Genomic DNA, 72,089 nt, shown 5'->3' on the forward strand with positions numbered 1-72,089 from the left:
CTGAAGAAGAAGAACAAAGTGGGAGGCCTCACACTACCTGATTTTAAAAGCTATTATACCACCACAGTAGTCAAAAGAGCCTGGTACTGGTACAACAACAGATACATAGACCAGTGGAACAGAATTGAGAATCCAGATGTAAATTTATCCACCTATGAGCAGTTGGTATTTGACAAAGACCTAAAGTCTGTTAAATGGAGAAAAGACAGTCTCTCTAACAAATGGTGAGAGCATAAGTGGATATCCAACTGCAAAAAAATGAAACAAGACCCACACCTCATACCATGCACAAAAATGAACTCAAAATGTATCAAAGACCTAAATATAAAATCTAAAATGATAAAGATCATAGAAGACAAAATAGGGACAATGCAAGGAGCCCTAATACATGGCATAAACAGAATATAAAACATTACTAACAATGCACAAACACCGGAAGAGAAACTAGGTAACTGGGAGCTCCTAAAAATCAAATACTTATCCTCATCAAAAGACTTCACTCAAAGAGTAAAAAGACAACCTACAGACTAGGTAAAAATTGTTGGCTACAACATATCTATCTGATCAGAGTCTAACCTCTAAAATCTACAAGGTACTGCAAAACCTCAACAACAAAAAGACAAATAAACCAATTCAAAATGGGTGAAGGATATGAACAGGCACTTCACCAAAGAAGGCATTCAGGTAGTAACAGATACATGAGGAAATGCTCACAATCATTAGCCATTGGAGCAATGCAAATCAAAACTACAGTGATAAGATACCATCTCACCCCAACAAGGCTGGTGTTAACCCAAAAAACAAAATAATAAATGTTGGAGAGGTTGTGGAGAGATTGGAACACTTATACACTGCTGGTGGGAATGTAAAATGGTACAACGACTTTGGAAATCAATTTGGCACTTCCTCAAAAAGCTAGAAACAGAACTACCATATGATCCAGCAATCCTACTCTTTGGAATATATCCTAGAGAAATAAGAGCCCTCACACAAATAAATATATGCACATTTATGTTCATTGCAGCACTGTTCACAATAGCAAAAAAATAGAAACAACCTAGGTGCCCCACAACAGATGCATGGATAAACAAATTATGGTATATTCACACAATGTAATAGTAAGCAATGATAAAGAACAACAACGAATCTGTGAAACATAACGTGGATGAATCTGGAAGGCTGAGTGAAATTAGTCAGCCGCAAAAGGACAAATATACGAGACCACTATTATAAGAACTCAAGGAAAGGTTTAAACTCAGAAGAAAATATTCTTTGATGGTTACGAGGGTGGGGAGGGAGGGAGAAGGGTATTCATGAGCTAGATGGTAGACAAGAATTACCTTAGGTGAAGGGAAGGACAACAGGCAATACAGGGGAAGTCAGCACAGCTGGACAAAACCAAAAGCTAAGAAGTTTCCTGAATACAACCAAACACTTTGAGGGAGAGAGTAGCAGGAGTGGAGGCCTGGGGATCATGGTTTCAGAGGGCATCTAGATCAATTGGCATAACAAAGTTTATTAAGAAAATATTCTGCATCCCACTTTGGTGAGTGACATCTGGGATCTTAAAAGCTAGCAAGCGGCCATCTAAGATGCATCAGTTGGTCCCAACCCACCTGGAGCAAAGGAGAATGAAGAACACCAAAGACACAGGGAAAATAAGAGCGGAAGAGACAGAAAGGACAACATAAACCAGAGAGTCCATCAGCCTGAGATCAGAAGAACTGCATGGTTCCCAGCCACCACCAACAACTGCCCTGGTAGGGAGCACAATAAAGATTCCCTGACAGAGCAAGAGAGAAGCAGGGTGTAGAACTCAAATTCTACTAAAAAGACCAGACTTAATGGTTTGACTGAAGACTGGAGGAACCCTGGAAAACATGGCCCCGGGATTCTCTGTTAACCTAGAACTAAAACCATTCCCGTAGTCAACACTCCAGACAAGATTAGACTGGACTATAAGATGTAAAACGATACTCCTGAAGAGTGCACTTCTTAGTTCAAGCAGATATATGAGATTAATGGGCAGCTCCTGTCCGGAGGTGAGATGAAATTCAGAAAGGCACAGGAGCTGGTTGGATGGACACAGGAAGTTTTGGGTGGGAAGGAGGGGTGTGTGTCATGTTATAGGGAGAGCAACTAGGCTCACATAACAATGTGTGTATAAATTTTTGTATGAGCAACTAACTTGAGCTGTGAACTTTAACTTTACACACAATAAAAAAAAAATATATATATATATAGGGACAAAAGTAGGGGTCAAACAATCACCAAAGATTCAGGAGGCTTTGGGTAAAGGAAAAAGGAAGGCAATCTGAAGATCGAGATGCTTGAAATAAAGATTCTCTGGAATAGCAGAAACACTGAGAGCCAAATATATAGAAACAGACTGAGAAAAGGGAATAAACAAAAGTTTGAGTTTGTAAGTAACTACTGTAAAAACTATCCAATATTTGTATACATGTCTCTGGTTTGAGCAATAATTATAAATAACATAAAAGGTGTAAATATATTTTGTAATTTTGGGGGGGTAGGGTGGAAGGCCATACTATTAGAATTTCTCATATTTAAGGCCACAAGGCATTTAACATTTCAGGGACAGGGTGTGACCTGTTACCCATTTGTCACCATGACTCTTGGCTCTCAGCTTCCTTTACCTCCTTCTACACCACCCCTTCAAACTGACTTTCACATATCGAAACAGGCTCTTTTTAGTCTCCATGAATGAGAATCAGAAAGGTTAGAAGCATCATTCCCCAATTTGATCTCACCAAAGACATGCTGCTGTTCTTAGGTGCTGTCGAGTCAGTTTTGATTCATGGCGATCCTACTTAAAACCAAACAAAACTGCCCAGTCCTTTGCCATTAGACCATCATTATGCTTGAGCCCATTGTTGCAGCCACTGTGTTAACCCATCTTATTGAGGGTCTTCCTCTTTTTTGCTGACTGTCTAATTTACCAAGCATGTCTTTCTCCAGGAACTGGTCCTTCCAGATAACAAGTCCAAAGTACATGAGACAAAGTCTCACTATTCTTGCTACTAAGGAGCACTCTGGCTGTACTTCTTCTAAGACAGATTTGTTTGTTCTGGCAATATTCTTTGCCAACACCACAATTCAAAGGCAACAATTCTTCCTGAGTCTTCTTTATTCATTGTCCAGTTTTAGCATGCATATGAGGTGATTGAAAACATCATGACTTGGGTCAGGAGCAACTTAGTCTTTAAAGTAACACTTTTGCTTTTTAACACTTTAAAGAAGTCTTTTACAGCAGATTTGCCCAGTGCAATGTGACCTTTGATTTCTTCACTGCTACTTCCATGGATGTTGATTGTAGAGCTAAGTAAAATGAAATCCTTGACAACTTCAGCCTTTTCCCCATTTTCATGATGTTGCTTATTGGTCCAGTTGTAAGGATTTTTGTTTTCTTTTATGTTGCGGTATAATCCATACTGAAGGCTGTAGTCTTTGATCTTCATCAGTAAGTACTTTGAGATCACTTCGCTTCCAGCAAGCAACATTGTATCATCTGTACATTGCAGGTTGTTAACGAGTCTTCCTCCAATCCTGACGTCACGTTCTTCTTCCTATAGCCCAGCTTCTTTGATTATTTGCTTAGCATACAGATTGAATAAGTATGGTGAAAGGATACAACCCTGATGCACATCTTTTCTGGTTTTAAACCATGCAGTATCCCTTTGTTCTGTTTGAACAACTGACTCTTGGTCTATGTACAGGTTCCTCAAGAGCACAATTAAGTGTTCTGGAATTTCCATTCATTGAAATGGTATCCATAATTTGTTATGATCCACCCAGCTGAATGCCTTCACATAGTCGATAAAACATAGGTAAACATCTTTCTGGTATTCTCTGCTTTCAGGTAAGATCCATTTGACATCAGCAATGACATCCCTCGTTCCACATACTCTTCTGAATCTGGCTTGAATTTCTGACAGTTCCCAGTTGATACTGCTGAAATCACTTTTGAATGATCTTCAGCAAAATTTTACTTGTGTGTGATATTAATGTTATTCTTTGATAATTTCCGCATTCTGTTAGATCACCTTCCTTTGGAATGGGCATAAATATGGGTCTCTTCCAGTCTGTTGGCCAGGTAGCTGTCTTCCAAATTTCTTGGCATACACGAGTGAGCACCTCCAGGACTGCATCCATTTGTTGAAACATCTTTACTGGTATTCTGTCTATTCCTAAAGCCTTGTTTTTTGCTAATGCCTTCAGTGAATCTTGACTTCTTCCTTCAGTACCATTGGTTCTTGATCATATGCTACCTCCTGAAATGATTGAACATTGACCAATTCTTTTTGGTGCAGTAACTCAGTATATTCCTTCCAAATCCCTTTGAAACTTTCTGCCTCATTTAATATTGCCCTGGTAGAATCCTTCAATACTGAAACTTGAAGCTTGAATTTTTCCCAAATCTGAAATATTTAGCACAGTCAACAGCCTATGCTCTTTTGATTCTGGAAACAACACCAAACACAGTTTTAAGAAATGAGATTTTTCCTTTCTCCTTAGGGTCACTGTCTGGTCTCTTCACATTTTCCCTGAAGCTGATTGATTTATCTCTGAACTCTGCAACTTTGACTGGGATAACTCCATATCCCAAGTAATTTTTCGTTTTAAATACTTTTCCTCACTTCTATTCTTCAAGAACATTTCCTGGATCATTTAATTTGTTAAATTTATTGGCATAAAGGGCAACAATAGCCCTAAATTATCCTTTTAAGGAACTACAACCACACCCCTCTGTCATTCTTGATAGTGGAAATCAACATACTCTCCTGTTTTCTTGATCAGTCCAGCTAAGGATTTATTCTACACATTTAAATCCATGTTCCCTTTCTGCACGTTTTCTTGTCCTGAAATGTGGTTTGATTCACAAGTTGGTGTAGTTTGATTCATGAGCTGGTGACCTTGCAGGCCTGGGTGAGTTGACATCAGAGGAGGAGGCGAGGGTGCAGGTGGGTTGGAGCAGGGTCTCTTAGAAGATAGCAGGCTGATAAGGAGGGAGTTCACTGACTCAGAAACTGCGTGGACTCAGAACAGAAGTGCAAAATAGCCATGGCCACACGCCCTTCCGCAGCTATTACAGTGATATTTCCTGGTAATGTATTGTTAAAGGACAATTACCCAGTACGTTTAGCTGAGGTGCAAAGAACTAATCATTTGTGCTATCCAGCTGTGTGTTAAGCTTCTCAGGAAGTTCAGGAAAGTTGAACTATTTATAGACTGTATGTTTCTCTCTAATATGGGAAGTAAGAGACATATGGCTTAAGACTCCAGAGAGGATGAGACAGCCTGTGTGGGCTGCAAGGTTACAAACTACACTGTAAAATGAGCAAGGTGGGCAAAGCCCCACCGTTATCGCTAACTGCGTGCAGAGGGTCAGCTTGAATCCAATTCCCAGTTGGAACTGGATCCAGGCCCCAGCTTCCCACATTTCCATACCTGGTGGCCAGCCACTTCCATGGATCCTGAGTGAATAAAAGAGCCTCCTATAACTGTTCTCTGCTTACTTGTGTGTGTGTGTTTGGGGGGTTTGAAGCTTTTTTACTTTGTTTCTCTCAGTTTCATTGTAAGTCTTCTTCTCAGAGCCTTTCATAAGTTAACATTCACTGGGAATCTCCTTGTGATTCCCTGAACATCTTGGATTAGAACTCCAGGTGAGAAGCGCCGTATATGGCCACATCTGCCAGCAGCCTGGCTCCTGCATCTGGAGAGAGTGCAGCGCGGTGGACCAGGCTGCTTCCCCAGAGATACAGGAGAGGGCAGGGAGGCAGAGAGCTGCGTGCTAATAATATCCAGCCGCCTCCTTTTCAAGGACATGGGAAGCCAGGGTGGAGACTTTGATGAGCTAAGGTAAATACACAAGAATCCCAGGGCAATCCCTCTTAGGACACATGTGGCCTGTCTCCCTGCACGGGCGGGCAAGCAGGCCGGGTGTTTGCTCCCCTTACTGCTCCTGGCCCTGTGGGGTGATCAGCGTGGGTGGAGACGGGGAAACAGGCAGGGCAGAGCTGGGGCGCAGTGACATTGTTCCATATAGCCTATTGCACACCTCCCAGCATGGGGAAGCAAAATGGTCTTCGCTTTAAGATAAAATTTTATTTTCAATCCCAAGAGTAAGGCCCCCAACACCCTTTTAGCTCAGTAATGAAGTCACTCCCGAGGTTCACACTTCAGCCAAAGATTAGACAGGTCCATAAAACAAAAGGAGACTAAAGGGGCAAAGCAGCCCAGGGCAAGGACTAGAGGGCAGGAGGGAACAGGTAAGCTGGAAATATAGAGCCCATGGTGGAGAAGGGAAAGTGTTGACATGATGTGGGGTTGGTAACCAATGTCACAAAACAATATATGTATTAACTGTTTAATGAGAAGCTAGTTTGTTCTGTAAAAGCTCATCTAAAGTACAGTAATAAATAAGTTAAAAATTTCAGTTTTTTATTTTTTCATTCTGGTCTTCCTCCAAGTGTAGATTTTTAAAAAACTTTTCATTATGGAATTTTCCCAACAAAATTTAAGAGAATAGTGTAATGACTTCCCCCCCAACATGGCCTGTCATCGTCTCCTGCAATTGTCAACAGAAATGCTGAGCCTGTACCTTGTGTATGCCCTCCCAAGCCCCACCCTTAACCCCCCAGAGTATTTTGAAGCAAATTCCATGTAGTATATCATTTCATTCTTCAGCATGTATTCTAAGATGAGGACGTAAACAAGCATAGGTAACTGAAATATCCCTTGTTGTTGTTAGTTACCATCAAATGGTTCCAACTCATAGAGATCCCATAAGTTCCAGAATATAACTGAGCTCAATAGGGTTTCCTCGGCTGCAATCTTAATGCAAACAGATTGCAGGCCTTTTCTTCCAGGACGCTGCCAACCTTTAGATTAGTGGTCAAGTGCAAACCATTTGTACTACCTATGGAGCATCCGTGAAACATAATAATTACCTGTTGTTGAGTGCCATAAAGTCAATTTAGAATCCCAGTGACCCCATGTGACAGAGTAGAACTGCCCTATAGGGTTTTCCTGGCTGTAATATTTTATGGAGGCAGATGGCCAGATCTTTCTGCCACAGAGCTGCTAGGTGGGTTCACAGCTGAATGCATAACCATTGCACCACCAGGGCTCCTTAATAACGACTTAGTATTATGTAATATCAAGTCAGTGTTCCATTTCCTGATTGTTTCATGAAAGCCTTTATGTGGGTATTTTATTCAAAACAGGATCCAAACAGGTTCTGTACAACATAGCTAGCTGATACGTGTCAAGTCTCTATTTTTTGTTAATTGAAGCATAAAATATATACTGTAAAGTCCACTGATTTTCAGTTCACACTTGATGAATGTTACAGATGCATGTCTGGAGCAGAAAACCAGCACACACCACCCCTCCATAAGGAACCTCTGGCCTCTCTCGACACAGATCTACTTACCTGTTCTAAACTTGTGAACAGAACTAGAACACAGCATATACTTTTTGGCATTTGGCATCATTGGTCTATTTCATGTCTAAGATTCACCCATGTTGCTGTGGTTGTTTTGTTTTTCTTTACTTTGCTCTGTAGTATTTATTTGATGAAGGCCACAATTTATTTTGCCTTCTGTGTTGATTTGCGGAAACCCTGGTGGCGTAGTGGTTAAGTGCTATGGCTGCTAACCAAAAGATCAGCAGTTTGAATCCGCCAGGCACTCCTTGGAAACTCTGCAGGGCAGTTCTACTCTGTCCTATACAGTTGCTATGAGTCGGAATGGACTTGACGGAACTGGGTTTGGTTTGGTTTTGGTATGTTGATTTGGGTTGTTTCTACTTGGGCTGTTATTAATAACACTCCTATGAACATTCTTTCCCAGATTTTCTGGAAATATAAGCACCCCTATATGGAATGTTCAGATAATAGTGTAGGTGTAGTTTAGCTTTTGGAAATAACCCCAAACAATTTGCCAAATTCATGTTTCCCCATTTTCTAATGAAACTTGCTGTGATGGTTGAGGTTGTGTGTCAAATTGGCTGGGCCATGATTCTCAGTGGTTGGCAGTTATGATGTAGTTTGACAGCTATGTAATGAAGCAATCACTTCCATAATGAAATCTGATATATGAAATCATGATGAGATCTGCTATGAGCAGCCAAACAGTTGAAAGGGAGCTTCCTTGGGGGTGTGAGTTACATCCAAAATATTTGGATTTTTCTGACAAAGCTCTTAGGGCTTCTACTTGCTCTGGATCCTGCAGCCGGCTCTTCATCTGACCCCTGATTCTTGGGACTTGAGCTAGCTGCTTACCTGCTGATCTTGGGAATTGTCAGCCTTCCCAGCCTGTGAGCCAGAGCCTTGCTGTTTGACCTGCAGATCTCAGGTTTGCCAACTGCTGCAGCTATGTGAGTCAGGAGCAGCTTGCAGCCTGACCCATGAACTTGGGATTTTCCAGCCTCTACAACCAAGTGAACGATTTTCTTGGTATGAATCTCCGTCTATATATATTTACACTCTGCACTGGTTTTGCTTCTCTAGAGAACCCACATAAGACATTTGGTACCAGGAGTGATTCTAGAGAAACAAAATTGTGAGGATGAGTTTTCTAAATTTGTTCTCGGGCCTGGTTAGTTTAAAAGATGTTGATGACTCTGCTTCCAGTAGTAAAGAGGATACTGCTAACCCATGGAATGAGATGGCAATAGAAATATACACAATATTGCCACCAACAGATCAGGTTATTTGTGAGAGGTGAGGCTCTGCATGATTGCATGTTTGTTACCTTTCTACAATTTTGTCATAATGAGAAGTATAAGGAAGCTGGTTGGTTGATCCTACTTTTGCTAGACAAAGTGGTGAAAGAAAGAGATGAGCTCAGGGCTTCAGAGTCAAAGCTCAAGTGCAGCAAAAATGACCTCAAATTTTCCACTTGTGCCTTGAAGGAAAGTCTTATTTCTTGTAGTAAAGGAGCTGATAATGCCAAAAACCAAACCCAGAGTCTTATTGTAAGAGTGGCTGAACTATAATGCCAACTGAGTTCCCAACCTCGAGTGGTGTCTGAAGTTAAAGTGAGGGTATTGATTGCAAAGAAATGGGATCCTGAAACTTGCAATGGGGACATATGGGCAGATAATCAGGAAGCTGGGGACAAAGCTCCTAAATTCCATTGAATTACTGCTACCAACAGAACCATCTCTCTAATTCCCTCTGAAGAGATTATTCCATCTTTGTCTGCTAAGCCACCCTCCTTGGTAAAAGCATTAGCCCTTCCACCACCATCTGATGTGATTAACCCAGCAGATTCTGAAGTCTTTGTCTGAGTCATTGTCTGGGGACATTGCCTGATGTATATGCCTTGCAAGATAATGCTGAATGTTGTCAAAACACATCCCCACCACCCATTTTGGCTTCTAGACCTATAACTAGACTTAAGTCCCAATGAGTCCTGAAAAGGGAAGTACAAAGTGTGACCTAGAAGGAGGTACACTACACTCCCCAAAAAATTGCTTGACTTTTTTAGTATGTACAAACAGAAACCTGGGTAATATGTGTGGGAATGATTATTAAAGGTGTGGGATAATGGTACAAAGAACATAAAGATGGATCAGTCTGAGTTTAAAGACATGGACCCACTAAGCACAGTTTCTTCTTTCAGTGTTTCAGTTTGGGAGGTTAGGAAAGGATCTAATAGTTTATTTGGTTGGGTTGCTGAAGCATGATACATAGAGGCCTACACTTAATTAAGTTGAAGTACCAGCCCTGCCCTGGCATACTGTAGAAGAAGATATCCAAAGGCTTAGGGAAATTGGCATGCCAGAGTGGATTTATCAGATTAGACCCACAGCCCCACACATGGAGTGAGCAGAGGTGAAAAAAAAATTTGTGAAGGAAGCCCCAGCATTCTTGAAGACTGCTGTAATTGTTATTTTATGTAAGTCAGATTTGACAGTGGAAAGCCTAACTGAATTAAGACACCTAACTACAATGGCTCTGATGGGAACCCATAGTGGTAGAGACCAAGTGGCAGCACTCAGTAGACAAAGACAAGGTAGGTGTGATTATCACAATGGAAAGTGAAGTCAAAGCAGTAATCAGAATACTCTGACTTGTATGGACTTAATGGCATTGGCTACTGTGTCTTGGTATCCCCGGGAGTGAAATAGATGAGAAATCTACTAAATATTTACTTGATCTGTACAAGCAGAAGAATTCTAGGTCAAGTAAACAGCAGTCTAACTTGAATCTCTAGAATAGAGGGTCACGGCCCCTCAACCAATTCCCAGACTTGAGTGAGTTTAAAGACCCACTACCCCTTGAATGATGGGGAGGGGAGGTCCCCTTGAGGAATAACTCCACTACACTGCCAAAAATTTATACTATTGATCTTTCTCCCGGCCTTCCCCCAAGGGATCTACAGCCTTTTACAAGAATGAATGTTCATCAGGGAAAAGGAAATAATCAGATTTTGGGGGAATTACTGGATACTGGCTCTGAAATGACACTAATTCCAGGAGACCCAAAATGTCACTGTGGCCCAACAATCAGGGTGGGGGCATATGGAGGTCAGGTTATTAATGGAGTCTTAGCTCATGTCCGTCTCATAGTAGGTCCAGTAGGTCCCTGAACTCATCCTGTAGTGATTTCCCCAGTTTCAGAATGCATAATTGGAATAGATATGCTCAGTAACTGGAAGAACACTCGTGCTGGATCCCTGACAAGTAGGGTAAGGGCTATTATGGTACAAAAAGCCAAGTGGAAGCCATCAGAAGTGCCCTTACGCAGGAAAATAGTAAAGCAAAAGTAATACGGCATTTCAGAGATTACTTTCACCATCAAGGACTTGAAGGATGCAGGGGTGGTGATTCCCACCACATCCCCATTCAGCTCGCATATTTGGCCTGTGCAAAACACAGATGGAGGTTGGAGAATGATGGTAGATTATTGAAAGCTTAACCAGGTGGCAGCCGCAATTGCATCTAATGTTCCAGATGTAGTTTCATTGCTTGAGCACATTAATACATCTCCTGGTACCTGGTGTGCAGCTATTGATCTGGCTAATGCCTTTTTCTCCATACCTGCTTCAAAGGACCACCAGAAGGTATTTGCCTTCATCTGGCTGTGCCAGAGATACACCTTCAGTGTCCTATCTTAGGGGTCCTTGATAGCCTTTCCTTTCTACGAGACGTCACACTGGTCCTTCACATTAAGCTAGTTGGACCTACTAAGGGAGAAGTGTCAATAACTCCGGACTTATTGGTAAAACTTTTGCTTGCTGTTGTTGTTAGGTGCCATCGAGTTGGTTCTGACTCATAGCGACCCTATGCACAACAGAACGAAACACTGCCCGGTCCTGCGCCATCCTTACAATCATTTTTCTGTTTGAGCTCATTGTTGCAGCCACTGTGTCAATCCACCTCATTGAGGGTCTTCCTCTTTTCCGCTGACCCTGTACTCTGCCAAACATGATGTCCTTCTCCAGGGACTGATCCCTCCTGACAACATGTCCAAAGTATGTAAGACACAGTCGCACCATCCTTGCCTCTAAGGAGCATTCTGGCCGCACTTCGTCCAAGACAGATTTGCTCGTTCTTTGGCAGTCCACTGTATATTCAATATTATTGGCCAACACCACAATTCAAAGACCTCAACTCTTCTTCAGTCTTCCTTATTCATTGTCCAGCTTTCACATGCATATGATGTGATTGAAAATACCATGGCTTGGGTCAGGCGCACCTTAGTCTTCACGGTGACATCTTTGCTCTTCAACACTTTGCAGAGGTCCTTTGCAGCAGATTTGCCCAATGCAATGCATCTTTTGATTTCTTGACTGCTGCTTCCATGGCTGTTGATTGTGGATCCAAGTAAAATGAAATCCTTGACAACTACAATCTTTTCTCTGTTTATCATGATGTTGCTCATTGGTCCAGTTGTGAGGATTTTTGTTTTCTTTATGTTGAGGTGTAATCCAAACTGAAGGCTGTGGTCTTTGATCTTCATATTTGCTTGCTAGCTGGTGGGAAATTAATCAGACAAAAATTCAGGCACCTTTCACGTCAGTGAAATATCTAGAGGTCCAGTGCTATGGAACTTGTAAAAACATTCCTTATAAACTGAAGCATAAGTTATTGAATCTGGTCCATCCCACAATTAAAAAGGAGGCACAAAGCCTACTGGGCCTCTTTGGATTTTGGAAGTGACATAACTCTCTTTTGGGCCTGCTACTTCAGCCTTTGAATTGTGGTGTTGGCAAAGAATATTGAATATACCATGAACTGCCAAAAGAACAAACAAATCTGTCTTAGAAGAAGTACAACCAGAATGCTCCTTAGAAGCAAGGATGGCAAGACTGCATCTTACATACTTTGGACATGTTGTCAGGAGGGATCAGTCCCTGGAGAAGGACATCATGCTTGGCAGAGTATAGGGTCAGCAGAAAAGAGGAAGACCCTCAACAAGGTGGATTGACACAGTGGCTGCAACAATAAGCTCAAGCATAACAACGATTGTAAGGATGGCTCAGGACCAGGCAGTGTTTTGTTCTGTTGTGCATAGGGTAGCTATGAGTCGGAACCGACTCGATGGCACCTAACAACAACAAACAACTCCAGCTTATTTAAAAGCGACTTGAAAAGTTGTTAGTTTTGAGCGGGTGCCAGAACAAGAGAAAGCTCTGCGACAGTTTCAGGATGACATGCCACTTGGGCCACCTGATCCTGCTGATCCAATGGTGCTTGAAGTGCCAGGGGCAGGTACAGATGCTGTTTGGAGACTTTGGCAGGCCTCTATTGGTGAATCACAGTGCAGATCCTTACAATTTTTGACCAAAGCCCTGCCATCCTCTGCTGATTACTACTCTCCTTTTGAGAAACAGCTTTTGGCTTTTAACTGGACCTTAACAGAGACTGAACTCTTAACCATGGGCCAGCAAGTTATCATGTGGCCTGAGCTGCCCATCATGAACCAGGTGTCGTCTGGCCCACAGAGTCATGAAGTTGGATGTGCACAGCAGCACTCCATCAAATTAAATGGAAGTGGTATATACGAGATTGAGCCCAAGCAGGACCTGAAGGCACAAGTAAGTTGTATGAGAAAATGGGGCAAATGCTCATGATCTCTACTCCTGTCACATCACCTTCCATCTCCCAGTCTGCACCTATGGCCTCCTTATGATCATTTGACTAAGGAAGAGAAAACTCATGCCTGGTTTACAAATGGTTGTGTCCAATATGCAGGCACCACTCATAAGTGGACAGTGGCAGCTCTACAGCCTCTTGCTAGGGCCTCCCTGAAGAACAGTGGTGAAAGGAAATCCACCCAATGGGCAGAACTTCAAGCAGTGCACCTGGCTGTTCACTTTACTATTGTTATTGTTGTTAGGTTCTGTCTAGTCAGTTCTGATTCATAGCGACCCTAGGTACAACAGAACAAAACACTGCCTGGTCCTGCACCATCCTCACAATCTTCGTAATGTTTAAGCCCAATGTTGCAGCTACCATCTCAATCCATCTCGTTGAGGGTCTTCCTCTTTTTCACTGATCCTCCACTTTACCAAGCATGATATCCCTCTCCAGGGACTGATCCCTCCTGATAACATGTCTGAAGTACGTGAGATATAGTCTCACCATCCTTGCTTCCAAGGAACATTCTGGCTGTACTTCTAACACAGATTTGTTCATTCTTTTGGTTGTCCATGGTATGTTCAATATTCTTTTTCAACTAGTTCACTTTATCAGCAAAGAGAAATGGCCAGATATTTGATTATACACTGACTCATGGGCTGTGATCAATGACTTGACTGCATGGTTAGGGACTTGGAAGGAACTCGATTGGAAAATTGGAGACTAGGAGGAATGGGAATGAGGTATGTGGGTACACTTCTCTGAATGGGTCAATGAAGTGAGGATATTTGTGTCTCACGTGAATGCTTACCATGCGGTGACCTTGGCAGAGGAGGATTTTAACAATCAGTCGGATATGATGGCATGTTCTATGAATCCAGTCATCCTCTTTCCCCAGCCTCTCCTGTCATTGCCCAATGAGCTCATGAATGAAGTGAACATGGTGGCAGGGATGGAGGTTATGCACAGACTTAGGAATGTGGACTTCCACTCAACAAGGCCAACTTGGCTACAGCAGCTGCTGAATTCCCAATCTGCCAGCAGCAGAGACCAACACTGAGTCCCTGATATGGCACCACTCCTCAAGGGGATCAGCCAGCAACCTGGTGGCAGGGTAATTACACTGGACCAGTTTCACCATGAAAAGGGCAGCATTTTGTTCTTACTGGGATAGACACTTACTCTGGATATGGATTTACCTTCCTTGCATGCAATATTTCTGCCAAAGCTACCATCTGTGGACTTACAGAATACCTTATCCACCATCATGGTATCCCACACAGCATCACCTCAGATCAAGGGGCTCACTCACAGCACATGAAGTGTGGCAATGGGACTATGTTCATGGATTTTACTGGTCTTACCATGTCCCACATCATCCTAAAGGAGCTGGCTTGATAGAACAATGGAAGGGCCTTCTAAAAACACAATTTTAGCACTAGCTAGGTCGTAATACCTTGTAGGGTAGGGGCAATGTTCTCCAAGAGGCTGTATATACTCTAAACCAACATCCAATATATGACGTTGTTTCTCTCATAGACAGGAATCATGGATATAGCAATCAAGGGATGGAAATGGGAGTGGCACCACTCACCATTACCCCTACTGACCCACTTGCAAAATTTTTGCTTCCTGTCCTCGGAATGCTATGCTGTGCAGTCTAGAGGTCTTAGTCCCAAAGAGAAGAATGTCCCCACCAAAATACTCAACACTGATTCCACTGAACTGGAATTTAAGAATGCTACCAGGCACTTTGGGCTTCTCATTCCTCTGGATCAACCAGCAAAGAAAGGAGTTACCATATTTGCTGGTGTGATTGATCCTGATTACCAAGAGGAAATCAGGTTAATATTACATAATGGAGATAAAGAAGAGTATGTCTGGAATGCAGGATGTCCCTTAGGACGTCTCTTAGTACTACCATGCCCTGCGATTAAAGTCAATGGAAAACTACAGCAACCCAATTCCTACATAATTACTAATGGCCCAGGCCCTTCTGGAAGGAGGGTTTGGGTCACCCCACCAGGCAGAGAACCATGACCAGTTGAGGTGCTGCTGAGGGTAAAGGGAATACAGAACGAGTGGTGGAAGAAGGTAGTTCTAAATACCACCTACAACCACGTGACCAGGTGCAGAAATGAAGACCGTAATTGTTATTGAGTATTTCTTCCTTGTATGTGTGCATCAGATATTTTTGTTTTCTTCACTTACAAAATATAAGATATAAACAGGACTAGTGTGTTTTTGGTTTTACATATGTTAATTGTATCATGTTATGAACAAGTATGGTTTTGTAATTGTCTTTATTTAGAAATCGTGTATGGTTTAGGGACATGTGTATGGGTGCCAAGTTGACCAGGGGTGTACTGTGAAGGTTAAGGTCATGTGGCAACTTGGCTGGGCCATGATTCTCAGTGGTTTGGCAGTTGTGATGTAGTTCGGCTGCTATGTAATGATGTCATCACTTCCATAATCAGACCTGATATAATCACCTTCATGATGAGATCTGCTATGAGCAGCCAGTCAGTTGAAAGAGAGTTTCCTTGGGTAAGTGGCCTGTATCCTATATATGTGGACTTTCTGGCAAGGCTTGAGAGCTTTTGCTTGCTCTGGATCCTGCAGCTCTCTCCTCACCTGACCTCTGTTTCTTGGGAATTGAGCTATCAACTTTCCTGCCAGTCTTGGGAGTCCTCAGCCTGTTCTCACATTCCCAAGAATTTCCCTTATGTAATCACCTGGTCTTTCTTTTGAATCATTGACCTCTATCTCTACTGGATCATTCTTATTAGAAGATAAACATGTTTCAGTATCCTCCAGAGAATACTTTGTCCTTGTCCCGTATCCTGGCCTAACCCTGGCCTGGTTTCTTTCCTCTCTTCCATCACACCTTCTCTAGGAGGCTCTGTGGTTATTTGCTTGCTTCATATTCTCTTCTCAGCCTACTCTATCACTCCTCAAAATTGTTTCTTTTCATGGCCATTGAGACCTCCGAGTTTCTAAATTCAACAGCCACTTCTTTGTTATTGCACACAATCTCAGGACAATTGACACATTACTACTTCCTTCTTCCTGAAACACCTCCTACTCCTGGTTTTCCTCTTACCTCCTTTCTTTACTCTCTTCTCTACTCCAACAATAAGTGTTGGAGGCATCTTTCCTGAGCACCCTTTTCTTCTTTATCTACATATTCTTTCTAAGCAGCAACATTAACGCCTGTGGTTTCAAATCATCTACATGTGAAAACTCCAAAACCTACACCTGCAGCTCTGAGCTAGACTTATACATTTAACTGTTCGTGGGTGTGACAAGGAAACTGTCTACAGTGGCCCAAGCAGAATTCCATATTTGTTCCCAAAATTTACCTACAGTATTTCTCATTTTATCTCTGCAAATGATATCCCAATTCAATTAATTTTGGCTTGAGCCAAAAATCTATGCAACCTCCTTGAATTTTCTTCTTCTCTCACACCAGTTAGTCTTCTTTGCTTGAGATACATGTTGTTGTTGTGGCTGTTCGTTGCTGGTGAGTCATCTCCAACTCATGGGAACCTTATGTACAATGGAATGAAACTTTGCCTGGTCCTGCACCATCTTCATGATCATTGGTATGTTTGAGTCCATGGTTGTAGTTATTGTGTCAATCCATCTCACTGAGGGTTTTCTTCATTTTCACTAACCCTCTACCAAACATTATGTCATTTTCTAGTGATTGGATTCTAGATATCCCAAATATTCCACTTTCTACATTCTCACTACCTTTGCCCAAACTTTTAGTATGCCCTGTCTGGACAACTCTACAGCCTCCTAACTGGTATCCTGCTTCAGCTTTTGTCCTGTATATATTATTCACCACAAAGAGCCAGGCAATTTTTTTTTTTAACACTAATCATGTTACCCCCCAACTTTGGACCCTCAATGGCACCCCCATAATGCTTAGACTATCATCCAAGCACCTCATCAAAGCTCTCTCACCTCCTTGATCTAGCCCTTGCTCCCTCCCTGTCCCATCTTACCTTCTGTACTCTACCATCCTGTGTTAGCTCAGTGGCCTTGAACACAACAAGTCCATACCTGCTTAAAGACCTCAATGCTATTTATTTCCTCACCAAAGACTGCCCTTTCCCCTGGCCTTGGCAGAGCAGGCTTCATGGTGCTGTTCAGATCTTAGCTTAAACACCAAGTCATCAGAGAGGCAATTTGTTCAAAGTTGCTATCCAAGAGCTGTCATTTTGCTCTATATAAAATTTCTAGATAGTCATTTTCTTTCCTTCTCTCTCTATCACACACACACACAAACATTTTTTCTATTTTGTTATCAGTCTGGTATTTCCAAAGCCAAAAATACTGTCTGGCACAGGGAGTGCTCAATCAATATTTCTGAATGACTGATGCAATGGAGTGACCTATCCAAATTGCTCAGCCAGAGTATGGCAGAGCAAGGTGAGAGTTTAAGGTTCTTGACTCTTTGTACATGACACTATTCTCAAAATAGGAAGAACGTTAATGTCATCACTCTTAAAATCCAATGATAAGTCCAGATTCACACATAGACAGGTTTTGGTGCAAAAGGAAAATGCGGGGCCATTTTATGCACACAGCAGAATCCTATCATTTCCAGGTGACCAAGAGTCCAGGTGGTTTATACCTCCTAGAAATCAAGAAAATCTTGATCATAAACCTGTTTATCCATGGAAAAAAATAGTTTTTATGGTCTAAAAGTATCCTTAGTGCACTCTTAAGCAGAACAAGTGGCAATTTGTGGTTTTCTTTGAAAAATGATTTCCCAACATTCCAAATAAACAGGTTGGAGAAATGCTTACAATTCTCAGATCACAAAAGTGCTGCTATAGTGAGAATCAGAGCTGCCACTACTTAGCATTCTGAACACTTCTCCACAGTAGATTCATCCCCTTCTCCTCCTCGGGAAGGCATTTGAGAGAATGTGACAGACCCATGAATGTGATCAGCAGTGTTACAGAAATAAGCTTCAGCCGGTGAAGACCTGAGGCCTCCAGCTAACAGACATGTGAGTGGTCCCTTTGGAAACCGATCCTTCAGCCGCGGTAGTTAAGCCTTCAGATGACTGTAGCCCCAGCCGACGTATTTACTGTATTCTCTTGAGAGGCCTTGAGACAGCATGACCCAGCTAAGCCACTCTCAGATTTTTGATACCCCAAGTAGGGTCATGCTTATAAAGTCTGATGATGCTACTCAGTGCTGCTGGTGTTGACTTGTTTCAAAGCCTCAGTGTCAGGGGTTTTGTCTGTGTCTCAGGTTTTTTGTCCTTGGGTGGATCACCAATTGCTTCTGTGACAATCAGGAACAGCAGAACAGAGTGAGTCAAAACCCTGAGCATAACACCACCTAACCCAGATTTAAGAGAGGGGTGAGATATGAGTAGCAGGAAAGAGGTAGGTTCCAGGGGAGGAAACAGCATGTGCAAATGTTCAGAGGCAAGAAAGGGCTTGGATGTCTAAGGGAAAGGAAGAAATTTAACGCACCTGGAGCATCGATTGTGAGAGTGCTATAAGTGGGGCCAGGGAGGTAGCAGTAAACCCATTTTGAGAGGCTTTGAGGGCCACATCACATGTTTCAGAGGCTAGCCCACACTTTTGAGAAGTCATGGCCATTTGGGTCCTTGGGGTCCTTGGAGTACTCTTTGCCAAAGGATCTCAGGAAATCTAGCTCCAAACTGAACCTTCTGAGTAGGGCTCCAAAAAAAAAAAAAAAAAAAAAATGATCTTCCTGAATATGGGCAGTTCTCACTGGCATTATTTCAGAGAATTGTACTACCTTCAAACTCCACTGTGAAGGTCAGGTGGGGGGGTTCCCTCCTAGCTCCTCTGGGCCTGCTAATATGTGTATCCCAACATGGGAGAGTTCCCCCAGATCTAGGCTCATTAGATTGGCTGAACATCAAGGGCAAATATTTCATCCCAAAGCAAGGGACATGCAAAATGAGCAAAAGAGAGTGGCAATGTTGCCTAATTCCGGAGGGCAGTGGGAACCGGGCTATCTCTGACCCCCAAATTCTTGCGATTTATACTGGGATGCCAAAATCATTCCCCAGTTGCAATCAACCTCATCCTCAACCTTATGGAATTTATACTCTAGCTCAGGGTCAATAGTAAAAGAATATGTACAGTGCTGAGAAAAACAGTCTACTTGCATACATTCTAGAAATATATCGAAGAGATTGGAAATGATGATTACTTTTTAATGAAAACTGAGCAAGTTACCCTGTTTCATATATGCCCACAGAAGGAAGGGATTGGATTATTTTCTTGCTCAAGATCCCATATTGAAGCCCAGACTCTATCCCCATCACAGCACTCTGAAGGTCAACATCAGCTCAAGGTTTGCAAGTTTTCAAGTCGTCTTCACTTAACGAAGGTTTCTTGCCAGGAATTGTGGTGTAGGGAGAAATAACAACCTGGAACTAGAGTCAGAACACCACGGCTTGAGATCTGGCTTGGCCTCTTAGGCATCAGAACTTTATTTAGCCCTAGGCAAGTCACTTAGCCTTTCTAGGGTCCAGTTTTCATGTTTTTACAATGGGGCGTGGCATTCTTCCTTCACATCACTTCATATATTTGGTCCTGTATCTATAAGTATTGGGCATCATGACTGACAGTGTGGTACAGGCAAAATGCATGGACTATGAAATCTGAGAGACTCAAGTTCAAATCCCAACCCTGTTGAACTGTGGGCAAATTACAGAATATTTCTGAGATTAGTTTCTTCACCTACCTTGGAGAGCTGTTGGGAGGATCAAATGCAATGATAGATTCAAAGTACGAAGCACAGATAACGTGCTGAAAAGTGGTAGGTTAACAAAGGCGCATGCAGTAGTTGCTCAGTAAATGTTTATGCTTTATCTGCTTAGATTCCCATGGATGAACACTGTGCACTTAATCAGATTCTCAGTTGCAGACAGCAGTGTACACTCCAGCGAGCTTGAGCAGAAAAGGATTCAGTAAAGAGTATTGGGATTCTCACACAGCTCTGAGAGGCTGGATATATAGGTATGGATGTTACACAGACAATAACAAAGCAGCAGAGATGGTCCAGCTGAGGAAACCTCCCACAATCCCAGCAGAAATGCTGCTACCTACCACTCAGTACCTATGACATTAAGGTCTTAAGGTCTAGATGCCCGAAATTGCACCAACTTGCACAGGGGCTGTTTCATGTTGCTGTGGGCTGCAGCAGGGAACACAGGGAAATGTGATGTCTGGGTTTCCAACTCTACAGCACTGGGAGGGGAGGTGGAAGGGGGCTGTAAAGGGAACTGAGTGAGCTAACCTACAGTATAACCACCCTGCTCCTCCATCCTGGTGAATTCTGGGGAAGGGAACATCAGGGTTCAAGACGTTATTCTAGAATGAATAGAACTGTCTGCAAAATAGATCTTTATTAGTCTCCTAAACAATCCTAACCACTTCGTGGTTGAATAGCAGCATTTCAGAATATTACTTGAAATTATTTTTCCTCTGAGATATCATTACTTTTAAAAATATTTTTCTATCTTTTTCAAAATAATAGGACATTTGATATCTGGAGTTTTAGTTCAATTCTTTGTGTAAATGTTCACATAGAGAGAGGAAAGCACTTCCAGGCTACCAGCAGTTTGGGGAAACACCTGGAAATGATCTTGACAGAAGCTTTTGTACAAGCCAGCACCTCAGCCCTGGGCTAGGCACTCATTAGGAGAAAGGTATTCCATCCTTTCTGTGAGGCCCTAATCACTGATTCCCCCTCCACAGGCATATGCCTGTTGTCTAGGAAGGTCCCAGGGGCATATCCTGGAGGAAGAATATTGGAAAGGGATAGGTTAGGATACATTCCCAGAAAAAACCTTAGGACATGACCTGAGTGGGGTTGGAGAGGAAAGGAGGATGAGCAAGGGTGTGGGCTCCAGGAAAGCCCTTGGAGGGGTTATGTGGCTGGTAGGTCACAACTTGGGATTATCTTCCCACAGCCTGAGGACAGTCTCTGACCGAGAGATGTAGGAACTAAATATTGGGAGGATTCGCCACAGTGCTGATATGCGTGAAAATGGTAGAGACCCAGGGGTGACTGATAGCTTCTAAAAATGCTGCACATCACATATGGTGTGTGTGTAAATGGCATGGGTAGAGAACAGTGATATATGAGTTACTACCTTGTTGAAAAGGAGCCCTGGTGGTGCAGTGGTTAGGTGTTCCACCGATAACAGCAAAGTCAGGGCTCAAAACCACTCTCTGTGGGAGAAAGATGTGGCAGTCTGCTTCTGTGAAGATTTATGGCCTTGGAAACCTGATGGGGTTTCCAAGAAACAGTCTACTCTGTCCTATAGGGTTCCTATAAGTTGGAATCAACTCTCAGCAATGAGCTTGGTTGTTTTTGGAGTGCCTACTGTGTGCCAGACACTGTGAAAGGAAAGTTAACACACATACTTCCTTCAATCCTTCCCACAGCCTCATGAAACAGGCACCAATCTTACACGTGAGGTAACCTGTGGCAGAGAAGTAAAGGAATGTGCTCCACACTAGCAGGTAACTTATTCAACCACTTGTAAGCGGTGGTGTTTGGATTTGAACTACAGCCAACTTGACTCCATATGAATTGTCTTAAACACTAAGACCTCCTAATAAATTATCAATAGAAAGATAGAAATAACAAGAATGCTTTCTTCATATGTGTATATATATTTACTCATATACATAACGTGGGGGTCCCTGGATAATGCAAATGGTTAAGCACCCAACTACCAGCCCAAAAGTTGGAAGTTCAAACCCACTGCTGTAGGCTGGATTCTCTACAGAAGCAAAACCAGTAAAGCATATAAATATATATGGAGAGAGAGACTTATATCAAGGAAATGGCTCATGTGGTTCTAAAGGCTGGAATGTCCCAAGTTCGTGGGTCAGGGCAAAGGCTTCTTCTGATTCACGTAGCCACAGGGGCTGACAAACTCAAGATCAGAAGGTCAGAAAGCAGGGCTCTTGCTTACAAGCTGCGAAGATCATTGAATCCTAAGATTGGCAGGCAAGACTGCAGGTAAGCTGCTAGCTCAAGTCCCAAGAACTGGAGGTCAGACAAACAGAAGCCAGCTGCAGGATACAGCAGAAGCAAAAAGCCCCTAAGCTTTGCCAGAATGTCTGCTTATATTCGATGCAGGTCACACTCCCAGAGAAACTCCCTTTCAACTGATTGGCTGCTCACAACAGATCCCATCATGGGAGTGATCACATATTAGATCTCAGCAGGGATGTGATCACAAAATTACATGACTGCCAAAACACTGATAATCATGGCCCAGCCAAGTTGACGCACAATCTTAACCATCACACCTACCCAGAGGAGCTTTGAAAGACAGGCAGGTTATCTGCTCCTGGGCGGTCACAGCCTTGAAAGCCCTATGAAGCAGTTCCACTCTGCACAGGTGGGGTTACTATGAGTCAGAATCGACTCAACAGCAGCTAACAATGACAACAATACATAATATATATACATAGATTTGGGGCATTAGAACCTGTTTTGAGGTTGATGAAGTAAGAATTACAGGGAAATAAATAGCATCCTTCACTCCCTTGATATTTTCTTGGAAATCCCTTCTCTTTGGTTACACATTAGTAAGAGTTGCAAGGGCTTTGGTCTCACAAAAGCGAATAGAGCAAACCCTAGAATTCTGCCCTTTTGTCTTTGTTGGAGATATAGGTCACATGCCAAGTCCCACAGTGGTGGAAAATTCCGCAGGTTCCTGGAAAAGGTCCAGAGGAATGGGGTTATGTCCAGTCAAGATGTGCTCAGCCTCCACACTCACAATGAGGGAGCAGTCCACCATTCATGAGTGAAGGCCTTCCAGGGTGTGGAGGATAGCAGTCCCCTCTAACCTGCCCACCTCAGCACATTGCTTCATGTTCCCACACAGGGAAGGCAAAACAAGGCTCTGACCACATGGAGACTCTCACCAGGTGGTGAGTTTGTGCCTCTGTAGCCCCTTCAACAAGAGGGTTTTAAGAAAATTGGTGGGTTCTCTTTTGATTCCCTGATCTAGCACACAGGGAGGAAGCCAAGTGGCATGAAAATAAAGTGGTCCACATCCCCTGGCTCTGTGACTGTCTCTGATGTATGTGCGTGCACACAGATATGTGTGTGGGTGTGTGTGCATAGTTGTGTGCATGTGTGTACGTGTGTCCTGTGTGCATGTGTGCAGGTGTATGTACATGCATGTGTATGAGTGCGTGTGTGTGTGTTGAAGTACAATTGGCTCCTGAAGTTAGGCATACACTTGGATTAAAAAGAATGTCCAATCAAGAACCAAAGCTAAGCCTGGCATTTGCCTGGCACCTTGTGCAAGCAAATCACTTTCACTTATAAGATTTCATGATTGATTGAGCTTACAAACAAATACTCTTTGTGTTATTTGTGATAGAGCCTGCCTTTGATGTCAAGGTGAGTGAACATGAAATCTAAGCAGCTTACAAGAGTAAATGCAGTGTCCAGAGGAAACAAGCTTACAGGTCAGCTGGAGGGCAGGAAAAAGTACACAAATTCTCAGGTGAAATTAAAGAAATGTCCAATTTTCCCAGGTCCTTTAAGTTTTGGGCAGATGGGGACTTCTGTTCAGGTGATACATTGGGGGAGTGCTCACAGAAGGGAGTGGGGGAAAAGGATAGGGCAGAGGAAGGAATTCAACAAGAAAGGTCTGAGTGGAATTTGGCTTCAGCTTGATCCTACAGGGAGCTCTGGGTTACACATAGTTAGTTCCACCTTGAGGCCATGGGGTGGCCTTTGTACCCTGAGCTGATCAGTCATTGACTAAAATCATGGTGGGGCTGGGGAGGATGCTATAATCTGGGAAAGGTTGCTTCCATTCTCCAATGCCTCCGGCAAAGAGGAAGCCTGCCAAGGCTGACAGCTGCCAACTTGGCCAGCAGTTAAGGGATGTCATGGAATCTGAGTGAGGCCCAACCAGCATCAGCACAATTTTGCAGCTGAGGACGAAGCCAAGGGTAATAATGAAGACCATCAATAGTAGTTTTGGTATAACTTTATGAAAATTCCCAAGTAACCTGGAAATTTTTACCAATTGTAAAAACTTAAAACTTCCTGGGGAAATTGTCTCCTATTTCATCATCTCTCACCAATATTGCAGGAGTTGTTTTAACGTATTTGTCATCTTCCAGCTTATTGATGGAAGAAGGAAGCACATCTTAAAAATAAAAAACGAGGTTTCAGATTTTCAAAAGGCACCCACGTGCAAGAGGTAAGTTAGAACCCCGTGTGGAACTGACATTCTAAATTTTCTTTTTACAGATTAGTAAATAGTCCCAGAAATTTCAGGTGACTTGCTCAAGGTTGTAGTATGTGGTAGAATTAAATCTTATTTATGTTTTTATAGTACCTTTATTGCAATATAATTCACATACCATACAATTCACCCATTGAAAATGTACAATTTAATGGCTTTTAGTATAGTCACAGAGTTTGGAAATCATCGCCATAATCAATTTTAGAACATTTTCATCACCCTAAAAGAGAACTCATAGCTTTTAGTAGTCACTTCCCATTTTCCATCCATCCCAGCCTTATTCAACTGCTAGTCTACTTTAGGTCTCTACAGATTTGCCTATTCTGGAGTTTTCATATAAAAAGAATCATACGAAATGCTGTTTGCTTCTCTCTTACATTGCATGTTCACCATGAGATGGCACAGGGTGGGTTCCTGCACCCGAGGCACTGAAGGGCCTAGGATAACAGTAGCTTCACCTTGGTAGATGCTTCCATAACCACAGAGGCAGGGAAGGGGACACAAAAGTCATGCACTGGCTCTTAACGCAGCTTTCTGGAAGTGACATGTGATGTTCTGCTCACAAGTCATGACGGCCACTTCACTCATGGTCTCACGGCTCAAACACTAAAGAGGCCAATCAAGTCCCACCCCAATATTTGCACATAAAAATATCCAGAATATTTGTGAATGGCTCTAATGACTATAAAAATCCATTATTTTTGGTCATAAAATATTTGATTCCCATTTCTTCTTACATTTGCCCCTGAAGGGGACAACTTAGAAATGCCATGGACAGAACAAAGGTGATACTAAAGAACTGGAATCCCAAAGTCATCAGTGGGCTAGGACAGTGCATGTTGGCTCTCTACCCTAGTTTGCATCTTGCCAAGATGTGTGGGGATAGGCCAGTCTCTCAGGGGCTCTCTGAAGCCAAAGTAAGAGCCAGAAGCCTGCAGGTGCAGCTTACTCACTTGCGGTGAAACTCCTAACAGTATTCTTGAACTCTAGAAATTTCTTGCATTCCTATTCCCAGTTTGGAAAATCCTGCAGAAAAGTTTTCCAAGTCTTTTTCCAAACTGACTTAGTACTGGTGCAGAGACAGAAAGCACTGGAAGAGAGCAAAAGCCCACGAACATGAACCTCAGGCATCACCTTAGAGGACTGAGCCCCAGAGAGCTGAGACCAAAAACAGGCAACCAGAGCTGGGTTGACTTCGGCTATGAACTGAGCTCCAGTGGAGGTGGCTGCTCCTGCATCTTTCCTCCTGCTCACCTCTTTGCTCCTCTGTTGGGGTCTGCAGACATGGCCATGCTGGGCATTGAGAGATCCGCCTATCTTTCACCTGGTAAAATGGTGTTTAGCTCACTGCTCATATATCAATCTGCACCCATCTGATGTTACTTTCTAACTTTCTTCATTGGACTTCCTGTTGAAGGGAGCAATAAACATGCTCTTCCAAAGATCTCTGGGGAGAATGGTCTTCTGGGTTAAATCTCACTGTTTGGTGGATGGCTTTATTTGATATAACCAGAGGCATGCTTTGGAAGGGACTGATACCTGTCCTGAGGACTAGGCTGTGATACACAGCAGAAAAAATAGAGTTGTTTAATTTCCTCAGATCCCTTGGATGTGCAAACAAGTGATCACTGTGGACAATCTGGGAATCTGGAGCCCAGGGTACTTTGTATGGCAGCAGTATGTGATTTCAGGGGTGTGTATGGACTTCTTGTTTTCCAGGTTCAATTTTATCTTCTATTTTAACCCTTAACAAATTGAGCCTGGGGCATTTACAAGAGTTAAGTCCAGTTAAAGAATGAGAGGGTTTCTCATAAAGCTGTGAGGTGTCTTGGCTCTTTGCATTGGCTGAGCATGAGGAAGGGGCATCCAGTCAAAATATCTTTATCAGTTCAGAAAAACTTGAACATGCATGGTAAAAGCTAATATTTACACAGCACTTTGAGTTTCCGAAGTGTTCATATGTTTACTATTTCATTGTGGTTCCTAACAACTGCTTCGCAAATTAATGAATTCAAGGTTAGCCAAGGTAAGTGACATTCCCAAAGTCATGCAGCTAGTAAATGTCAGACTACAGGCTGTAATCCAGATCTGCTGAGCATTCTCTCAATCTAGAGGGCAGCCAGGTGCTTCCGCTGTGGCCTTCCTCCCATCGTGGGACATGGGTTGAAGAACCAGGAGAGTTAAAGGGAGAATCTCAGCTGGCCAGTATCCCCTGACTGCAAGGAGGGGCAGCAAAACACCTGTCTTAGTCATCTATTGCTACTCTAACAGAAATACCACAAGTGGATGGCTTTAACAGAGAGAAGTTTATTCTCTCACAGTCCAGTAGGCTAGGAGTCTGAATTCAGGGCACCAGCTCCAGGGGAAAACTTTCTCTCTCTGTTGGCTCTGGAGGAGGGTCCTTGTTATCAGTCTTCCCTTGGTCTGGGAGAATCTCACTGCAGGAACCTCAGGTCCAAATGGCACACTCTGCTCCTGGCACTCCTTTCTTGGTGGTATGATGTCTCCCCATCTCTCTGCTCACTTCGCTCTTTTATATCTCAGAAGAGATTGGCTTAAGACACTATCTAATCTTGTAGTCCTGATCAATAGAACCACCACTAATCCATTTCCTTATATCACAGTGGTAGGATTTACAATACATAGCGAAATCACATCAAATGACAAAATGGTAGACAATCATGTAATACTGGGAGTCATGACCTAGCCAAATTGACAGAGATTTTGAGGGGAAACAATTCAATCCATGACATCACTCATGCAGGATGAGTCAGGAAGTCTCTGGCTTCTCTTTAACACTTTCATTCTCTACATGTGAGAAAAAGAGGGAGGTACTAGGGGTTGCAGACCCAACCACATCAGCTATAACCACTTCATTCTGTTGTAAGGATTAAATGAGATGACACTATGCCAAGTCTCAATAAACAGGTTCCTTCCACATACCCTGGGGTCAAAGGGGGGAGGTGGTGTGATGGACACCAAGCAATCATCAGAACTGTTGGCTTTGTTCACAGGAATGAGGTTCACCTTAGCCACTCTACTTAAATCCCTACTGATGATTTCCCCAAGTACTAAGACTGTGCTAGCTCCTCAACTCTGCAGAGAGCTTCTGCCCCAAGAATGAGATCCTAATGGGTTTCTTTCTCAGCTAGTCCTTTTCTCAGGTCCCAGAACCCTGCACCTGATACTTTTGTGTGGGAACAGGACTCCTAAAGGGAAAGATCTGGTTGGAACAGAAACAACCCAGAGTTTTATCACCCTTTGAGCCTGTCATACTTTCCTCCCACTGCCCAACCAAGGAGGTTTTTCCAGTCTGGCAAGCCCTGATTGGTCTTTGGCCAGTCCTGTTGGGGCCTCACGGGCCTGTTTGGGACCAGCAGGCTGAGGGAGAGGCACACACAGGCCAGAGCTGGAATCTGTGAGCGCTGATATTCCATGGCCAAAGGCCAGCCCAGCTCATTCACAGCTACTGTGAGCAAATCCCTGGCAGGAAGGAGATAGAGGAAGGGAGTTGAGGCACCAGACCCTTCTCAGAAGGCTGAGGGATGATACGCTTGGCTGGGCCATCCAGCCTAAACTGGGAAGAACTTGCAAGCACTGGGGACCTGGGGGGACACAACTCGATGCCTGCCTTTGGGATCTTAGCAGCTGTGGAAAACACGCAGTTTTGGCCTTCTATGCAGAGGCTGTGAAAATGAGCAGGAACGTCTGGGTCCTTCCTTTCAGAATCTTTCCCACCAGACTCAGACTGGAATCTCAGCTCCTTTCCAGACACTTTGCCAAAGGTGCAGCTTTGCCCTCAGAAGTGCAGAGGGCAGAGCTGGTGTCGTCCTGTGGTCCTGAGTGTAACATCATTTCCCCAGGATTAGCTCTGTCCAGTGGAAATACAACGCCTGCCACATATAAATTTTAAATTTTCTTGTTCGTTGTTGTCTGTTGCTGTGGAGTTGTCTCTGACTCATAGGTCCTGTCTTGGTTATCTAGTGCCGCTATAACAGAAATACCAGAAGTAAGTGGCTTTAACAAAGATAAATTTATTGTCTCACAGTCTCGTAGGCTACAGCCTAAATTCGGGATGTCAACTCCAGGGGAAGGCTTTCTCTTTCTGCTGGTTCTGGAGGAAGGTCCTTGTCATCACTGTTGCCCTGATTGAGGAGCTTCTCAGCCCTGGGACACTGGGTCCAAAGGACATGATAATCTCCTGGCTCTTGTTTCTCGGTGGTATGATGTCCTGATGTCTCTCTGTTAACATCTCTCCTTTATATCTCAAAAGAGATTGGCTTAAGACACAATCTAATCTATGTGAACATAACTGCCACTAATCCCATCTCATCAACATCATATAGATAGGATTTACAACACATAGGAAAATCACACCAGATGACAAAATGGTGGACAATCACACACTACTGGGAATTATGGCCTAGCCAAATTGATACACATATTTTTGGGGAGCACAATTCAGTCCGTGACAGGCACCTTAAGTATAACAGAATGAAACGTTGCCCAGTCCTGCACCATTCTCATGATCCTTGGTATGTTTGAGTCCATTGCTGTAGGGAAGAATATGCTTGGCATTTCTCAAGTGGAAAGAACTGAAGAAAAAATTCAAGCCCTGAATTGCAATTTTTGAAGGATACTACAGGGAAAATACTGAAGGGACACAAGAAGCATTAGAAGAAGATGGAAGGAATACACAGACTCACTGTACCAAAAAGAAGTGGTCAACATTCAACCATTTCAGGAGGTAGCATATGATCAAGAACCGATGGTACTGAAGGAAGGAGTCCATGCTACACTGAAGGGAATGTGGATCATAACAAATTATGGGTAACATCGTGAAGAGTGGGAATTTCAGGAATTTCAGAACACTTCATTGTGCTCATGAGGAACTTGTACATAGAAAAATAGGCAGTTGTTTGAACAGAACAAGGGGTACTTCGTGGTTTAAAGTCAAGAAAGGTGCATGTCATGGTTGTATCCTTTCACCATACTTATTCAATCTGTATGCTGAGGAAATAATCCGAGAAGCTGGACTGTATGAAGAAGAACAGGGCATCAGGATTGGAGAAAGACTCATTAATGGCCTGCAATATGCAGATGACACAACCTTGCTTGCTGGAAGTGAAGAGAACTTGAAGCACTTACTGATGAAGATCAAGGGCTACAGCCTTTAGTATGGATTGCACCTCATCGTAAAGAAAACAAAAATCCTCACTCAGGAGATCTCATTTGAGCTAGTTTTGACCTGGAAAACTGAAAGTAAAACAGGATTGCCAGCTGGGCAGCTAGTTACAGTGTTAGGCATCCTGATTCTCAAGGTAGCAGATGCAGTGCCATGCTCTCTGGTCACCCAATGGGAAAGGAGAAGTGAGGAGGAATCAGGGTGGCAGGGAAGGTGTTTACAGGTGGGCCAGGTACGTCGCTATCTTTCCACGAACGCAGGAGGTAGAGGAGTGCATCCACCGGTGATAACACTGCCCTTCATCCGTAAACCTTAGCATCATTAAGCTCCACTAACCAAGGGAAATGAAACTTTTCTGTAGGCAAAGTAAAGTGTTCCTCAAGATCTTAGAAATAAATCATCCCCAGTGTTGGTATTATAACTGATAGAAGCAGCACCTAAAAGACCTTTAAGGCACAGATGGCCCCAGGACCACAGGACGCATCTGTAGGCTGGTGAGAGAGAGGCTGGCATTACTAAAGGAAGGTGGTGTCAGCCAGCTGCGGGGGAGCGGGGGAACGACAGAAGACAGACCCTCAAGGGCCTGCCCAGGTCTGTCTTCCTTCCTGCTGTCTCTGTTTAGCCCAGGCCCTGGCACATAGGATGCCTCTGGAGAACATTTGCTGAGTGAACGTCAAAAGAAGAGGGTGCCACAGGGGCAAGGACTTGACCCTCCTGAAGCTGGGCAGGAATGACTTCATCTGATGTCAGCACACCAGTGCCAAGGGGCCTTCTAATGATTATCTTAACTTCCCTCCTCTGTCTAAGGAGTCCCTGGGTGGTGCAAATGGTTAACGTGCTTGGCTGCTGACCGAAAAGTTGGAAGTCTGAGTCCATCCAGAGGCACCTCAGAAGAAAGGCCTGGCAATCTACTTCTAAAAAGTCAGCCATTGAAAACCCTATGGAGCACAGCTCTACTCTGACACACGAGGCCACCGTGAGTTCAATTGACTTGATTGGCAGCTAGAAGAACTGGAAGTACTTGTCAAAAGGGAGAAAATGGAGAGATGACATGAACATCAGGCCCTCTGGAGTATTGTAGTTCTTACTGTAAATGAAGGAATCAGCACACTGGTTGCACGTCTGTCTTCTTTGCATTTGTCCCTCTGTTTTGTGGTGATGGTTTATTATAGTTTTGCCAGTCTCCCCAAGTGTGAACAAGCTGGAACACTGAAAATTGAATTTCTCAGCCTGGCACGATACAGTCCACAGGAAGAGGCCATCTGTGTCAGCTCAGTTTCCTGGAAATGCCCGAAGTGTTCTCTGTGCCTCTTATTCAAATGCCAGTGATTTCACTGTGAACTTATAACTTAGAAGGATTTTCTGAGTCATGTCCTACAAGTAAGAAAGCATAATTAAAAAAAAAAAAACTCCATGAAATGAAAAGAGCACTGCTGAGCCTTTGCCCTCGGAAACAGTTGGCCAGAAAGGCCCTGAGTGGGGAAGGTGCACAGGTCCACAGTGTGACCCCATACTCCGTGCCCCTAGCCCTGGTACAAGGGGATGCCAGAAGGACCTTCTCATTTTATATGCCCTGGGAATCAGGGAAGGGAGCCGTGGTAAACACTCTCAGATAAACTCAGCAATAATCCCTTCTGCCTGATTCAAAGGGCAGGGAGGGATGGGGAAGCAGGAAAAGCTCGGTCATCCGCTAGGCAGTGGGAGAGGCCTGGATGCTCAATGCCCAAGCCTGGGTGGTTCCAGGAAATTCCAGGCCAACCAACCTAACTGGCCTTTAAATGTAGCTACACTGCTATTTTAAGGGCTGCGCTGAGCTGAACCTAAGAGGAAACTCAGCTCAACCAAAGCAAGACAATTGTTTCAGATAAGGAAGGCTGGGGTGAGCTGAAGCAGCCCCTTTTGGCACCTTTTGGGATAAGGCCCAGAGCGTGCTGTGGTGGGGGGCTGTGGATGCCCCTTTGATAACTGTTGAACAGCTCACAGCCCCCAGGGCCGGTGCCCCAGCCTCTGGCCCCCTAAAATAAAAATCCAACAAGGTGGTCACCTTGCTGGCTCCTTGGACTGTCTGAAGATGCTGGTGTCCATCTTTAAGTGGTTGGGTGTGCCCACCTCCACCTCTATCACCTCTATGCCGTGACTTTTTAAAGCAGAAGTTCCATAATGAGGGGGTCTCATGGAACTTACTGTCCTACCAAATCCCAAATCATTGCTCTGACTGCTGGTGGCTGTCACCCATGCCTTTAGCTTGCAGATTGCATTAGTACACTGAGCCATGTTAGGCCTGGGCCCTAGTGTGATATCCCTCGTAACCTCAGGCCGACCACTCATCCGTCCTGGTTGCCTCCTTCCTCTACTGTGAATTGGGGTCAGACAATAAGCAACATCCAATCCTAATTTGCCATGACTGTAACTCCAGGGCATTCACACATCTCCCACTAGCAGCCCCACATGCCCAAGTGCTATGAGAGATGGGGATAGGAGGACCTGGAGGCCCAGAGAGGACATGCTCAGGGGTCATCCTTCCATTCCACTCCTGCCATGGGATGAACCATACCCAGGCTCCTTTAACCCTTAAAACATCTAGGCTCCGAGTGTTGCAGAAGCTGAAGGGAGCTATTCAGGGCTCTGCTTACTGGCTGAATCTGCCATTGTGTGGGTGTTACACTGCAATGAACATGTGGCCTGTGACTCTGGAAAAGCATGCCCACTCTCCACGTCCCTGTCGTGGAAGAGAAGTTGAGACAATCTCCTGGAAGTTCAGGGGGTTCCTCGAGCTGGAGGGGTGTCATATGTTCTCTTCCAGGATGATCCCATCTTTAGAGAGACGGTGTGATGTGGAGACACAGGTGCAGATCTGATTTTTCACTTAGAGCTTAGTGTCCTGGATAAACCATCTGGCCTCCTGTGTTTTTGTTCCTCATCTCTGAAATGGACGCAATCATGCAGGCCTGGGGGCTGCTGAAAGAAAGTGGGCCGTGGTGAGCTTCCTTCCACCTCAGAGGGGTGGTATTTTCATGCACAGGGAACAGGAGGATCTTGTGGGTTGTCATTTAGAGTCTCGTTGTGATAGCCTGGTCTTGTGTTGAAGACTGACTCTGGGTGCCAAGGCACCCACTGTGTGGTCAAGAGGTGGAATGGTGCCAGCAGAGTTTTGGTGATTTTTGGAGTTCACGGGGAGAGTAGTGAAGGGCTCAACTCAAAAAGGACAGTGATGAATGTAAAAAATAAAGGCAGAAAAAAAAAAAAAGACTAATATCCTGACAGGATTTGGCATGATTAAGGAAAGGATTTAGGCTGCAGAAAATCCATTGACAGATGTTCTGCCTTCAGGGCCATATGAGGAAAAGGAAACAACCAAAACAAAAGAACTGGTCAGCTCAGTGATGGCATAAGTTGCACATCACTTTTAAAAAGGAAAATGAATCTTACGTGTGCCTTGGGGAAAGAATACAAATACAAGTAGCTGTTATGTTTCAGAAAAGTTGACAGGTGAGTTTCATAATTTCCTCTGATTTTTCTACCCATCAAGTGCAGATGATGGATTTAACTAATGTCCACAAAAGGTTTGATACCAGCCTGTCTAAACATCACATGTTTGTTTTGGTCTCGGAGGACTGGCTGTTCTTAAGCAATTGTTCGAGAGTGAGACTCTTCCGAGGGAGGTGAATGCAGCATGGAGTAGTGGTAACAAGGCTGGTTGGAAATTCGGGGGGAGGGTTATTTCTAGTCCTGTGTCTTCGATCGGGTGAGAAATCTGCAGATAAGAAAGATGTAACTGGAACTGGGGATGCCCATGTTGGGTGGCCAAAGAACATACCCAGGTAGGCTGGGGATTCATTCATATTCTTATCACAAAAACTTCATGGTTACTCTTCAAAAGAGGCAGGAATAGTTTCTACACACAGGGAAATAAATACTAGTGCCAGTGAGGAGCCCTGGTGGTGCAGTGGTTAAGAGCTACGGCTGCTAACAAAAAGGCTGGCAGTTCAAATCCACCAGCTGCTCCTTGGAAACCCTATGGGGCAGTTCTACTCTGTTCTATAGGGTACCTACGAGTCTGAATCAACTCAGCATCAACAGGTTTGGTTTGGCTAGCATCGATGAGGTAAATTTCTTCTTCAATAGCCACGGTGCCTCCCAAAGGGAGGAGAGGAAACTGAGATGTAAACAGCAGAGTCTTCCCTCTCAAAAGTACCTGAACTCACCCCAAGCCCCAGGGAGACAGCAAGGTTCAGGTGAGGAGTGCTCAGTTAGCCAAAACAGGGTGAGGGGAGGCTGTAGGACCACAAAAAAGGACTGGGGGAGGGTAACTTGGAGCTCCCCAATCTCAAATGAGACAGCTTGAAATTGGAGCAGCGGGCACATTTGAGAGAGTGGAAAAATGAAAGAGAATGTGAGAAAGTGAGAGCAAGAGACAAACAGTGAGAGAGAAAGAGGCTAGGGTGTGGGAAAGGACACAGGAAGACACTCTTCTTCAGAGGCCCAAGTCTCAGCACCTCCAGTCAGGGTGTCATTAAGGGAACAGCAGGTGGGATGAGGTGGCTCTGCGAATCCTCCCCCAGCACGGCTCCCTGACTGCAGTATGATATTCTTCAAATTAGGACGATGTGCTGGGAACTGGTGTGCAGGAAATCTGTGTTCCATGCAGTTTCTCATTTAATCTAATCCTCACAACATAGGGGTAGTGGTGAGTTCCCACCTTCCATGCAATTCCTGGCCAGTGCACCTCCTGCACAGCTGCCAGTCTGTCAGTGGAGGCTTGCATGTTACTATGGTGCTGAACAGGTTTCAGTGGAGTTTCCAGACTAAGTCAGGCTAGGAAGAAAGGCCTGACGATCTGCTCTGAAAATCAGCCATGGAAAACCCTATGGATCGTAATGATCCAATCCACAACTGACCGTGGGGATGGCGTGGGACCTGGCAGTGTTTCATTTTGTTGGGCATGGATGGGGTCTCCATGAGTCAGGAACTGACTCAGTCGAAGGTAACAGCAACAACAATCCTCACCACAGACTTCAAGAACAGCATTATTCCCATTTTTACAGATGAAGAAATTGGGAGTCAGAGAAGTTAAATAACTTGTTCACAGCACAGAACTAGCTAGTGGAAGAACTAGGTCTTGAGCTTACATTTAAGAGATTCTAAAGCTTTTTTTTTTTTTAAAGCTAGTTACCCCCACCATACAAGACATTACCTCCCTGGGGGCAGGGACATTCACCCCTCTGCACTCTCCCAGGGCCTCTTCCAGGCCCTTGCCCCAGGCAACTCTAATTGGTGTTTCCAGTCCAAACAGGTTGAAGTAAGGCTTCTAGCCCTATGATGGACTAAAACTGGTGCCAGTGAGTGCTGGGGTGTGTGCCCCTCCCCGTGGCTCTGGTGGGCCTTATCCACTTGTAAGCAATAGAATGGGGCATAAATGATGCTGGTGGCTTCCAATACTCAGTCAAAAGAAGGTTTGTGGCTTCAGTCTGGGCTCTTTGAACACTCACTTTCTGGACATCCCTCTTGGGGTGCTCTGCCATGAGGTCCAGCCACTACATTGTGAGAAGCCCTTGATACATGGAGAGCCATGTGTAGATGTACTAGTCAACAGCCACAGCTAGGTAATCCAGTAGCCAGCACCACCTGGCAGCCACACTAGTCACCTTGGATACCCAGCCCAGATGGGCCTCCAGAGGACTGAAGCCCTCGCAGATATCTGATAACAACTGCTTGAGAGATTCTAGTGAAAACTTCCCAATCCAGTGCAATCTGAGTCCCTGGTCCCAAACAGTGTGAGGAAAATAAAATGGTGTTTTAAGTTGCTAAGTTTGAGGGTCTTCCATATTTTTTGGCATAGATGAGTGAGCACCTCCAGCGCTGCATCTGTTTGTTGAAACACCTCAAATGATTTTCTATCAATTCCTGGAGACTTGGTTTAGGCCAATGCCTTCAGAGCAGCTTGAACTTCTTCCTTCAGTACCATCGGTTCCTGATCACATGCCTCCTCTTGAAATGGTTGAATATCGACTAATTCTTTTTGGTATAATGACTCTGTATTCCTTCCATCTTCTTTTGATGCGTCCTGCATCGTTTAATATTTTCTCCATGGAATCCTTCACTATTGCAACTCGAGGCTTGAATTTTTTCTTCAATTCTTTCAGCTTGAGAACCGCTGAGCGCGTTCTTCCCTTTTGGTTTTCCATCTCCAGCTCTTTGCACATGCCATTATAGTACTTTACTTCATCTTCTCAAGCTGCCCTTTCAAATCTTCCGTTCAGTTCTTTTATTTCATCAGTCTTCCTTTTGCACTAGCTGCTCAGCGTTCAAGAGCAAGTTTCAGAGTCTCTTCTGACATCCATCTTGGTCTTCTTTCTTTCCTGTCTTTTCAATGACCTCTTGCTTTCTTCATGCATGATGTCCTTGATCTCATTCCACAACTCTTCTGGTCTTCGGTCACTAGTATTCAATGCATCAGATCTATTCTTCAGATGGTCTCTAAATTCAGGTGGGATGTGCTCAAGTTCATATTTTGGCTCTCATGGACTTGCTCTGATTTTCTTCAGTTTCAGCTTGAACTTGCATATGAGCAAATGATGGTCTGTTCCACAGTTGGCCCCTGGCCTTGTTCTGACTGATGATATCAAGCTTTTCTATCATCTCTTTCCACAGATGTAGTCAATTTGATTTCTGTGTGTTTCATCTGTCAAGGCCCATGCCAAGAAATATGGAAGACAGCTTCCTGGCCAACTGACTGGAAGAGATCCATATTTACGCCTATTCCCAAGAAACGTGATCCAGCTGAATGTGGAAATTATAGGACAATACCATTAATATCACAAACAAGCAAAATTTTGCTGAAGATCATTCAAAAACGGCTACAGTAGTATATCGACAGGAAACTGCCAGAAATTCAGGCCTGTTTCAGAACAGGACATGGAACCCGGGATATCATTGCTGATGTCAGATGGATCCTGGCTGAAAGCAGAGAATAGGATGTTTACTTGTGTTTTATTGACTATGCAAAGGCATTTGACCGTGTGGATCATAACAAATAATGGATAACATTGTAAAGAATGGGAATTCCGGAACACTTAATTGTGCTCATGAGGAACCTTTACATTGATCAAGAGGCAGTTGTTCGGACAGAACAAGGGACTACTGATCGTTTTAAAGTCAGGAAAGGTGTGTGTCAGGGTTGTATTCTTTCACCATACCTATTCAGTCTGTATGCTCAGCAAATAATCCAAGAAGATGGACTATAGGAAGAAGAACAGGGCATCAGGATCAGAGGAAGACTCACTAACAACCTGCATTATGCGAATGACACAACCTTGCTTGCTGAAAGTGAAAAGAACTTGAAGCACTTACTAATGAAGATCAAAGACCACAGCCTTCAGTATGGATTGCACCTCAACATAAATAAAGCAAACATCCTCACAACTGGACCAATGAGCAACATCATGATAAATGGAGAAAAGATTGAAGTTGTCAAGGATTTCATTTTACTTGGATCCACAATCAACAGCCATGGAAGCAGCAGTCAAGAAATCAAAAGATGCATTGCATTGGGTAAATCTGCTGCAAAGGACCTCTTTAAAGTGTTGAAGAACAAAGATGTCACCTTGAAGACTGAGGTGCACCTGACCCAAGCCATGGTATTTTCAATTGCATCATATGCATGTGATAGCTGGACAATGAATAAGGAAGACCAAAGAAGAATTAACGCCTTTGAGTTGTGGTGTTGGAGAAGAACATTGAATATACCATGGACTGCCAGAAGAACAAACAAATCTGTCTTGGAAGAAGTACAACCAGAATGCTGCTTAGAAGAAGGATGGTGAGGCTGCATCTTACATACTTTGGACCTGTTGTCAGGAGGGATCAGTCCATGGTGAAGGATGTTAGTGGAAAAGAGGAAGACCCTTAAGAAGGTGGGTTGACACAGTGGTTGCAACAATAAGCTCAAGCATAACAATGATTGTGAGGATGGCACAGGTCTGGGCAGTGTCTCGCTCTGTTGTGAATAGGTTCGCTATGAGTCAGAACCAACTTGACGGAACCTAACAACAACAGCAGGTGTGTGGGTCACCCATTACACTATAATAGACAACCACATGGTGTGTCTGTGAATTTTGAGTGTGTCCCTGGGCAGTGGGGGTGCCATGCCATGAGGGAAGCATCACAGCGGCTAGGCTTCCTGCTTGGCTCAGATAGATGAAGGAATCCCTCCTGGCAACCAGACCCAGTGTGCAGCCTCAAACTAATAACCAGTCAACTTGGAAAGGGAGAGATTCTGCAGCAAACTTTTAATTGCTGAGTGCGAGCCTGTCTCAGAAAGAACAAAGAAAGGCAACGATAGCGGGAGCAGCGATGAGCTCGGAAGCTGTCCAGGTGGATTTCTGAGGCTACAGAGTCCTAGGGTCAGCAGGAGGAGAAAATAGAGGGCAGAAAGCAAATACCATGCACACTGGCAGGAGTGGCGCGGTGACATTTTGTGCTTATTGTTGACTCGCTTCTCATTTCTCCGGCCATCCTGTTTCAGGATTTGAGCTCCCCAGGGACAAGGTTCATATCAGTCACTGTCCCTGAAGGGAAAAATAGGTCCTTCTCTCCTGAAAATAACCTCACAATTTACTGAGCTGCCTGAGTTTGGAGTTTCTCCCCCAGCCCCTCTAAGCACTGTAGGCTGGGGTGTGTACATCTATATGTCAAGTCTTGTCCCCTTACATGGTTTAGCATAAATCTCATTTAAAATTCAGCATCGGTTGTGCTTTGAAAATCACACATGCAATTCCTAAAGCCTCACGATTTCTCAAATTTCAGATTATCGGCTTGAAATACAACTTAGACCTCTTCCACCTGAAGTGATTGTGGCGTCCTACTGTGGTGCAGGCATGACCTGAGTCGAATATTGTCCTTTACACAACACTCTGTTTACAACTCCAAGTTTTCTAACAATCCAACTTTGAAAGCAAAGTTAGGCCCCTAGCCCTCGACGAGAGGAGGGAGAAAATCCGGACATGTCAACATCTAAGTCAAATGCCTCCATTTCAGTGGACCAAGGGCAGTCCCTCCACCCAAAAAGAATGGGGCAGTAAGAGGAAGGGAACAGAGGGGCTTTTCTTTTAAATTCCTGGGTTCCTCAGGCCACCAGTCCAGCTTGGGGCATAGTTTACACAAGGCTGGGTAAACAGCTGGACACTGATTCTTCTTAACAAGTTTGCTTTTGTGTTTGTAGAGAAAAGAGAAAGCCTTGACAAAAGAAAGGGCGTTGTCGATAAACAATCAAATGAAGGGAAGGAAAAAGAGGATGATTCTGTAGGTTAAGTGAAAGAAAGAAAATGATTATATTTGAAGCAAGCTTTTAAGATTACAAAAAGCATCTGTGTGTAAAAAGACACAGAAAACATAAGCATGAGCTTGTATTTGGCTGGATCTTCAGGGGCTGAGGGACCTGGATGAAGCTTTCATTTCAGGACCTGGAGGCTAAGGTGTTCACATCTGAAGATGGTTTCTTTTAGGGGAAAACTCTGATGGTGAGGGGTTATATAAGGGAAGAGATTAAGAATAGACCAAATACATGGCTGATAACCTAGATGCAGGGGGAAGAGACGGCAAACTAGCCATGGCCTATAGCTGGCAACACCTATTCCTTCACACATGATCTATGATTGGTTTCTACCGCCCTTCTGTCAGTTCATGGTACAGTGATGGCCTGTGTGCTAATCTGATGCTGGAAGCTATGCCACTGCTATTTCAAATGTCAGCAGGATCACACATTGTACACAAGTTTCAGCAGAGCTTCCAGACTAAGATAGACTAAGAAGAAAGGCCTGGTGATCTACATCCAAAAATCAGCCAATGAAAATGCTATGGATCAAAATAGAGCATTGTCCGAAACCTCAATTCACTTTCTTCAGATGTTTTGGATACCAGAAGGGATCAATTGCTGGAGAAGAACATCATGTTTGGTAAACTGGAGGACCAGTAAGGTAAGGGAGACTTTCAGTGAGATGGATTGATACAATGGTCACAACAATAGATTCAAAGATACCAATGATCGTGAAGACAGCACAGAACCAGACAATGCTTTCTTCTATTATACATAAGGTCTCCCTGAATCAGCTGACACCATGGCAACAACAACAACATGACTGCTTTAGTACTACAATGACAGAGTTGAGTGGTTTAACAGGTGATACCATCAGTATGTCCTGAAAGAACCCAGTTTACGTAAAGCTTGCTAAGAACAAAACAGCAGCTCCCTGTTAAACTTTCAGAACAATAACCACAAGAGGCCAGCTATCAACCCTTGCACCAGAGATCAGAATATCAACCCTTGCAACAGAGATCAGAAAAGAGTTCATTGTTGTTGTTGTTGTTAGGTGCTGTCAAGTCAGTTCCGACTCATAGTGACCCTATATACAACAGGACAAAACACTGCCAGGTTCTGTACCATCTTCACAATCCTTGTTATGCTTGAGCCCATTGTTACAGCCACTGTGTCAATCATCTCTTTGAGGGTCTTCCTCTTTTCCACTGACCCTGTACTTGACCAAGCATGATGTCCTTCCCCAGGGACTGATCCCTCCTGACAACATGTCCAAAGTGTGTAAGACATAGTGTTGCCATCCTTGCTTCTAAGGAGCATCCTGGTTGCGCTTCTTCCAAGACAGATTTGTTCATTCTTTTGGCAGTCCATGGTATATTCAATATTCTTCTCCAGCACCACAATTCAAAGGCATCAATTCTTCTGTCTTCCTTATTCATTGTCCAGCTTTCACATGCCTATGATGTGATTGAAAGTACCATGGCTTGAGTCAAGTTCACCTTAGTCTTCAAGGTAACATCTTTGTTTTTCAACACTTTAAAGAGGTCCTTTGCAGCAGATTTACCCAATGCAATGCATCTTTTGATTTCTTGACTGCTGCTTCCATGGCTGTTGATCGTGGATTCAAGTACAATAAAAACCCTTGGCAATTTCAAACTTTTCTCCATTTAGCATGTTGTGTGTTATTGGTCCATTTGTGAGGATTTTTGTTTTCTGTACATTGAGGTGTAATGCATACTGAAGGCTATAGTCCTTGATCTTCATTAGTAAGTGCTTCAATTCCTCTTCACTTTCAGCAAGCAAGGTTGTGTCATCTGCATAAGGCAGTTTGTTAACGAGTCTTCCTCCAATTCTGATGCTCCGTTCTTCATATAGTCCAGCTTCTTGGATTATTTGCTCAGCGTACAGGTTGAATAGGTATGGTGAAAGGATACAGCCCTGACACACCTTTCCTGACTTTAAACCATTCAGTATCCCTTTGTTCTGTCTGGACAACTGCCTCTTGATCTATGTACAGGTTCCTCAGGACCATAATTAAAAGTGTTCTGGAATTCCCATTCTTCACAATGTTATCCATAATTTGTTATGATCCACACAACTGAATGCCTTTGCATACTCAATAAAACACAGGTAAACATCCTTCCGGTATTCTCTGCTTTATTAACATTAACATAGAACAAATCACTCCCCCAGGTGGAGACGTAGTAGCAGGATAATGAGACATGCTAACATTGGAATGAAGTTAAGACTATATTGCGCTTGTGTGGTAGGCTAGAAAACGTAGAAACCTGTAGTCGTATGATTTGTTAAAAACTTCCTCCTTCCCCAGAGTATAAAAGATCTGACCTGTGTAACCCAAGACAAGCAGAATCTGAGGACTGCATTCCCCTCTGCCTCAGCTTGTGCACAAGCTTGGAATAAATCCTCTCTTTGTTCCTCACCCCAGTACCGTCTTTGTTGGCGAAAGTCGCACCAGGCCCAAACCCAGAACTTGAGCTGGGTAACACAGGAACAGTATGGCCTGCCAAACTTAAAATACTTGCCATCAGACCCTTTACAGAAAATGTTTGCCAACTCTGATGTAGACGGTTATAAACATACTCACCGTGGCACCACTTACCTTGTCATTGTCCAAAGATGTTGTTAGGTTGGGTTCTATGTGATTACTAGAATGATGAAAAATGTAAATGAATACATGTGTAAGGCCAAGTACAAACGGAAAGTAGTCGGGTAAATTCCCTGGGTGAAAATAGGGCAAGAAGCTCCCCTCCTCCATTGTCTTCTTTAGAATTCATTTTAGATAGTTCGTAATTGCAAATTCTTTGTACCCCATTAACTATATAATTGTTAAGATTTCTTTCTGTTTTTGCAATCTCTTTAGCAGATTGCCTGGTTTAATGTTATTCAATAATAAAACTTCTCTTTCTCTTCTATTTTTGTGCAAAGGTTTTCTGGGTTGGAAGTAGATTTTTGTTTTTAGCAACTTTTCCTTAACGCATACGTACAACAAAATAAAATGAAAATGAAGAAGAAAAGGAAAGAAAAAAGACAACATCAAGAGAAAACAGGGAGTAGAAATAGATCAAATTTCCTACAGCTGAAGCCGTATCTTCATTGCCCCAGAGTGTGCTTTTTTACTGCATGTAAGGAAAGTTCCCTACTTGAAGGCTCCTCTGGGCACATGAGCATTCTTGGTCCTTGTGCAGGGTAGGCTGGGATTTCTGGGAAGTGGAAGGTACTCCTAAGACGTGACCTTAATCAAGAACGAATGGAAGTTACTGGATAAATGGCCCAGCATCCTCATCCCTCTGTATTGCATGTGCTATACCCTCTCCTAGAGGTCCCAGAGGGACCGCGCCACATTAGAGCATCTTGTACTGGCTTCTTTCCCCTCCCTGGCCCTCCTCCCCACCTTCCCCAAAAGTGCTCCTTGATGATCACCTCACAAAGAAGCTGCCTGCTCTCACATCCTTCTCTCGTTGTCTACTTCTGGGGAACCCAACCCATGAGAGTTCCAGCACACTTTGCTGTTGGTAGTATTGAAGCCTCCGCTGAGACTTCCCCCTGCTCCACCGTGGTTCCCTGCCCCTTCGCAGCCTATCAAGCCACACCTTCTAACTGCAGTTTGGCCTGACCACCCTGCGGCCATAACTACAGTTTGAATTTGGTGCCCGAATCCTACACATGTGCGAACCAAGATTTTGGCACATGCACAGGACCTGAAGAGTTGTGTCCTCAGTCTGTCCTTGGACCTGAACATCGTCAACATGATTCAACCTCGGGACCTCCAAATGTGGACATGGGAGGGCTAAAGGTGGAGAGTTCCGGGCACCAAACCCAACCCCCAGACACCATTGGTAATAAAAAGCTCCCCAACCCCTCAGACAGTGAGCATGTGGCCTTATGGTCGCTAGGCCCCGCTTGCTCCTTGTCTGCACAGACAATAAAATTTCCGCTTTCTGGTTCCCTTGCAACTGGTGGTGTGGTGTCCGTCTTATTTCGATCCGCTAATAGGACGGGGCAAGAACCCTCGTTCGGTTACAGTATGATAAAATTTACTCTGCTCCCTAGTCTGTATTTTTAAATATAAGAATAATAAAAGAAATAATTTAATAAAGAGATGATGATTATATCTTATTTTCTTACTCAAAATGTACATCAAAAACAGAAAGAGAATCAAGAGTGAGGTTAGAATATAGGTAACCCTTCTGTGCTTAACAAAGAGGCTTTAAGTCACAGGCTTTGAGTACCATAGACTATATAATGTCATGAAAAGGAGGAAGAAGCCCATTCTGCTCTTTTATTTTTTAAACTGGGAGTAACTGGCAAATACCCCACAATAAAATAGCTGCTTGTTTCACCAGTTGTCAAAATACACAGGTGCCTACACCCAGCACCACCACTTGTCTGTCAGTTTGTCGTTCTGTGGTGGCTTGTGTGTTGCTGTGATGCTGGAAGCTATGCCACCAGTATTTCAAATGCCAGCAGGGTCACCCTGGGTGGACAGGTTTCAGCTGAGCTTCCAGACTAAGACAGACTAGGAAGAAGGACCTGGCAGTCTACTTCTGAAAAATTGGCCAGTGAAAGCCTTATGAATAGCAGCAGAACATCATCGGATATAGTGCCAGAAGATGACTCTCTCAGATTGGAAGGCACTCAGAATATGGCTGGGAAATAGCTGCTTCCTCAAAGTAGAGTTGATCTTAATATAGCGAATGGAGTAAAGCTCTTGGAACCTTCATTTGCTGATGTGGCATGACTCAAAATGAGAAGAAACAGCTGTAGGTATTCATTAATAATTGGAATGTGGAATGTAGGAAGCATGAAACTAGGAAAACTGGAAGTCATCAAGAATGCAATGGAATGCATAAACATTGATATCTTAGGTATTAGTGAGCTGAAATGGACTGGTATTGGCTATATTGAATTGTTAAATCACATGGTCTACTACACCAGGGATGCCAGGAAAGACAAATTAAATAGGAGTGGCCTCACATTTATCATCGAAAAGAACATTTCAAGATCTATCCTGAAGTACAACGATGGTACCCATACATCCACAAGGAAAACCAGTTAATTTCAACTGTTATTCAAATTTATGCACCAAACGGTAAAGCCAAAGGTGAAGAAATTGAAGATTGTTACCAACTTCTGCAGTCTGAAATTGATCAAACATGAAATCAAGATATATAGATAATTACTGGTGATTAGAATGAGAAAGTTGGAAACAAAGAAGAAGGGTCGGTAGTTGGAAAACATGGTCTTGGTGATAGAAATGATCCCAGAAATTGCATGATAGAATTCTTCATTGTAAATACATTTTCTCAACAACATAAAGGGAGACTATACACATAGACCTTGCCAGATGGAATTCACAAGAATCTAATTGACAACTTCTATGGAAAGAGAATGGAAAAGCTCAATATCATCAGTCAGAACAAGGCCAGAGGCTAACTCGGAGCAGCCATAATTACTCATATGCAAGTTCAAGTTGAAGCTGAACAAAATTAGAGCAGGTCCACGACAGCCAAAATATGACCTTGAGTATATCATTCCTGAATTTGGAAACCATCTCAAGAATAGATTTGATACACTGAACAATAATGATCAAAGACCAGACGAATTATGGGATGACATCAAGGACATCATGTATGAAGAAAACAAAAGGTCATTAAAAAGATAAGAAAGAAAAAAAATGGATATCAGAAGAGACTGAAACTTGCTCTTGAATGTAGATTAGCTAAAGCAAAAGGAAGAAATGAGGAAGTAAAATAACTGAACCAAAGATTTCAAAGGGCTGTGCAAGAAGACAAAGCAAAGTATAATGAAATGTGCAAAGACCTGGAATTAGAAAGCCAAAAAGGAAGACCATGCTCAGCATTTCTTAAGCTGAGAGAACTGAAGAAAAAATTTCAAGCCTCAAGTTGCAATATTGAAGGATTCTATGGAAAAAATATTGAATGATGCAGGAAACACCAAAAGATGGAAGGAATACACAGAGTCTCTGTACCAAAAAGAACTGGCCGATATTCAACCATTTCAGGAGATAGCATATGATCAAGAACCGATGTTACTGAAGGAAGAAGTCCAAACTGAACTGAAGGCATTGGCGAAAAACAAGGCTCCAGGAATTGACGGAATACCAATTGAAATGTTTCAACAAACCAGTGCAGCCCTGGAGGTGCTCACTTATCTATGTCAGGAAATTTGAAAGAGAGCTACCTGGCCAATCAACTGGAAGAGATCCATATTTGTACCCATTCCAAAGAAAGGTGATCTAACAGAAGGCGGAAATCATCGAACAGTATCAGTAATATCTCAAGCAAGTAAAATTTTGCCAAAGATCATTCAAAAGTGGTTGCAGCTGTACCTCAATTGGGAACTTCCAGAAATTCAAGCTGGATTCAGAAGAGGACATGGAACCAAGGATATCATTGCTGATGTCAGATGGATCCTGGCTGAAAGCAGAGAACACCAGAAGGATGTTTACCTGTGTTTTATTGACAATAAAAAGGCATTCAATTGTGTGGGTCATAACAAATTATGGATAACATTGTGAAGAGTGGGAATTCCAGAACACTTAATTGTGCTCATGAGGAACCTGTATATAGAACAACAGGCAGTCGTTTCAACAGAGCAAGGGGCTACTTCGTGATTTGAAATCAAGAAAGACATGCGTCAGGGTTGTATCCTTTCACCATACTCCTTCAACCTGTATGCTGAACAAATAATCCAAGAAGCTGGACTATATGAAGAAGAACGGGGCAACAGGATTGAAGGATGACTCACTAACAACCTTCCATATGCAGCTGACACAACCTTGCTTGCTGAAAGTGAAGAGGACTTGAAATATTGATGAAGATCAACGACTACAGCGTTCAGTATGAGTTGCATCTCAACATAAAGAAGACAAGAATTCTCACAACTGGCCCAATAAGGAGCATCAGGCTAAATGCAGAAAAGTTTGAAGTTGTCAAGGATTTCATTTTGCTTGAATCCATATGCAATGCCCATGAAAACAGCAGTCAAGGAATCAAACAACATATTGCATTGGACAAAGCTGCTGCAAAAGAACTCTTTAAAGTATTAAAAAGAAAAGATGTCATTTTGAGGACTGAGGTGCACCTCACTCAAGCCAAGGTATTTTCAATCACCTCATATGGATGTGAAAACTGGACAACGAATAAGGAAGACAGAAGAAGAATTGATGCCTGTGAATTGTGGTGTTGGTGAAGAATATTGAATATGCCATGGACTGCCAAAAGAATGAACGTGTCTATCTTGAAAGTACAGCCAGAACGCTCCTTAGGAGCAAGGATAGTGATATTTTGTCTCAAGTGATTTGGTGATGTTATCAGGAGGAACCGGTCCCTGGAGAAGGACACCATGCTTGGTAAAGCAGAGGTTCAGCAAAAAAGAGGAAGACCCGGTGATGGGTTGACACAGTGGCTGCAACAGTGGTGCAGTGCGATTGATTACTTTTGTGTGGACCTTCTAGCCATGGTCTTGTAACCCCCACCCAGGTGATTGGGCAGGACTGTGTGATAGGATAATTGTGGCCCACCAAGGGGATTGGTCAGTTCTACCTTAAAAGAGAGCCAATTCCAGAGCAGAGAGGAGCCCACCACCAAGGAAGAAGAGACCAGCAGCAGAGGCCGTGCAGCAGAGACTCAGAAGCAGGAGACAGTGTAATGGGATTCCCAGTCCACGGAGAGAGAAAGCTGAGTGCCTTTGGGAAGAGACAGAGGGTTTGTGAAAGTCGTGCCTGTGAGCACAGCTGGGAAGAGGTTATCCTGATGAAAAACTTATTCTGAGTGTTCCTGAGCCTGGATTGTAACTGTTTCTCTGCTAATAAACCCCATAATTGTTGTGCAGCCATCATCACATATAAGTTTCCAAATTTTTTTTATCATCCTCAACCCTTAAACAATAACTGTACCTCTTAAACAATAACTCATTTTTAATACATTTTCTTTTTTGGAGCAGTTTTAGGTTTACAGAAAAACAGCAGAAAGTACAAAGAGTTCCTAATATTCTCTCTACCCTGACAGTTTCCATATCATTAACATCTTGCATCAGGGTAGTGAATATGTTGCAATTGATGAAATGATATTGATCCATTATTATTAACTGAAGTCCCTAGTTTGCATTAGGGTTCACTCTTTGTGTAATACAGTCCTGTGAGTTTGGCAAATGCATAATATCATGTGTCCACCATTACAGTGTCATGCAGAATAGTTAAATGTCCTCTGCCCTCAAATCCCCTCTGCTGCATCTATTCATCCTTCCTCTTCCACCTCTGAACCCCTGGCAACCACTGATCTTCTCACTGTCTCTAGTTTTGCCTTTTCCAGGATGTCATGTAGTTGGAATCATATAGCATGTAGTCTTCAGACCGGCTTTTTCACATAGCATTATGTATTTAAGGTTCTACTGGAGCAGTTTCTGAGTAGAAACAGTGTGCAGTGTGTTCCCCCGATGTCATCACAGAGGACAGCTCCTCTGTGCACTGTGAGAGCCTCGTGGAGGCCAGATCGTGCCTTAGAAACAATTTTGAATGGTTGAACTTGCAGAAAACCTGAAGCAACCAGGATCTGGAGGGGAAGACCGCCTGTGGGTCCTACTCGTGGGTGAGGGATCTAAGCTCATGGACTGTGGGTGAGCAGCTGGCCTGGCATTTAGGGACCACCCTGGTGGCACGGTGTTTAAGAGCTCAGCTGCTAACCAAAAGATCGGGAGTTCGAATCTACCAGGCTTTCCTTGGAAACCCTATGGGGCAGTTCTACCCTGTCCTATAGGGTCGCTATGATTCAGAACCTACTTGTTGGCAATGCTCTTTTTTTTTTTTTTTCAGGGCATGTGATCTGGACTGTTGCACAACCTCCACAGCCTTTTGTAAAGGGAAAAGCCCACTCTGCTGACTATGCATGTCAGGGTCAGTACGGGACAACTCTTCCCTGTGGGAGCCTGACTGGCTCCAGACAGAGCAGCCACTCTCCCTCGAGTTAGCTCTGCAGCTCCTGCCCAACCACTCATGTGATCACCACACTCTTTCCTCCTCCGGCCTCCAGGACTGAACTTCATGGGGCCATGGGAGGAGAGGAGGGCTTATTCTTCACTCCTACAGGCAGAGCCCCCCCCCCCCCGCAAGCCACCACTGCTCTGAGAAGGCCACTGAGCCTGTTCTTCAACCTCTTGCCCCAGCAAGACCTAGAGACTCAGGCATGGGGTTTTGAGCTGCTTTTTCAGCCCATGCTTACTGGGCTCACTCTGGGCCCATGTGGGTAGGGAGAGATGGTGGGATAGAGGCAGGTGGCTACCCAGAGCAACAGACCATCCCCTGACAGTTTTGGAAGTACAGCATGGAGGCACCAAATCTCCTATGGGATGTGAGGCTGAGGGAGGCCTCCCTTAGGACAGGACATTGAAGCTGAAACCTGGAAGATGCACAGGAGTGAGTAGTAAAAACAGAGGGACGAGTGTTGGGACAGAGGGACCAGTGGACATAAAGGCTGGAAGGACTGGAGAAAAGGCTGAAAGTCTGGAGGAAGCGTTGTGCAGGTGGAGTAAAGAGGCTGACATGGGTCTGTGGTCAGACCAAGGAGGGGAGCAACAGGGCTTTTATCAAGCTGGAGGAGGGCAGTGGCAGCCAGCTACGCCTTGTTTGAAAAGATTCTTTAGGTTGCTGTGTATAGAAAGACAGAGAGGGTAATCAGGAAGCAACTTCAGTAGCTGGTGTGATCTCAGATTGCTCTAGGGTAGAGGCAGCCAAAGGAAGAAGAGAAGAGGATAGCACTGAAATCTCCTTTGAAGGTGGACTACGTAGGCCCACCTGCTGAAACGGTGTGCAGGCGGAGGGAGAAGGGGAGCCCATCAGCCAAGATTTTGTCTCAAGCAGCAGCATAAATTTGGGTGAACAGGAAACACTGGGAAAACAGTATACTGGTGGGGGGTGGTAAGTTCAGTTTTGGGTATGTCGAAGTGTCCAGAAGATAGGCAGGAGGTCTGGGCACCTCCTGATGCTTGACCTCAGTTCCCTGAGACTTGTTTTCCTCTACCATAAAATGGAGGTACTTTTGCCTGGATTTGGGGACCCAATCTAGTTTTCAGAAATAGTAGGGCAGTATGAAAGCATAAGATAGAGTATCTACTGGGAAAAGGATGTAATGTACAATTGTCAATTAACAGGTAGAAATGTTGGTTCCCAAAGAGCAGGAACAGTGAGAGAAACCCACAGCCAGCTGTAGGCAGTCAGAACTGCATTGGGAAGCACCTCCCCTGCCACAAACACACTCCACTGAACAATTCTGTGCATGTGCCTACATGTGTGTGAGCATGTGTACACAAGTGTGCATGTATATGTATTTGTGCACTTCCCTGTGGGTCTGTGTGTGTGTGGTGTGTGTGTGTACTTGTATCAGTGCATTCAATTCACAGGAGTAATGAGAAAATGAGAAGGGACTGGGATGCAAGATTGTAAAAATTAAAGCTAAAGAGATAACCCCAGGCTTTGGTGAACACGTTTGAAATTTTTTGCCTCTCCCCCTGGTAGGAGTCCCTGGGTGGTGCGAATGGTTGAGCACTTTACTACTAGCCAAAAGGTTGATGGTTCAAACCCACCCGAGAGCTGCCTCTGAAAACAGTCCTGGCAATCTGGTTCCCAGAGGTCACCACCTGGTAAACCCCTATAAAGCAGTTCTACTCAGCACCCTTTGGGTCACCATGAGTCAGAGTCAACCTGAAGGCAACAAACGACAACCAACTCGGGTCTGCAGGATGAACGCATAGGATCCGGTTAAAAGGACACATTTCACAGGGGAAGGGTTTCCTTGTGGACATCCAAGAAACACTGGCTACGAGACTGTGGGAGCTGATGGAAAGAGAAACGGATTAAAAGTGCTAAAAGGCAGCAGTGAGGGGAGCTGCTCCAAGTGGAGAGGAATGGCTGGTTGCTTAAGTATCATATGAGCAATTCTGATGAACAAGTCTACACTTTTACAAAGTTTAAGGGCAAATACAGAATTCTGAAGAAGTGACTCACTGGGAAGTTAGAGTAAATGGAAATCTGGTGATGGAAGCTAGCTTTTCCTGTTAAGCTCCTCTCCCCACGCCATTTTCTTTCTCTGACCTCGGGGATAGAAATGGGATACCAGATGAGTCAAATGCAACATCGTGTTGCCCTGGTCCTAGAGAATGGATATTGATGGATGTGTGCCTGATGCTTAGTGACTGACTAGTAGCCTTTCCAAGGACTTTTCTAACAGATGCTCTCAGAGAAAAGCTCCCAATCCCCAAAGCTACACGAACGACAATTCGACCTGCCCCTTGCTGTGGGAGACTCAAATCCGCCAGCTTGAGAAGAACAAAGTCAAGTGGTTAGCAGTCTGTCACTGTGTAACAAGCTACTCCAACACTTCATGGCTTAAAAGAACAACTTAAAAGAATCTTACAATTATTTAGTGTCTGGGTGGATCTTCTGCTGTTTTTCCTGTCGCTCCCTCCTGTGGCTGCATTCAGGTGGCAGATGAGCTGGGACTGCTGATGTAGCTTCCCAAGTGCTCAAGCTCAAGTGCACGTGCTTACCAAGCCTCCCCCTGCATTCTGTTTGCTGTTGTGTAATTGGTGAAAGCAAGTCACATGGTGCAAGGTGTGGCATCACCTTACCAAAAAAAAATTTAGTCTTTTGATCCTGGTTCCAAAACCTCACCTGGTATGACTTTGCTGGGATTGGCTGGGAAGCACTGCTCAGTAACTGACTGCACTGGTTAACTTTATGTGTCAGCTTGGCTAGGCTTGGTGGTGTGGCTGGATACTGGACTGGTTGTTGTTCTGTAATGTAACATAATGTAAAATAACATAAAATAATCATTTTCCATGATGATACTCTTAAGATCAACCCATCAGTTGAAAAGGGAGTTTCCTTAAGGATGTCGCCTGCCTCCAGAAAATAAATGGATGTTTTGGCAGAACTCACTTTCTGTCCTTCGACCTTACACTCTTATCTCCTGACCTATGGATCTTGGCATATAAGCCTGCAGAAGTTCCCAGCCCGTTGCCTGACCTATGGATTTGGACTTGTCAACCCCCACAAATGCTTGAGACAACTGCTTGAAATAAATGTCTCCCTCTATATATGTATATATACACACAGATGAGTGTGTGTGTGTGTGTGTGTGTGTGTGTGTGTATCTCACTAACAGGGGGACGCTCACACACCTGGGGCTGCCCTAAGCAGGGGGCTGCCCACAGAGCAGGAGCCGTTTAAGAGCTGTCCTGGAACTGGCCAGGAGCCCGCTGAGGGGAGCAGCTAATAGCGAAACCCACTGAGTAATGTCACAGAGCAGTTCCTGGTTGAAACGTTTCCTGGTTGATGCAAGTGAACATCTGTTATCGGAAAAGTAAGTAGGTCTCCTTGAGAGGCTGAGGTTCCAGAGACCCCTCCTCAGACTTGCCCTATACATTTCTCTGTTTATACCTCTGTTTATATCCTTCCTTGTTATTACAGTTTTTATTGTAGATGTGGTGGCACTCTCTGTGACCTTTGCAATAAATTATTGAACCCAACAGAAAGAGTGCCATGGCGGGGCGAGGGGCGGGGGAGAATAGCTGGTGCCAGAAGTGGTGGACAAGTCAGAGAATGGGGGTATATTTGACCTCCACCTCACAGGGATTAGATTTGAGCTGATTCTTATAGTCAAAATTATCCTTCATGCGTGGCGTCTGGAGTCTTAAACACTAGCAAGCAGCCATCTAAGATGCATCAATTGGTCTCAACCCACCTGGATCAAAGGAGAATGAAGAACACCAAGGACACAAGGTGATTAAGAGCCCAAGAGACAGAAAGGGCCACATGAACCAGAGACTACATCAGCCTGAGACCAGAAGAACTAGATGGTGCCCAGCTACAACCGATGACTGCCCTGACCTGACAGGGAACACAACACAGAACCCCTGAGGGAGAAGGAGAGCAGTGGGATGCAGAACCCCAAATTCTCATAAGACCAGACTTAATGGCCTGACTGAGACTGGAAGGACCCAGGTGGTCATGGCCCCCAGACCTTCTGTTGGCCCAGGACAGGAACCATTCCCCAATCCAACTTCAGACATGGATTGGACTGGACAATGGGTTGGAGAGGGATGCTGGTGAGGAGTAAGCTTCTTGGATCAGGTGGACACTTGAGACTATGTTGGCACCTCCTACCTGGAGAGGAGATGAGAGGGTGGAGGGGATTAGAAGCTGGAGAAATGGACACGAAAATAGAGAGTGGAGGGAGAGAGCGGGCTGTCTCATTAGGGGGAGAGTAATTGGCAGTGTGTAGCAAGGTGTATATGGGTTTTTGTGTGAGAGACTGACTTGATTTGTAAACTTTCACTTAAATCACAATAAAAATTATAAAAAACAAACAAAATTATCCTTCATGAAGTTACCCTGTTATCCTTCATGAAGTTATCCTGTTCACATGGCCAAGCCCAAAGTCAGGGTGGAAGTGGATGCCACGAGGTGGGATTCACTGGGGACCACTACTATAACAACTCACATCTCCAAGGTACAGAGGCTCCTGGTGTCATCAGAGCCTGTGGCCCTGAGAGTGTCTGACTTGTGTTCCCATCACTGTAAGATTCCTGACCAGTGCAGACCATCTCCAGGTGTCAGAGATCACTGTCACCGAATGGTGCTGGGGAAACTTCTCTACCCAGGAATACAGGCAAGAGAAGAGAATTGTCTTCATTCTACCTGCAGTAAGTATTTACTGAGAACCAGTTAACACTCCATGTACAATAAAAAGAACAATTACAATCATTCTAGACTTCAAGTATGTCACAAGCTCCTGGGGGAAATAAGCCATTGACGTACAGTGAGTTAAAATACAACCCAACAGTATCAGGCACCTTAAGTAAAAAATAATACCCGTCACTTGTTGACCATAATATACTCAATGCTTTCACAGCCTTTCAAGGTAGCTATGATTTTTACCCCATGTTCAGGGACAAAGCAATGAAGCTCTGAGGACTTAAACAGCTTGCCTGAGCCACGATTGGAAAAAAAAAAAAAATACGCAAGTCGAGACTTGTGAATGGCCACTGAGGATGAGAGTGGTCAGAGAAGCCAATGAAGAGGTGGCAGAACATTCCCTAGAGATGCACTGAAAATCCCCCAGAGCAAGCACCACCCTATCCCCTCCAGCAGTGTAATGAGGTTCAAGTTTTACCTATAGGGGCTGTGGTAAAGCCTCAGAGGAGAACATCACAATGTAATGAAAGTCAATAGGGCAGAAAGGTGGACCTGTTGGTTGCTGGGGACATGAGCGATGAGTGGAGCACCACACAGACCCTGATGATTCCCCACTCCAAGCCACAGTCTTCTGATTTTACCTTCGGTACAGCTTCTCATAATTGCACTTCATTATTTATATGTAATAACATTATAATAAGCCACTTGTAGAAAATGCAACCAGTGAAAACAATTCTTGATGAGAAGCTTTCAAAAGCAGCCAATGTCATTGGTACACTGCGTTTCCAAAGGCTTACGCCAAGGAGTGATGCAGTTCCAGTCTAAGTTTGGATGTTTGTGTGGGATCAGCATTAGTCAGCTCTGTGACAGGCTGAACTTCTCTTATGTCTCTGAGATGGAAGCTGGGCTGGGGTTCTATCCAGTCATAGAAAAGGATACTTTGTAGCAGGGATCCATGGGGAAATGCTATGTCCTTTAGAAGACCACAGTATACCAGTGCCAGACCCACCAATTTTAGTAGGTCATCAGGACAAATCCTTGCAGAACAGGTGAATGTCTCAAATATCCCTGGGCAGTGTTCACATACCTGTGATTCTAGTTCTAAAAGAAGATCTGAACTGCTTCAGCGAACTGAATATCCCAGAGAATGCTCCAGCACTTCAGCCTGCCAATTAGCTTTGGGCTAATATAGTCGACCATGCCAGGTTCATTTACTTTGGCTACGTAGACAAGCCCTTTGAGAGAAAAAAACAACAAATTTTCACCATGGTTCATTGGAAAATCTCTTCACCAGACAATTCAAACCTTTCTTGAGCCTATAAATATTCCCTACCTTCCTAGACTTGGAAGTTACTTCTAGCAAAAAGCAATTTTGAAAGCAGCAGACATTTGAAGGGACAATAGCAAAGACCGATCAAAATCTAGCAAGTCAATTAATGTCTTACAAAGCCTTTGGCTCACAAGTTGAAAATGATGTGAACGACTTAGGAATTAAGAAGAATCTGGGGTATTCTTGCCCCTGGAGGCAAAGAATTCTCTTAAGCTGTCATGCAAAACAAATGTATCATAGAATAACCAGGCACCATGGGATTGTCAGTGTGGAGGAAAGCATGTACACTGACCATTCTGATAACTCTGCCCAGTTGCCCTGCTGAAGGCCACACCAACTTACTCTACTGGGTCTCTTCATTATTGCTTGGTGTCATCAGACTTCTGCCAAGCTGAGAAGCAGAAAATGGTATTTCATTGCTGCTGTTATTTGCATTTTTTTTAACCATATGTGAGGTTGAGCATCTTTTAAAATTTTTAGAAGCTATGTGTATATCTTTTCTTGGAAAGAGTTTTTTAATATCCATTATCAGTATTTCTTGAAGGTATTCGAGCTTTTTCTTCTTGAATTGTATGGGCTTTCTGTAAATTAAGAAAATCAAAACTTTATGTGATATAATTATTTTTTTCAATTTGTCATTTTCTTCCAAGGTTGTTAATCATTTTATTATTAAGTAGTCATATTCACCAACTGTTTCCTCAATGGCCTTGGAAATTTGTGCTGTCCTTGGAAAATGTTTGCTCCACTCCAAGATGATAATAAATTCATCCACACTTCTATGTTGTATATATATTATGGCAAAATTTTTTATTTATCTGGAATATTTCTTGAAGAAAGGAGTGAGGTAGTGACCTAGGGGTATTTACTTCTATTCACATGATACTGTATGTTAAGAAGTTTTCTGATATTGGACAAGTTATCACAATACTTGTTCAAAATGCATCATTTCTTTAATTTGCTAGTGATTCAAATTTCTTATTATTTATAATTTCTGCACCTATATCCATAAACGAGGTTGGTCTCTACAATTTCTTTCTCTGCACTGCAATATTACTTTCTACTTTTTTGCCCTGTAGATTGCTAATTTTTTGTAGAATATAGTTAAAATTTTGTTTCTTGATTTAAACACTTTACACAGTTTGTGTTGACTTTACATAGGGAAAGGCAGACAAAAGTGTCACACCAGTGTTCCCTGCTCTGTATCCCCTCCTGGTTTTTTTACCTGCACATTTGTTTACACTCTTGCAACCCTAAGTCATTTACCTAAGTTTGCTTCAAAAATTGTGGCTTTATTAATTGTCTTCTGTCGTTGTGAGTTGGAATTGACTGGACAGCAACAGATTTTTACAGCATAACAAATTATTCCAAAACTAATGGCTTAAAATTTTAACAACTCTTTATTATTTCTCTCAGTTTTTGCAAGTCAAGAATTCAGACAGGGCACAGTGGGGACACAAGGGTCTATTCCATGATATTTGGGACCTCAGCTGGAAGACTCGAAGTCTGGAGTCTGGAATCATAGCAAGGCTTGTTCACTCACACTCACATGTGTGGTAGTTGATGCTGGTCTTGGCTGAGGGCTTCATGGGGTTGTTAGAATACCTACACATGGTCTCTTCACATAGCCTGGACTTCCTGACATCATGGTGGCTGGTTTCTAAGGGTAAGCATCAAGATAGATAGATAAATTGAGAGAGAGAGAGAAGGCATGGAGTGGGGGGGAGCGGCAGGAGGGAGGAGGGGAGGGATGCAGGCAGTAGCTATACACTTTTTTGACCTAGTTTCAGAAGTCACACAGTATCATTTCCACTTCTACTAGGTTTGGTCCATACTGAGGGAGAGGAAAATTAGACTCCACTTTGGCACTGTGGTTAAGAGCTATGACTTCTAACCAAAAGCCAGCAGTTCGAATCCACCAGCTGCTGCTTGGAAACCCTATGGTACAGTTCTACTCTGTCTTATAGGGTTGTTGTGTTTCCAAATCTACTCAACATTAACTTTTTTTTTTTGACGGGAGGAATATTGAAAACCACATGGTTCTTAGATTAGTATCCTCAGGGTTGTGTTGTGGTAGCCTGGCATGCATGGCTTATCCTTGACCCTGTTCTCCCACCTCACTCAGCAGATCCCACTGGTCTTTCAGCTCCTGGCACTGTCTCACTGCCCTTTACATATCCTACCATTCTGCTTGGAACCCTCTTCCCCCACTCTCACAGAGTAATTCCTGGTGATCCTTCAGATACCAGCTCAGCTGCTGCACCTCAAGGAGGTGCTCCCTGACTTCCCAACGAGGCTGATTTCCTTGTTACATCCCATTGCTGGCTTCTTCTCCTAGTGCATGTTGAACGACATTTCTCATGGCGCAGTGTGACTAGCGCCTGTCTCCCCTTCGGAACGGTGTGCTCCTAGGGACAGAGACAGTCAGCTGTTGCCTACCAGCATCTCTCAGCAGCAGGCACATACCTGGGGCTTAGTAGACATTTGTTAAATATTTGTTCAATGAATCTATCTCTTGTTTTATTCAACTTAAGTAATATCTATTTTCTCAAAAAATAAAAATATGAACATACTTGTATCTTGTAGCATTGCCCCATGTTCTACTTCTAATTGTTAATAAAACTTAAGTTTCCATTGTTGCAATTCATCATATTTTCCTATTGTAGTCATATGTTCCTATATTATTTAGTTTTACTTAAAATGTAAACTCATCCGAGGCCCCACTCGTCCTTTTGTTGTAATGCATCCTTTCATCTCCTGGTTGTTTCATTTTGGTCTCAAGAAGTTAATTTAAAATGGGCTTATAGAGTCTACATTCTCTAATTTTAAAAAAAAAAAAGGCTTGAAAACATCTGTTGTTTCTATGCCTAAAGGAGAACATGCTGGTTGAAATAGTCTTGGGTCCTCTTTTCTTTACCTCAGCATTCTGTAGATGACACCACATTGTGAGGCTTTTGGTGTAGTGGTTCAGAGCTATGAAGCTGCCTTGTTTGACAGCTTTCTCAACTACTAACTGTATAATCTTGAGAAAGCTAATTAATCTCTTTATTTCTCAGTTTTCTCATCTGTACAGTGGAGCAATTACTGTGTCTCAGGCAAGGTCCCAGCAGGAGAGCAACAACACAATTAACCTAGGTAATTTGAGGGCAGTTTAACAAGGCACAGTTTATAAAGAGTGGGCAAGTGACAGGAGGGTGTCTTTCCCTGCCCCCAAACCTGAGTGGACAATGGGAGGGAGCAGTTACTAAACCCAGAGATAAAGACTATGTGGACAGGGCCTCTTGATAAGATATGAGACCTTCAGCCAAAGTATGCAATCAGCAGGGAGGAAACTGGGGGAACATGAGACCCTCCTTCCCTCAACATACTCCCTCCTGATCATTGGCTGCTGGTTCCCATCAGCCAAACCCAGCTGGAAGCCAGAGAATGAGGGGCCTGCGAGTTGATTTAACATTGTGTCAGTAACTGGAAACTGACCATGGTTTCAGCAAATGCTACAAATGAGGCCCTGTTTATTGGAAAGCCTTCTGTTCAATATTTTCCAGCACACCACTTCTTCTGGGACAGAACTTAGAGTGAAGATGGGTGGAGAGGCAAAAGAAAGAAGCTATCTGCACAAATGGTGGTGAGTACTGAACGAGAGCGTGTGTGTGAGCATACAGCACAGCCCTCCATGCTTGATAGGCGCTCGGTGAATCGTAACTGTCACCAGTACCTCTAGCCCTGAGTGCTAAAGTGGAGAAGAGGGAAGGCAGTCTGACTTGCCTTATAATTCACTAATTGTGCCTGGGCCCACAGATTTCTCTTTTTCTCCTAGACTTTAAATATCCTAGCTAGGCTGGGATCCTGTTTCAGTGATTTTTCAAATCAGTTCCTTTAGGAACACATTGCGCCTTTCGCTCTGCAGATCCATTTTTCTTCTCTTAGGTTTGGAGAAGTTCTCTGTTGCATTTATTGGGTTCTTTGCTTATGTTCCATCTTTTTGTTTTGTTTTTATTCCATGGCTGTTTATCATCTGATTACTTTCAGCTCTTGGTGTCTTTTCTCTGTATTCATTATGCTTATTTCAAGTTTTTTTTTTTTTTTTTTTTTTTTAGGTTAGTGGGTTAGTCATCCAGTGCTGCTATTACAGGCTATTATAGACATTGCTGACGTCAGATGGACCCTGGCTGAAAGCAGAGAATACCAGAGAGATGTTTACCTGTGTTTTATTGACTATGCAAAGACATTCAACTCTGTAGATCATAACAAATTATGGATAATATTGTGAAGAATGGGAATTCCAGAGCACTTCATTGTGCTGATTTGGAAACTGTACATAGACCAAGAGGCAGTTGTTTGAACAGAATAAGGCGATACTGAGTGGTTTAAAATCAAGAAAGGTGTGTGTCAGAGTTGTATTATTTCACCATATTATTCGATCTGTATTTTTTTTTTTATGCTGAGCAAATAATCCAAGAAGCTGGACTATATGAAGAAGAACAGGGTATCAGGATTGGAGGAAGACTCATTAACAACCTGTGATATGCAGATGACACAACCTTGCTTGCTGAAAGTGAAGAGGACTTGAAGCACTTACAATGAAGATCAAAGACTATAGCCTTCAATATGGATTACACCTCAACATAAAGAAAACAAAAATCCTCACAACTGGACCAATAAGCAGCATCATGACAAACAGAGAAAAGGTTGAAGTGTCAAAGATTTCACTTGGCTCCACAATCAATACCCATGAAAGCAGCAGTCAAGAAATCAAATGACACATTGCATTGGGTGCATACGCTGCAAAAGATCTCCTTAAAGTGTTAAAAAGACAAAGGTGTCACCTTGAGGACTACTGTGAGCTTGACCCAAGCCATGGTATTTTCAACTGCCTCATTGTCATGGATTGAATTATGTCCCCCCGAAAATGTGTGCGTCGACTTGGTTAGGCAATGATTCCCAGTATTGTGTGGTTGTCCTCCATTTTGTGATTGTAATTTTATGTTGAGAGGATTAAGGTGGGATTGTAACAACACGTTTACTCAGGTCACCTCCCTGATCCAATGTAAAGGGAGTTTCCCTGGGGTGTGGCCTGCACCACCTTTTATCTCTCAAGAGATAAAAGGAAAGGGAAGCAAGCAGAGAGTTCGGGACCTCATACCACCAAGAAAGCAGCACCCAGGACAGGGCACGTCCTTTAGGCATGGGGTCCCTGCACCTGAGAAGCTCCTCGACTGGTGAAGTTTGAGAACAAGGACCTTCCTCCAGAGCCGACAGGGAGAGAAAGCCTTCCCCTGGAGCTGATGCCCTGAATATGGACTTGTAACCTACTAGACTGTGAGAAAATTAATTTCTCTTTGTTAAAGCCACCCACTTGTGATATTTCTGTTATGGTAGAACTGGATGACTAAGACACTAATATACACACGAAAGCTGGGCAATGAATAGGGAAGACCGAAGAGGAATCGATACCTTTGAATTATGGTGTTGGTGAAGAATATCGAATATATCATGGACTGCCAGAAGAATGAATAAGTCTGTCTTCGAGAAGTACAGCCAGAATACTCCTTAGAATCAAGGATGGCCAAACTTCTTTCACATACTTTGAACATGTTATCATGAGGGACCAGTCCTGGACATCATGCTTGGTAAAGAGGTGGGTCAGGGAAAAAGAGGAAAACCCTCAACAAGATGGACTGACACAGTGGCTGCAACAATGGGCTCAAATGCTATGTAGCAATGGTTCTGAGGATGGTGCAGGACCAGAAAATGTTTTGTTCCGCTGTACACGGTGTTGCTGTGAGTCGGAACCGACTCGGCAGCACCTAACAAAAACAACAGCTATAACAGAAATATCACAAGTGGGTGGTTTTAACAAACAAATTTATTTTCTCACAGTTTAGGAGGCTAGAAGTTCGAATTCAGGGCACCAGCTACTGGGGAAGGCTTTCTGTCTGTGTCACCTTTGGGGGAAGGTCTTTGTCTCTTTTCAGCTTCTCTCACTTTGTTCCTTGACAGTTTTCATGTGACATAGCATCAATCTTCCCCCATCTGTGCTTCCTGCTCATTTCTGTGCCTAATCTGTTCTTTTTATATCTCAAAAGATTGGCTTAACATATAGCCTACACTGAGATGGCTTCATTAACATAACAAAGAGAACTCTATCTCCAAATGGGATTACTTACATGATTAGAGGGGTTAGAATTTATAACACATATTTTTGGAGGACACAATTTAATCCATAACAGTATTCATCTTTCACTAATCTATTCAAGGTGGCTTAAATATATTTGTTAGCTTTTATGGCCCTTAATTTGTTTCTTTAACTCTGAATTATACTGGACACCCCATTCTGTTGCTTCCTGAAGTAATCCTTGTGCTCTTGTGCGATTGAATTCACGTCCTCATTAAGAATCTCCCAGTACAAAATAGTTCCAGGTTTGTTTTCATCCAGAACAATTATTTTCCTGACCTCTGTGTCATTTTCCCATACTTCTTACTGAAAAAGTGTGTTTTCATTGTATCATACTCTTCTATTTTCATCTTGCTCATGTTCCACTCAGTGACTCTGACTGGACCACCACTCTCCTTCCTGTACAGGGAACACATTTCTTTGACTCTTTCCACTTTATCTGAGAGTAGCCAGTGTTTCCTGGCAGAGTTGAGTGTGGATGTAGGTGTATGTATTCCATCTTCTTCTCTGTGTTTTGAGACAGAGGTGGAAGTGGAGAGGTTATCAGGGGCAGTATCTCCTCACACCCAGGCAGAAAGGCCTTGGAAACATGCTTTTCCCAATCACACAAAACACTATGTTGAGGAACACAGATCCCCTCTGTCAGCTGGGATCTGGCTCTTAGCCTTTGTGCAGATGAACCTGTAACCCTGAACATCTGTTCTCCTCCTACACCATTTAGGCCCCTTGGAAATGTTTTTCCATCTCTCTCCCCCTGTGTTCACAAAGCAAATGAGACTGTGTTCCAAGAGGGTGAGGGTTTATGAACTGTGCTCTAGCCTGTGTTGGAGATGGGTCCTGCTTTGGATGCCAGGAGGATCTGACAAGCGGAAGAGCTTAGTGAAAAGAGGGGCTGACTCATGGCCTTGTCCAGTCTTTCCTTGCACATAGAAAGACTCCAGTAGAATCTTCTAACATTGTCATGGAACTATTTTCTCAATTCTCGTCACATTCCAATTTGTGGTTCTGGAAATATTCACAAATACCATAAACGAGCACAACATTTACAACAGTTGCACCTCGTAGCTGAGGAAAAATGCAGTGAGCAATAATTATTATTACTTTTTAATTTGTATATATATTAGTCTGTGCAATATTGATACCTAGATGAACAGTGAATGATAGACTTGCAAATGATTTTATTTTTATAAGAATATTTAGTAAGATATATTACAATTCAAAAAAGTAAATAACTATATCACTTTAAAATATTTATAATTTTATATTCACAGATAATTTTTGTTTTTGTCTTTTAATTTTAATAGATAATGTTGATTATTTTGAGAAAAAATATCCTTATGAAAACATAAACATTTTAATAAAGAAAATTTTTTTAACACTTCAGTTTATACTTGAGTTAAAAATAGATTCAAGCTTTGGCCATTAAAATTTTTTAATTCAATTACAGTTCATTTCTTTATATTTTAAATCAGTGTTTCTCAACTTTGGCATATTGATATTTTGGGTCAGATAATTTTTTTATGTGGAGGCTTCCCTGTGCATTGTAGGATGTTTAACAGCATCCCTGGCCTCTACCAGTTAGATGGTAATAGTACTTCCGCCTATACCACCCCTGTCCTCTGTTTGTGATAACCAAAAATTTCTCCCAGACATTGTCAAATGTCCATTGCTGGACAAAATCACCCCAGCTGAGAACCACTGCTTTAGGTTTTTACTGTCAAAAGAACACAACTTATGTGAAAATCTTGTTTACAAAAACATAACCAATGGTCTTGCTAAAATGAAGGGAAGAAAAATATACTTCAAGGAATAAATGTATAATGGTTTATGAATTATGTATGTCAAATTTTATTACTCATCTAAACATCACTGGCTCATCAACAGGACATCCAGACACGTGCAATAATTCAATCATATTTAATTTTTGTCAACTTTCAGTAATACAGAAGCCATAGTTTTACAGACTTTTTTACTTTGCCCTTATGAAGGTTTTTCAATTAAGGTAACATGATGAAATATATTTTATTCAACTATTTGTTAACTTTATGCATATCTTTTAAATATTTGGGTGTAGACTATGTGATTTGCTATTTGTTCTGTCTGGGGAGTTTGTAGCCTTGATTGGAAGTCCTGGCTCTGCTTTCTTTCCTTTGATTTCCTTGGCATTTTGTTTTGCTCAGACACTATTTGTAGCTAGTGATAATCATCTCTGGCTGTTTATGACTCCCACTTCCCCCTCCCTCCGAATATGGAAGAAGCAAGATGGAGAACTCCAGCAGATTTTCCCATCTCTCATAGCACAGCAAGTTTGTTGGGAAAGGCTAGACCCAACAACCCTAATCTTGTGCTTCAAGATGAAGGCAGTATACCCTGAAGTGTTCACACACACTTTCATTCTCACATTTGGACTCATTGCTTGGGAGATGGGGAGGATTTGTTTTTTAATATTACTATTGGGATATTATTTCCATACAATGAAACACATAGTTCTTCATTGTTTAATTCTATAAGCTTTGTCAGTTGTAAAATCCCCACTTAAGAACTAGAGCATTTACACATCCCAGACAGTTCCTTTGTTCTTCTTCCCGGGAGTGTAACCCTGTCCCAAGCCAAGGCCACCATGATCTGACTTCTAGCATCAATAGATTAAACTGCTAGTTCTACAACTTCATAAAAATGGAATCATACAGTGTGTGTTAGACTTCTTTCACTCAGCATTTCTGTAATATTTGTTCATGCTTTTTGCACGTACCTGTAGTTCATTCTTTTTTATTGTTGATATAGCCATTGGCTATACTACAGTTTGTTTATCCATTATCCTGTGATGGGCTTTTGGGTAGCTTGTATTCTAAGGCTATTATGAATAAGGCTACTGTGAACATTCTTGTACATTCCTATACAAAATCCATATTTGGCGGATATATGCCTTTGTTTTTGTGGGGCAAATATCAGCCGTTGAAAACACTATGAGGCACATGGGTTGCCAACAGTCAGAATCAATTTGATGCAACTGGTTTTATGCTTAACTTTATAAGAAACTGAATGCAGCATTTTTTAAATTAAAATTTCCAGTTGACTTATAACCTCTTGGAGCAGAAAGAGAACTTCGACTCCTTAGCCATTCATTCCAATCTCATCTTTTAAAATAAAGACAAGTGAGATAAAGACTGGTCATGCCACCCCGTCCCATGGTCATAAGTTCAAAAAAATAGCAAAGCAGGGATCTGGACCCCACTCTTCTGACTTCATGCTTCCCTAGTGAAGGATATCAGAAAACCTTGTTTATTCCCACTTGTGAGGTAGAAATGATTTCTAAATAGATGGGTTCATTTTTTTCCTTGACCTCCAATGAAGAAAATAGAAATTGTGGTGACATTGAATCCATGGTGGCCTTATTGTACATAGTTATAGACAGGGATAAGAGTTATGGTGAATCTGCACTGAATTGAGGCATGCCCTGGAATTTAAATTTGCCCCTGAATACATGGTGTTGACTGGGCTTTATTTCTTGCTGAGAAGGTCATTTCATCATTCTATCAAGCCAGCTGTTTCAGGATGATGTAGAACATGGTAAGAACAGTGAATTCCATGAGCATGGGGCCACTGGTGCACTTCATTTGCTGTGAAGTGAGTTCCTTGATCTGAGGCAATGCTGTGTGGGATACTGTGATGGTGTATAAGGCATTCTGTGAGTCCATGGATGGTAGTTTTGGCAGAAGCACTGGGTGCAGTGAAGGCAAAACCATATCCAGAGTAAGTGTCTATCTCAGTAAGAACAAAACACTGCTCTTTCCATGATGGAAGTCATTCCATATAATCAACCTGCCACCAGGTTGTTAGCTGATCACCTTTAGCAACGGTGCCATATTGAGGACTCAATGCTGTTCTCTGCTGCTGGCAAATTGGGCACTCAGCAGTGGCTGTAACCAAGTTGGCCTTGGTGAGTGAGTTCATGTTACTGAGTCCATGCATAACCACTGTACCTGTAATCATGGCCACTTTGTTCATGAGCACACTGCACAATGACAGGTGTGACTGTAGAAAAAGGATGACTGATAGTCACAGAATGCATCAGCCTATCCACTTGGTTGTTAAAATATTCCTCTGCTGAGGTCACTCACTGGTGAGCATTTACATGAGACACATATATCTTCACTTCTCTGGCCCATTCAGAAAGTTCTATCCACATGCCTCTTCCCTATACCTCCTTGTCTTCAGTTTTCTAATCATGTTCCTTCAAAATCCCTGACCATCCAGGCAAACCATTGGCCCTAGCCCATGAATCTGTATACAGTCACATACCTGGCCATCTCCTCTTGCAACCAAAATGAACAACTGAGTGTACTGGTCAAAGTTCTGCCCGTTGGGAGGATTTCCCTTCACCACCGTCCTTTAGGGAGGTCCCAGAAAGGAAATGCAGTGTTATCGCTGTCCACTTTCAAGGGGTTCTCTATATTGCACAGAAACATTTGTAAACCAGGCACAAGTTTTCTCTTCTTCAGTCAACTGATTGTAGGGAACTCCCCTTGAGGCCATAGTTGCAGACTGGGGGATGGAAGGTAATGTGATAGGAGCAGGGGCCATGGGCATTTGGACCACTTGTTCATGTAACTTGCTTGTGCCTTCAGGCCCTGCTCTAGCCTGATCTTATATATACAACTTCCATTTAATGATGGAGTGCTGCAGTGCACATCCAACTTTATATTTCTGTGGGCCAGACAATTCCCAGTTCAGAAGGGCAGCTCAGGCCACATGGTGACTTGATGACCCATGGTTAAGTGTTCAGTCTCTACTAAGGCCCAGTAACAAGCCAAAAGCTATTTCTCAAAAGGAGAGTAGTTATCTTCAGAGAATGACAGGGCTTTGTTCCAAAATCCTAAGGGTCCGTGCTGTGATTCACCAATAGGGTTCTGCCAAAAACTCTGAACAATATCTCTTTCTGCCACTGACATTTCAAGTATCATTGGATCAGCCAGGTCAAATGGCCAAGTAACCAAGTGACAGAGCGGCTTGCATGGCAGCCTTCTCTTGTACTGGGCCATACTCAAAACTAGCATCTTTTCAAGTCACTTGAAATGAGGGATATATTGCCTCCAAAGTCCAAAGAGGCCCACCAGGCATTGTGCCTCCTTTTTAGTTACAGGAGGGGCCAGTTGCAACAACTAATCCTTCACTTCAGAAGGAATGTCTTGACATGCCCCATACCACTGAACCCCTGGAAATTTCACTGATGAAGAAGGCACCTGAATTTTTATTGGGCTAATTTCGCACCCTGTAGGGTAGCATGAAAATGTCCTACCAATAAGTGTACAGTCATCTACACTTCTTCCTTCTTAGGTCCAATCAGCATGATGTCATTAGTTGTAATGGACCCATGTAATGTCTTATACAAAAGAAAGACAATCAAGGTCCCCGCAGACTAAGTTATGACATAGGGCCAGAGGATTGATATACACACTCTGAAGTAGGACAGTAAATGTGTATTGCTGGCCTTCAAAACAGGTATGGAGGAAAAAGACACTAAAAGATCTACAGCTGCATACCAGGTACCAGGTATTAGTGTGCTCAAGCAACAAAGCCACATCTGGAGCAGCAGCTGCAGTTGGTTAAGTTTATAATAATCCACTGTCATTCTCCAAGATCCATCTGTTCCCTCCCCCTGCACAGGCCAAATAGGTGAGTTTAATGTGGGTGGGGTGGAAATTGCCACCCCTGCATTATTTAAGCCCTTGATGATGGAACTAATTCTCTGCAATCCCTCCAGGAACGCGGTACTGCTTTTGATTTACTATTTTCCTAGGTAGGGGCAGTTCTAATAGCTTCCACTTGGCTTTTCATACCATAATAGTCCTTACTCCACTTGTCAGAGATCCAGTGTGGGGGTTCTGCCAGTTGCTGACTATTCCAATTATGCATTCTGGAACTGGGGAAATCACTAGAAGATGGGTTTTGGGGGCTCACTGGACATACTATGAGACAGACCTAAGCTAAGACTCCGTTTAAAACCTGACCTCCATACACTCCTACTCTGACTGGTGGGTCATAGTGACGTTTTGAGTCTCCCGGATTTAGTGTCAGTTCAGAGCCAGTTTCCAGTAATCCCCCAAAAGTCTGATTATTTCCTTTTCCTCAGTGAATAGTCACTCTTGTAAAAGACTCCCTTTGGGGATGGCTGGGAGAAAGATTAACAGTATAAATTTTTGGCAGTGTACTAAAGTCCTTCCTCAAGGGCACCCAAGCCTCCCCTTCATTCAAAGTGCTGTGGGCTTGTAAACTAGCTCAGGTCTGGGAATTGAGGGGCTCTGGCTCTCTATTCTGGTGATTTGAGTTAGACTGCCACTTACTTGATCTAGAGTTATTCTGCTTATAAAGATTATATGAATATTTAGTACATTTCCCATCTATTTCACTCCTAGGGACAACATGACTAAGTAGCCAACACCCGTAAGTACATATAAGTCAGACTATTCTGATTATTGCTTTGATTCTGCTGTACATTATGGTAATCATGCCCACCTTGTCTTTGTTGATTGAGTGCTACCACTTGGCCCCTACCACCATGGTGTCCAATCAGTCCTATCGTAGTTAGGTGTCTTAATTCAGTTAGGGGAGTTCCTATTGCCAAATCTGACTCATGTAAAATAGCAATCACAGAAGTCATCAAGGATGCTGGGCCTCCCTTCACAAATTTGTTCCCCAATGTTGTGGGGAAAGGTGTGTCATCTGGGGACTCAGTGGGTGGGTCTGTGGGCCCAACTTGATAAATTCATTCTAACATACCAATTTCCCTAAGCTTTTGGATCCCTTCTTCTACTGTATACGAAGGCAGGTACAGCATTTAAACTTGATTTAGTGTAGGTCACCACTTAATCCACGCTTCAGTGAACCAACCAAATAAACTATTAGATCCTTTTATAACCTCTCAAACTGAAACCATGAAGGAGGAATTTGTGCTTAGTGGACCCATGTCAATAAACTCAGACCGATCCAACTTTATGTTCCTTGCACCATTATTTCACACCCTCAATAGTAATTACCACACATATTCCCCAGGTTTCTGTATGTATTAGCAAAATCAAGCAATTCTTTTTGATTGTAGCATACCTCCTCATGGGTCACACTGGGACTTAAGTCTAGTTATGGGTCTAGAAGCAAAAATGGGTGATGGGGGTGGGTCCTGGAGACATTCAGCTATGTCTTGTAAGGTATCTGCCTTAAGCAATGCCCCAGGCAATGCCCCAGGTGATATCTCAGACAAAGATTTTTCAGACACAGTTGGGTTAATCTCATCAGGTGAGAGTGGAAGGGATAACAGTTTTACTGAGGAAAGTGTCTTAGGAGACAAAGATGGAGTAATCTCTTCAGATGGAAGTAAGAGGGCTGGTTTTCTTGGCAGGAGTGATTCAATGGAATTTAGGGGCTCATTGTCCCAAGTTTCCTGATTATCTGCCCATGTCTCCCCATCCCAAGTTTCAGGGTCTGATTTCTTTCCAATGAATGCCTCCACTTTAACTTCAAACACCATCTGAGGTTGTCAATTCAATTGGCATTTTAATTCACCACTCATGATAAGACTCTGGGTTTGTTTTTTGGCAATAGCAGCTCTGTTACTACAAGAGATAAGGATTTATTTCAAAGGACAAGTGCAACTTTCAGGTCTTATGTGCAGTGTGGAAGTAGGACTCTGGAGCTTTGAGCTCATCCCTTTCTTTCACCATTTTGTCTAGCTAAAGTAGACAAGCTTCCTTATACATCCTGTTCTGACAGTATTGTAGAAAAGCATCAAATATCCAATTACCCAAAGACTTGTCTGTCACAAATACTTGACCCAATAGTGGTGATATTTTGTGTATTTTTATTGCCACCTCATGCCATGGGTTAGCAATGTCTTCTTTACAACTGGAAATAGAGTCATCAGTGCCTTTAAGACAAGCCAGACTTGAGGACCAATTCAGAAAACTTATTCTTTAAATTTTGTTCTTCTAGAACCACTCTCAGTACCAAATGTCTTAGGCTGGGTTCTCTAGAGGAGCAAACCAGTGAAGCATACATACATACATATGTAAATATAAAGAGATTCATTTCAAGGAAATGGCTCATAGAGTTGTGGAGGCTGGCAAGTCCCAAATCCATGGATCAGGCATCAGGCCACAGGCTTTTCCTGACTCACCTGGTTTTGGGTGCTGACGGACCCAAAATCAGCAGGTTAGATGGCAGGCCGCTGGCTCTCGGGGCTGTGGGAAATGATGATTTCCAATATCTGCAGGTCAGGCAGCAGGCTGCTGGCTCACGTCCCAAGAACTGGAGGTCAGAGTGTGATGAGTGCAGAATTGTGAAGAGTAAGCTCTGCTAGAACATACATATATATCGGATGCAGGCCACACCACCAAGGAAACTCCCATTTCAATTGATTAGCTGCTCACATCAGATCACAAAATGGAGGATGAGTGCATAATATCTTCCAAATCGCTGAGAATCATGGCTTGGCCAAGTTGACACGTAACCTTAATCATCACAAAGAGCAAGAAAATGAAGTGCCCAGAGGGGAATGTGGGGCTCATACAAGGAGTTTTCAATATGGGAGAAATTGAAGGATGTTTGCACAGTGGGGGAATGATCAGTAGAGAGGAAACATTAATAATATTCTACCGATAAGAAAGGTTAATTTATAAGATTGCCAAAGCAAAGCTGTCTTGATCAGTGCAAGATAAAAATATGACCACAGCATGTCAAATGATAAGAGTGTGAGCATATGTATGCAGCACTGAGCAATAAGTTGGGTTCCTAAATTCTGATGCTGACTCTGTCCCTGAGTTGTTGGGGGGCCTTGGATGAGTCACTTAGCTTAGCAAAGTCTCTGTTTCTTTATACAGTAAAAGGCTCAGATCAGGCTCACGTTCCTCCAAGCTCTCGCTTGCCATGATAACTCACTAAGGGGTCCTGAACAGGTGGTCAGTTCTTGGCTATCAATGAGATCCATGTCCTTGCTTTAACTGTATGAGCTAAGTTCAGATCCCTGGCAGGGAGAGTTCAAGACCACCTGTTCTCAGTTGTGAGACAGATTTTTGGAAGCAGTGAAGACTTACCCAACATCTTCAGGATGTCTCCGTAAAGATCTAGGACCAACATCATATGAAACGCAACTGTCAACTTTTAAGCTCTAAAGAGAATTCAGAATGAACTGAGTTCAAGTGAATGTCCACCTGCTGATTTAAGGGAAGGGTGATACTTTAAAGGGCTCTTGTCTTAGAAGTTATCAGGGCTTCTCCAAAGAAGTGTTCCTGGTCAATGGGTGTTCTAGCATGAGAGAGGTAAGTTAGAGACCTGGCAGTGTTGGGAGGTGAGCTAAAAGGCTCTTTGTCTTCCGTGTTAGGTGAAATACCATGAAAAAGGATCCAATCCTGTTACACCTTTTATTTTATTTAGCATTCCATGTGATACTAAGTAAATATTTTGCTTCATTGCTTTATTTACTAGCTGCATGATCTATAACCTTCTGGAGAATCACTTCTCTCATATTTAAAATGGAGATAATATTAATAATTTACAAAATTATAGAGAAGATTAAAGTTTGACAACTTATTAAAGTTTGAAAGTTTGACACCTTGCATAGTGTAAGAGTCATAGAACTGTCAGTTATATCTTTCAACAAATACTGTTCTAGGTGCTGTTTTTATTCATTCAGACTAGGAACTTTTGGATATAGTTTAACCACAAGTATTTCTGAGAATCAGACAAAAGAAACCAAATAGAAGCAATGCATTCTAGGTGAACCTAGAAAGAAATTCTGGGCACAGGTTAAGGCTTTCTGTCAATAGAACGTAGCTTCTTGGAACATCTCTGGAAAGGACTTGACTTTCCTTGTGGGGTTAAGGGTGTAGGGTAAGCCACACATTTCTCTGGGCTTCAAGCTCAGAATTTTGCAGTTGTTGTTGTTGGCTGCCCTCCAGTTGGCTCAGGATTCATGGCCACCCCAGGCACAATGGATTGGACCATTGTGATCCTTAGGGTTTTCAGTGTCTGATTTTTAGAAGCTGATCACCAAGCCTTTCTTCCTAGTCTGTCTTAGTCTGGAAGCTCCACTGAAAGTTGTTCAGCATCGTAGTAACACACAAGCCTCCACTGAAAGATGGGCGGTGGCTGCATGTAAGGTGCATTGGCCAGGAATTGAACCCCGGTCTCCTGCATGAAAGACAAGAATTCTACCACTCAACCACCGCTGCCTCCTAGTTCAAAATTACCCAAGGAAGACTTCCCAGCTGACAGACTCACTTCCTGGAGGGTTACCCACACTGCACTGCAGTTGCCATTTGAGGAGGAAAACATTTCCTGAGAGGACACCTTTGATCCTGCTTTTTAACCCGCCTCCCCAGGACTTTTGTCTGACCACTTGGTTGAGTAGAAAAAAATGAGCAGCTTTTCTGATGATGGTGTAACTGATTATATATATGTATGTGTGTGTGTGTGTGTGTGTGTGTATTTTTTATCCTGGGAACTTGTTTTGGTGCTGAGCTTACGGCACAGAAGTCCAAGACTCAAAAATCATCCAAAAAAAGAAAAAATAGTTACAAGTATTTTAAAGGCATTTTGCAACAATTTTGCAAGATAGTATGTATTTAAAGTTTACAAATTCTTTCCAACTTCTCATTATTTATAAGATTAAGATTGGTTCAGTTCAAGTCCAGCCAATTCCATTTCAATCTACTCTGACACCAAATTTCTAGAAAAGCAAGTATATTTAAGAGCTTAATTGGTTATTAAATAATTTTTAGATCCCTGCTTTGTGAATGTGGGTTAATAGGCAGAAAAACTTTCTTCAGCCTTCTGTGAGCTCCCTTATTAAGACTGTTTTATTCAATAGTCAGGAATTTCCCAGGTGCCTTTGAGGATAATTTGGTTCTTTTATAGATGGGATACAAACAAAGAACCAGGGTCCCCCTTCTGCATCATCTCTATCTTACTTTTTAGAGCTGTCATTGGGGACACTTTTATTCCTTGAAAATTTTTATCTTTCTCCAAATCCACCTCTTTTTTCGCCCGTTAATACCCAGCTAAGTAGCTTGACTTAATACATTGTTATTTCACTCATTCACTCAGCAAATATGGCCTGAGCACATGGTCTGTGCTGGGTACTGTGCTGGAATGGGGAATACAATGGAGCCCCTGCCTGTACAACATATCACATAGTCAGGGCAGCAGGCAATGATGACATATGGGTCACATTATGGCCAACTTTGGAGAGTAGGGCAAAATGAAGGATGCCCCAAACTCAGTCTTGGGGAGTTAAAGGAAACTTCCTGGAGCGAATGACATTGAATCTGAGGCATAAAGTATAGGCAGGAGTTAGCAAGGGAAGGATAGGGAAGGACTAGAGGTGAGAGCAGGTTTATCAAGAGGAATGACACCAAGAGCAAAGGTGCCAGGATTAAAGGAAAGCCAGGCACAAGCCTGGAACTGACCAGGCTGGGGAGCCTGAGTGGGATATGCCAAGTCAGGAGAGTAGGGTTGTTAGCAGGGGTCAGATACTGGGAGCCCTGAAGGCCAGATTAAAGAGGCTGAGCTCTATCCTGACATAACAGGAAGTCACTGGAAGAAATAAAATAGGGTGCAGCCCCATAATTCAGGCAAGAATTGGTAGTGGTTTAACAGAAGGGTGGTGGTAGTATCAGTGAAGATGGAGAAAGTGACCAGATTCAAAAGACAGAGAAAAGAATTGCCAGGACTTAGAGACAGATTGGTTGGACTCATGACTTGAGTATTGGAGACCATTCATAGAGAGGGGAACAGTTTTAAGGCGCAAGATGTTAAGTTCTGTTATGATTATTTTGTGTTGGATATACCTGTGGTTATGGACACTGATTCAGTGGATGAGAAAAGACATAATGCTTTTGATTCCTCACAAGGTCCCCACCCTGCCTTTGCCAGTGAGCAGCTGTAAAATGCTA

The sequence above is a fragment of the Elephas maximus genome, chromosome 25 (assembly GCF_024166365.1).
Source record: "Elephas maximus indicus isolate mEleMax1 chromosome 25, mEleMax1 primary haplotype, whole genome shotgun sequence".
NCBI classification, from domain to species: Eukaryota; Metazoa; Chordata; class Mammalia; order Proboscidea; family Elephantidae; genus Elephas; species Elephas maximus.